The sequence below is a fragment of the Mus pahari genome, chromosome 4 (genome assembly GCF_900095145.1).
Source record: "Mus pahari chromosome 4, PAHARI_EIJ_v1.1, whole genome shotgun sequence".
Lineage (NCBI taxonomy): Eukaryota > Metazoa > Chordata > Mammalia > Rodentia > Muridae > Mus > Mus pahari.
Window position 1 is genome coordinate 18,765,018 of NC_034593.1, and position 72,089 is coordinate 18,837,106.

A 72,089-nucleotide genomic window follows, 5' to 3' on the forward strand; every position below is an offset into this window, starting at 1 on the left:
CTCTAGGTTCTGCTGAAGACAGCTTTCTCTTGCAATTTAAAAAAATTCTCTGGAAAACTCTTCTCTAGCAGATCAAAAGCCCAGTCTTTCTTTTACATATCAATTCCTCCATTATCTCAGGTACCTTTTTGATTACCCCTTGAGTCAGCATCCCTTGACCCCAGGCCCTGGATTCTTAGAAAGAGCCACTAAGCACAAGCACAGACAATAAAATAACTGGGTGGGACCCAGTCCTGAAATTATCATTCCTACCACACTTGGGCCTGAATCTAAACGTCTTCTGTCCCATGCTTACATCAAACTCAGGATTCTGCCTGCTTTTGTAAACATAGAAACAAAAACTTAGCTGGGTGGGATCTTGCCCTTCAATCACCACTCCCTAAATCTGTTCTTTAGTATCTTTCCGACAAGCTGGCTCACAATGCAGCTGCTTCTTTTCCATGAGATTCGTGAAACTCTTTATACAATTCATATTGCATCCTTACATTAAGCATATTTCAGAAATTATATAATTTTGAACTTGTGTTCTCAGTGTTCTTCCTCACAACCTTAAGGGCTGTCAGAAGACCGCAGCATTCTACCATTTTGCTGAGACATTAAAAACACCCTTGCCTCCAGGAACCAAGCTGTCTCTGGTTACCATCGAGTCATTAACCTTGCCCCAGAGGAAGTTCCTCAAAGGAGCAAGGTGAAAATTATCATACAAACAAGCCTGATGTCCACAGCAACCAACAACTCTCATGGAGGCACACACCCTGCTGGCTTTGTTCCAGAGGCAGAAACTATGTCACACTGTGCCTTATACATGAACAAACAGAACTTAACAATTTTCTTAATTAATGACTGATGTGGAAGTCTATTGTGAGAGATGCCATCCCTGTGTCACTGGGGTTTACTGTGGTCTTGGCTTTTATAAGAAAACATGCAGAGAAAGCCATGAAGATCAAGCCAGTAAGCAGCACCCCGTCCCTCCGTTCTCTCTGTATCATTTCCTCCCTCATAGTTCCTGCCCTTTTAGAGTGCTCATTATTTTCTTTAATGATGACCAGTGATGTGAAACTGTAAGAGAAATAAACTCTCCTCCCTCCAAGTTGCTTTGTATAATGGTATTACACTACAGAAACACAAACTTTAACTAAGACACTTGTATTAGGTAAATTGGTAACATAAAAATCGGTATCTGAGTAGTGAAGTGTATTAAATCAATAATATATAACTGAATAAAAAATTAGCTCATGGGGTTTGAAGAGATAGCTCCATCGTAAGAGCACTGCTTGTTCTTCAAGAAGACTCTGGTTCAATTCAATATGGCAGCTCACAATGGTCTGTAACTCCAGCTCCAGAGAGTCTGGTACCATAGCACAGACATACATTCCGGAAAAACATCAATGCACATAAAAATAAGTATATTTAAAAAAATTAGCCCATAAATACTGTAGGTAATTAGGAATCAAAAGCCCCTATGGTGTATATTTACTAAAACATGCATCTAATAGTCACTCAGGGAGGTTCATAACCAATGATTCTTTCACTTGTACCTGATAGCCATGATTTGTAAGAATATGCAGAATTACAGACTGAATAATGTTCATTTTTAAAAAACTGTTATATGTAGCCATTTCACTTTTTCTAGCATTTATGTGTATAACTAAGGGGAGCAACGAGCCAGAACAGATTTTAAGACTTCACTTCCCCTTTAGCTGAGAAACCTACATCTGTAGTCTGACACCAGTTCCTTAAGGATATCATTAACTGATTTACAAAACAACAGAAGGCATCAAGTTTTACTGCTGGTCCCTGAATTACAATATTAAATTATATATTAAAAAGGTATTAAGAACACACCATTCTGGAATAAGCACCATCGTTATATCACATTACTTTTCATTTTAATTAGCATATAAATGAGCGAAGATGGCCAACGCCATGACAGAGCTGCCACTTGCCATGCTAAGTGTCCATCTGCCTGGGAAGCAGATTGTAGAAAATGCAAATCGATAAGCCTGCAGGATGATCCCTGCTTGTTTGGAGATTTAGAAGTGTGGAGATAGTTTTAGAATACTAGGGATACACAAACCAATTAAGTTGTTTTTCTCAATCGATTCTTTGAAAATATGTTTTAAAAGATCAGGGAATTAAGTACGTAAAAGTGTGGGCATACTTAGTCCATTGCCAAATGCACAGAGGTTTAAAGTAACATGTTACTTTCAAAAAGCTGTGATTAGCTAGGCTTGCTGTCAATTACAGGCTTTAAAGAGAAAAGGCGGGGCATAATATGAGGCAGAGACTGTTAATGAAATGTTCCAGAGATGTTGTAGCTCTGGTCAGGCATTAATCATAGCAGGCATTGGCCACATCTATATTGTCATAAAGATCAACATTATTATAAAGTTGTAACAGAAACACAAGGATATAACAATTCTAGGAGATCAGAACAACATCTCAGTGACAGCTTATTCAAAATTAAGCCAAAATAATAGTGAAGACAAGATCTTTATCCACTGAGCCATCTCACTGCCTCAGCAATAGGAACACAGGAAGAGTCCCATCAAGGGCAGTCCATGATCAGACTAGTAGACCTTGTTAGTGGGTAGAATATGGGAGTTGGGTGAATAAGGCAATAAATCAACCAAGAAAAATAGACTTCTACCTTAGAAACACAGCCTTTATCATTAACTAACATAGGAACCTAGGAGAGGAGAAGGCTATTGGCAGACCTGTTCTGACTGAGTTGCACAGAGGGTGTCCTGGTGGCAATGACCAAAGAGTATTTCCTCTCAGATCCTTGGCATGCTGATACCGGGAACAACAGTTTTTACTGAGCACCGTAGTGATTGAAGGCAAAAGTCTGTTGTCACCATGAGAAATCCTGCAAAGCCAAAGCAAGGTTGTCCAAGAAGAGTAATTTGGACACATGGAGTTTACACATAAAAGGATTTGGAGAGTACAATCTGATTTTTAGTGCTCATAGTATCAAAACATCAGAAGAATGTGGGAACCCAGGAGTAGACACAGCATCACTTGCACAGCCTCTGGTCAGAATCCATCTGCCTTTGGAGTAATCCTGGGGAAAACAGCTCCTCTCCCAGTTATTTTTCTCAATCCCATTGTTCCCCTCTCCTTTAAACTAAGTTCAATTTTTCCATTTCATTTCTATAGGGCACTCATATGTAAACAAGAGTTTCACTGAAAACATAACCAAACTGAATCTCTTGCTGCTGATAGTTTCATAAATACTCTAGAAAGAGTTCAATGCAAGTAGCCATCAGAGAAATGCAAAGTTAAATCGCTTTGCGGTCTATCACACCCAGTCAGGATGACTCACCTTATGAAAACAGTGAAAAGAAATGCTTATGACTCACTGATGGTAAGCTGTGGACATATGCAACCCCTGTGGAAGTCAGTATGGTGATTACATAAAACACTAAAAGTACAATTCCTCTACGACCCAGGTATATCATTCCTGGGTATAGACAAGAAGCACTCCATGTAAACATACCACAGGTATAGGGATAGGATGTCAGGAGGGACAGAAAGGTGGGGGCATACTCTTATATTTTGTAGCACAAGAAACATTTGCACTGCAGGTTGTTGATCTGTGTTTGCACAGGTACATTGTGTATAACTCATAAATAAAAATTGCTAAAGGTTTGTTTATTCTGAGTTAATCTTTCAATAACATGGCATCTTGATAGGAATGTCAGGCTAAGTAGCCTGGGAGTACAAAAATCCAGCTGCACAATGAGAGATGATTACCAAGGAGAAATCTAGAAGATTGTTAGGAGAAAAGCACTAACACTGTAATACTCAGAGATAAGGCTGGCCGTCTGAGCAGAGGAAATGGGGCAAACTTACCTATAAAGTTAGTCAGCTGGAGATGAAGGAAAGATTGAATTTTGCATTTATTAATCTTGTCTTCTTAGATTAAAGATCAAGTTTCTGCCCTTGTTCATGGTATCTGTGATGAAAGGAAGAATGGTCTCCAGGATTACTACTGTAAGTCTTGCACATCTCTGGAGTCCTGTGCTGCTATATGTGGATCCATGAATGAGTGGGTCCATAGGTGCTGGTATATAAACTCAGGTTCTCTCGCTTGTGTAGTCGGTACTGTTGCATTGATCCAAACCCCTAGCCTCAGCATATGTTGCTTAATCATCTGCTTGTGCTTTGTTCAAATACTCTAACTCAAATCCATGCCTAACTTCTTCGGGAGAGAATGTACAGAAATGATTCCTTGGTTTGTGATCAGTTTTGCATAGTGGGATAAAGTTTCTTATGCTGTGTTTAAAATGATCTCACTAGTGGCATGACATTTTGAGAGCTGCTTTCATTTTAAATTTACTTCATCTGATATTTAAGCAATCAGCCAAATTCTGTCAAGCGAGAGTTCTACAGAATTCCAGTGAATGAGGTGACGATAGAATTCCAAGTACCGTAATTTTCTAAATCTATTTGTAATGAGATGTTTTTTGGGGGTAAAATAGTCATAATACAGAAAATGACTACTTAGAAAGTAAAAGCCACATTTCAATGATTTCAAAGCATCAAAATGAAGCAAAATTCTCTAAATATAATAATTTTAAGGATTATGTATCATTAGTATAATCTTTTTATGCATCAATAAAATTCATTAAAATCTTAATGCTAAAAAGTTGGAAAATGATATTCTTCCAATAATGATTATGTTAATTCCAGCAACCCAAAACTTGATAATATCTTTCTACTGAAGCCTGTTAAAAATGCAGACATCTATGCAGTGCTAACTTATGTGTACCTAAACATGTTCTCTTATGAAACTTGAGTAGTCTTAATTCCTTTTCAAGGATCAAAACTCAGACTTTTTTTGGTTATTTTGATGATATATATCAGGAAACTTATAAGGATTACAGTTTTGAGTCAGGGTGATAATGTTAAACCACAAGTGTGTCGGAGGAAGGGTTAGCACTGGTATTAGTAGCTTCATCCATATCTAGTAAACAGAATCTCAGAAGCAGAATGAAATAATTTGCTAAATAAAGGATGATTCTGTTCTTTGAAAGATGTTTTTTTCTTTGTTATTCACTTATGAAATAAAGACTAAAGGAAACGTTTTCTCTGAGCGTTCAGCATGCAGATTGTGGCAGATAGAGCCTTAACAAAAGAAGCAAAATTTTTAACAAAATATTTAATTAAATGTGAACTCCTATTTTAAGAATTCAGAGAGCTACATGAATAGAGAATGAAATTTGATTTTTACCTTACATTACACAAAACAAAACGCAGAATGGATCAAAACCACAATTGCAAGAGAATAAGGACTACACATTTTAGTAAAGTATTCAGAAGGAAACAGAAAATGAAAGTTACAGGTCTGGATTTACTTATGATCTCTATGTTACTATCTGTTCTCTGTAGGGGACCCTAATGTCTGATTGCTAATGACACTAGAAAGAAAAACTTAAAAATTTAATTAGAAGTCACATCACAAATATGTGGTAGTTTTTTTTTTTTTAAAAAAAGAGTCAGTGAATTCAAAACACTAAGGATATTTAATGAAAGACCAAATGTATGGCTATGTGACTGATTCACAAATTAGAAAACAAATTAGTGTTTGTTTGTTTTTTCCAACTTGTAGACCAAAGTAATTTTCAACCAGGTTGAAATTAAATTCAGTTTTCCTTCTGTTGACATTCACTGTGTTCAGATATTGACTTATTTTCATCTAATTTATTTTAAATTATGTAAAACCTTACTATTTTTCTGGACTCAAAATCATGAAGCATGCTAAATTTATCCAAGTATAACATTTATTCCTGTTCTCATTGCTCCCACCACCCAAACTTTATTGGATTCTTTAAGCTTCCCCCCTTCTTCCAACAAACAAGCAAAAAAATATCCATAACTCCCTGGCCCACTGCATCTGCATGACAAATAATGAATACGATATTCCAAAGAAGAAAGGAGCTTTGATAAAAACACATCATAAACAGTTTTATTCACTTGCACTGTCCATTTAGGAAAGTTGAAGAGGGCAGGGGAGATGGGCCAGAAGGGAAAACACTTGTCATTCAATTGTGAGAACCTGAGTTTGGATCCCCAGCACCCATGAGAAAGCTGGTTGAAACAATACATATATGGTGATTATAACACAAAATGTTTTCATTAGGCTTTTGGATATGAACACCTGCTCCCCAGTTAGTGGCACTGTCTGGAAATGTTATGAAACTTTAGGAGGGGAAGGCTTGATGAAGAAAATATTCACAGCAGTAGAGTTTGAGAGTTTACGGGCTTGTAGCACCAGACTATTTTATCTTACTCTCCGAGTCTTGTATGTAGATGGACCTGTGATTGTTCACAGTCTGTTTCTGCCTCTGTGCCTTCTTTGACTTTCCTCATATATCCACTGCCATGATAGACTTTATCACTCTAGTTCCATAGATAAACTAGGTTCTTGCTTTTGAAAATGACTTTGGCCATGATATTATGTTACAGGAAGTGAAAATGAACTAGTGCAACATCTGAAATTCTAATACTCATACAACATGTTAAGAAAAAACACAGGACACTCCCAGAAGCCTGTTGGACACTAACCTAGTAAATGTAGAAAAGAACAACAACAACTAAATTAACCCTGTCTCAAGTACATTGGAAGTTACAGACCAACACCAGAGAGTGTCTTCTTACCTCACATTTATGCAGCCTCATATATACACAAATTCTACATACATACACACACACATACATAAACACACAGATACATATACAAACATATACCCCCACTCACATGCACACACATATACTCACACATACACACATATACACTTACCCATTATCCACACACTGACGTACATACATCTACACACAGATACATGAGCTTTTATGATTGTACTAAACACCAAATGCAGGTATGTGTGGAAGGGATATTTTCCTTCCTATTTTAACCCAAAATGCTTATAAATGCATAGATCTTCAAATAACTTCAGTACATACAATGCAGGCAGTACTACATATATTATCAATTGTTTAATTGATTTAATATGAAGACCTGTATTCATACATGGTACACCTTGTACTGCATTGCATAGTTTTCCTCATTCTCCACCAAAACAGTCTTTGTATCAAGTAACAAGCTAAATGTGTTCAATTCACACATAACTATGATACTTTGGCTAGAGAGTTCTTGTATAAAACTCAAATTCAACTGTTCTTTAAATATTTTAAAATCTGCTTACTAAATTATTTAAACAATTTTATAGCCAGTAATCAAGACCAGTGCTTTGTTTGTTTTGGTTTTCATCACTTATGAGCACTCAGAGTAGAGCAGTGGAGAGAAATCCCAGGTCCAGTATTTCTCTACTGACAAAACCTTGCTTAAGCTCAATTTCTTCATATGTCCATGAAAATAATTAAATTTTTCTCTTAGTTTTGTTGTCAGGATAACATTGCTACAATTGGAAGACAAATACTGATATTCAAAAATGGTCTTCATACTTAATAATATAGAGATACTTATGGTTCTTACACTGAGAATGACTCTGAAAACAAAGGTTCACTATTAAATAAAATCACAAATGCTTTAGTGATATTTATCTCTCTGACAATGCTCAAAATGTACTTGTTATTAAATAAGGGATATTTCTATTCTAATTTGATTTCCTTTTACTGTAATAAACACCACCATGGCCAAAAGAAACCAAGATAAGGAACAGATTCATTTCTTCTCATAACTCTAAATTGCAACCTATAAATGAGAGAAGTCAGGGGAAGAACTCAAGCAGCAATGCAAGCAGAAACTATAGTAGAGCACTGCTTACTGGCTCACTCCCTCATCATGCTCAGCAACCTTTCCCATAAAGTTGAGACTGATCTGCTTAGGAATAGTGCCAAGCACAGGGGGCTAGCCCTCCCACATCAATGAAGAAAATCTCTTATAGGAGGCCCCTTGGTCTTGCAAATTTTATATGCCCCAGTACAGGGGAATACCAGGAACAAGAAGTGGGAGTGCTTGGGTAGGGAAGCTGGGGGAGGGGAGGATATAAGGGACTTTGGGGATAGCATTTGAAATGTAAATTCAGATGACAGCAGATGCTGGAGAAAGAGGAACACTCCTCCTTTGCTGTGGGATTGTAAGCTTCTACAACCACTTTTGAAATCAGTCTGGTGGTTCCTCAGAAAATTGGGCATAGTACTACAGGAAGATCCAGCAATACCTCTCCTGGGCATATACCCAGAAAGTATTCCAACTGGTAATAAGGACACATGCTCCACTATATTCATAGCAGCCTTATTTATAATAGCCAGAAGCTGGAAAGAACCCACATGTACCTCAGTAGAGGAATGGATACAGAAACTGTGGTACATTTACACAATGGAGTACTACTCAGCTATTAAAAACAATGAATTTATGAAATTCTTGGGCAAATGGTTGGAGGATATCATCCTTAGTGAGGTAACCCAATCACAAAAGAAGTCACTAGATATGCACTCACTGATAAGTGGATATTAGCTCAGAAACTTAGAATACCAAAGATACAATTTGCAGAACACAAGGAAACCAAGAAGATAGAAGACCAACGTGTGAATACTTCATTCCTTCTTAGGATAGGGTACAAATTACCCATGAAAGGAGTTACAGAGACAAAGATTGGAGCTAAGATGAAAGGATAGACTATCCAGAGACTACCCCACCCGGGAATCCATACCATCATCAGCCACCAAACCCAGACACTATTGCACATGCCAGCAAGATTTTGCTGAAGGGACCCTGATATAGCAGTCCCTTGTGAGGCTATGCCAGTGCCTGGCAAACACAGAAGTGGAAGCTCACAATCAGCTATTCAATGGAACACAGGGTCCCCAATGGAGGAGTTAGAGAAAGTACCCAAGGAGCTGAAGGGGTCTGCAACCCTATAGGTGGAATAACAATAGGAACCAACCAGTAGCCCCTGAGCTCAAGTCTCTAGCTGCATATGTAGCAGAAGATGGCCTATTTGACCATCATTGGGAAGAGAGGCCCCTTGGTCTTGCAAACTATGTATGCCCAGTACAGGGGAGTGCCAGGGCCAAGATGTGGGAGTTGGTGGGTAGGGAAGCAGGAGTGGAGGGAGGGTATAGGGAACTTTTGGGATAGCATTTGAAATGTAAATAAAGAAAATGTCTAATAAAAAATAAAGAAAAAAAAAAGAAATGTAAATGAAGTAAACACCTAATAAAAATTGGAAAAAAATGTAAATAAAGAAAATATCTAATTAAAATATCAAGCAAGAAGCAAACTTTTACAACCAACTATTAAACCATATAGTTATTGTATTAATTGTCACTTAGAAAATGTGTAATATGACAGGTGAAAATCTTTCTGGTCTTTGCATAATATCAAGTAAAATGTTCATATGTATCCATGTAATTTATAAAAATGTGTGTAGTAACATTTTTAAAATGTTTGTATTTTACAAATGTTTGTTGGGTTTGCAGCCCCATAGAAAGAACGACGATAAGAACTAATCAGTACCTCCAGAGCTCCATTGGACTAAACCATCAAGCAAGGAAAACACATGGTAGAACATATGACTGTAGCTGCATATGTAGCAGAGGATGGCCTAGTCAGTCGTCCATGGAAGGAGAGGTCCTTGGTTTTGTTAAGGTTCTGTGCCCCAGTACAGGAAAATGGTAGGGCCTGCAAGCTGGAGTGGGTGGGTTGGTGACCAGGGGATAGGGAGGTCTTGAGAAGGGAAACTAGGAAAGGGAATAACATTTGAAATGTAAATAAAGAAAATATCTAATTAAAAAAAAGAAAGAAAGAAAATCTCTAATGGATATGGCCCCAAACCAATTTAACCTGGCAATTACTCACTTGGGGTTTGCTCTTCTGGTGAATTTAGACTGTGTTTTGTTGACAATAAATACTAATAGCTTAGATTTGATAGACATTCTTTCAAAGAACAACTTTCTGACACAGGTTAAATCACTATTACAAATAATCAACCTTAGAGAAAAATAACTGTGCTAAGGTTCTAAGATAGCTAAATATCTAAACCATACTGCTTAAGTGTGGATAGGGCTTGCATTTCACAGAGGCCTCAGAAAGAGTAACAATTCCTGGAAGTATGGAGCTTTCTCTTTCCAAAGTGCCACGCTCATTACATGCTCACAGTTGACTGGATTGTATTTGTGATGGAGACATAAAGCCTTTCAAGATATTTTCATCTTTTGTGCTAATTGCTTTGAGCCATTCCTGTGGAAGACAAGAGTTTACATCTCTCACATTTCATCTGATAGGAGAAATAATATGCATATATGTGTTTTTAACTTTTAAGAAATTATAGGGTTTCAAACATGCAATTGTTTTCCCCAAAAGTTTCCTGTGTACATGCTATAAATGACAATACTTAGAGATTATTCTACTGAAAAATATATACACTCTGGACAATAGGATGGAAACATTGTAGAAAGGTCAGGGGAGAAACACCTTTAAAAAAACCATACATCAAATAAACTTGTGAACAGATCTGTAAAATGTATACAGCATGAAAAATATTAAATTACTACTACCTTGTAAAAAGACCTTCGGTTAGTTCATAGGAAAGTTATAGATATGACTATTGAAGTACTCAGAATATTTCTTTAAATAACATGATCTACATTAGCATTTATACATCATGTTACCTAATTTTAATACTGAGGTCATAGTATAAATAGTAAATTATAATGCATTCAATTTTCAACATAGACTTGCCTGTTCATTTACTCTTCCTGCCATCCCCAAAGATATCAAACAGCTAGACCAAAAAGCCTGCTAGGAAATCTAGGTCACATGTATTTGTTTCTGCCATGAGCCACTTGACAGATTGACAGGTAGATATACAGCAATATCCTGCCTTTTGCATTTTGGCAATCTAAAATGTACAGGGATATGAACGTCTGACCACATTACCATGGCAATAAATGTGCTAGGCTCTGACCTCATTTAGTGTGAGTCTTTGGGAGAATTCCATGCAAGTGCCTAGGCTGAAGGTCAGGCCTGCTATTCTATCATATCAATTATGACAGTCAGCGGGAGGAAACACTAAATTTTCTATAAAAATGTTACTGCTTTTTTTTCCCCTGGCCCACAATAGCACATGTTCTCTGAATGCTAAATGAGTAAATAAATCCATTTATGGAGCACTGCACAACCCCTTGCTTTTATGGATATTGACATATGATTGTATATACCCTCAGGAACCTGAAAATCTGCTCAAATTCTGAAAAATATAAAATTAAGAATAAAGACTACTCTGTTCCACATGCAAGCTCATCTATTCTTTACTGATATAGCCAATAAATCAGGACGAATGGCTTCCTCATTTTTAAAAAGTCAGCCTGATTCCCAGTTTGCAAGAAGTAAGTGCCAGAGAAATACTGGCAGAGGACTCTGTGGGGTGAAGTTAGAACAAATGCTTGGTTTGTGATACTAAACTTTATTTCCGTGTTTAATTCGCAAGGATTTGGATCTTTTGAGTCACTGAGATGAATGTATAGGAATGCAAATATATATTAAATGCAGTTGCTTCTTAACTTACAATGGTGTTATGGCTTTGCAAACCCATGTTAAGTGACAGCTATCATTGTTAGCAATGCACTAAACTAATGCAATTTACCAGCGGCATACCTAAGCAGCACTGGGAGTGCCGGTTTTTTCCTTGATGATCACATGCCTGTCTGACCACCGCGACTTGTACTACCTAATCCCCTCATGCACATCTTTGAGAAAGGTCTGATGCATATCGCTACTGTTCCAATAAAAGATCTGAACTCATCATTTAAAGTGTAGTTTCTGCCAACAGCATATAATTTTCTACTTCTTGTACTGCTCAAAGATCACAAGTGAAACTTCAGCAGATTTCACCTGTAGCCTAGGCATCTGCATCGAACTCTTCCATTGACTTACAGAGCAAGATGTCAAAAATCAGTAGATTTATCACCATAGTAATGCACTGGTATGTTTATAGCCCTGCACATTTTTGAATGCCAAAATGCAAGACTTTGTGGTTAATCATGTGCTTAAATTGTTTGTACAAAATATCGCCATTGAACCTAGAGTGCTCTATTTTGGATAGTCCTGATGGTTCCCATCTCTGCCTTACAGTTCTGGGGTTACAGGGACACAAGGCCATTTCTAGTTATTTTCTACATGCTGGTAATCCAAACTTAGGTCTCTTTTGCACAGACAGAGTTTTACCTACTGAACCATCCTCTCCCAATAATACACAAATCTTACAGTCTACTTTTCCCTATAGTCTTTAAGTATTTTAGCTGTTACATGCAGCAAATATATTTTATACCTATTATGCCATTCCATTTGGATGCATAAATCCCTCCTTTTACTAAATAATTTTACTAAAAATTTGTTTTATCTTATTATTTCTGTGTTAATAACATATCTTGTCCTAAATGACTAATGGTTTTTATTCTGTAATGAATGTTTTAAGCTACTGAATTTTGCCTTAAAGTGCTGTCTTTGCCTTCTCAGGGATTTTAGATTACTCGAGTGTGTTTAATGCTGCTTGACAACAAGACATGGCCTATAATCACCTATAAGACAAAACTAAAACTCCACATTTGCAAGTCAAATAAATATTAAACAAATAATTTACCTTTGTGACTAGTTTATCAAGCCATGCCTACAATACCAGCAAAAAGAATAACTATTTTATTATAATACACCAAACAACTTCACTTCCTTGCCTTGAGGTTGCTGTTGGTTGGTTGTTTTATTAACTGAAGTGTCTTTTCTTGATCTGAGTTGATTTATTCTTTGCTGTTGTCTGGAAACATTTTCAGTGTTGGCTATGGGTATCCAATGCAAAATAAACAACAAAACTGAGAAGAAAAATGACTGCAGCACAGATTTTAAGAAACACATTTTCCTGCTCACTGATCCCCTTTTATCCTCTGCCCATATGTTTCTATGTTGCAGTTTTATCTCTTCCACACTTATGGGATGTCTTGGCAAGGGAAATGAATTCTGATGAGACTGTCTTGGTGGGATTCCAGACCTTTTTTAGTTCAGATAGCAAACATAGGACCTGCCTTGCTATGTATTACAGGGATGGAACCTCCACGTGTCAGCTGAGTCTTGCTTTTGTTTGCTTATTTGTTTGATAAGTGTGATTTGGTGATAGATGTTTGTAGTGCTTGGTGGTTCAGCTGTATTTTTATGATTTGACAGACACTGGCCAAAGCATGTGTTCTTTTGTAAGCGTTCATTGTGTTTGGGTGAGAAAAATATATTACATTGTAAAAGTAAGCTACAGGAGGTAGATTCCCTGGGAAAAACACAAAGTGTACTTCTGCTCAGTTAGTTATGCCCTAGTAAATATGACAATGGCATATTTGTCCCTTGAGGCACATAGGAGAAAGACAGATTAATTTTTATTTTTCTTTATTTTTATTTTAAAGATTTATTTATTATTTTATGAATATGAATACACTCTAGCTGTCTTCAGACACACCGGAAGAGGGCATTGGATCCACTTATAAATAGTTGTGAGCCACCATGAGGTTGCTGAGAATTGAACTCAGAACATCTGGAAGAACTGTCAGTGATCTTAACCACTGAGCTATCTCTCAATCATCAGATTAATTTTTCTTAAACAATTTTTAAATGATTTTTGTTTGTGTGTGTGTGTTAATAGTTAAGTGAACAGCAACTTTTACACTAAATAAACAAGTTGTTACCTCCTGATAGTAGCCATATCTCCATATTTCTTAGCCAATTCAAAACAACAGATAGCGTACTACTTATCAAAAAGATGTCCCTCGCCGGGCAGTGGTGGCACATGCATTTAATCCCAGCACTTGGGAGGCAGAGGCAGGCAGATTTCTGAGTTCGAGGCCAGCCTGGTCTACAAACTGAGTTCCAGGGCAGCCAGAGAAACCCTGTCTCAAAAAACAAAACAAAACAAAAAACAAACAACAAAAAACAAACAAATAAACAAAGAAAAGATGTCCCCATATTTTACTAGCACTTCTTCATAATTTTAGAAATCTTTAGTTAACTTACAATGTCACTCCTAGTTCTCCTGGAATTTTTCTGGAATAAGTAGCAGAAGAAGTGTTAACTGAAAGCACATTCTTTTGAACAAGAATAAAATGCTCACTTGGGTAATTAGATCCCATCTCTCTCATTCCTTTGCTTGCTGAATCCCCCAGGGCATGCCCAGCTGCCCTGAGCTACAAGCCTTTCCCCTTGCTCCAAGTTCCATGGTCCAGCCACCTCTTTACCTGCCTTCACCAGGCATACAGCTCCAGAACCATCTAGGTTAGATCACTTCACCACCAGCCGCCGCCATTTTCCTGCCTGCCATGTTCTCTGGGGTATACCCAGATGCTCTGAGGCAAGCACTGTTCCTTGGATTCTATTGTCCATCCCATAGCCACCCACCAGAAACCTCCTACACCATAGATATCCAAGTTGGGGCCACCTTCATAATATCTGCTACATCAGTAACATGCTTGGACAACCAGGTGCCTATAGGTAGCATAAGAACAAAATTAAAAAAAAAAAACAAAAACACAAAACTGTAAGGGCAGTTTAGCACCATCTGAGCACAGCTAGTTTACTGCAGCAAGCCCTGGATATCCTAAAGCAAAAGAAGCACAAGAAACCGACCTTAAATCAAGTCTTATAAAGATGATGAAGTCCTTTAAAGAGGAAATGGTCAATCGAATCCCTTAAAGAAGTACAGGAAAATAGAACAGGTAAAGGAAATAATACTATTCAAGACATGAACAATGGAAATAGAAGCAATAAAGAGAACAAACTGAGGAAATATTAGAAGTGGGAAGCCTAGGGAAGAGAAAAGGAACAGCATACACAAGCATTACTAACAGAGTACAAGAGATGGAAGAGAGAATCTCAGGCTTAGAAGTTAAAAAAATTGAAATATAACTCAAAGAAAATGTTAACTATAAAAATCTCCTCAAACAAACATGGAAATCTGGGATATTATGAAAAGCCCTAACACTACATCTCAACACAGACTCCAAAAGACAGAAAGATCGAGACAGTAGTCTTAGAGCATGTAAAAAAACCACATATGCCAACCTACACTATTATACTCAGCAAAATTTGAATCACCATAGATGGACATACAAGATACTCCAAAATAAAACCAAATTTAAACAATGTTTATCCACAAATCCTGCCCTACAGAAGTTAAGTATACCTAATAAAACACAGGAAATAAATAATTTCATACCAGTAAAATCAAAATATTAGAAGCATACACACACAGAAACACACAGACATATACAACAGTGTCAGAGGCCATCACAGGACAAGCTAATAACTAGCAGATGATCTTCCTGTGATAACCACCTTAAATTCTACAACAGAACTCTGATAGAAAAGGCTAGCAGGTAATTATTTTAGCAAAGATTCCTGCTACTAATATGCGTTTCCTGTTATTATTACATATATAAGTACTACTGGGTATTCGCCTACACTTTTGAGCAGTCTGCAGACCTACAAAGATGTACTGTCTTCAGTGATGCTATATAGAACAATCAATGACTTCTTAATTCTTTTTTTTTCAATATGGATTTTTTTTCATTTTATTAGATATTTTCTTTATTCACATTTCAAATGTTGTTCCGTTTCCTAGTTTCCCTCCAAAAATCCCATATCTCCTTCCATCTCCCCCTGCTCCCCAACACACCCACTACCATTCCTTGTCCTGGCATTCCCCTATACTGGGGCATAGAGCCTTCACAAGATGAAGGGCCTCTCCTCCCATTGATTACCAGCAAGGCCATACTTTGATACATGTATAGCTATAGCCACAAGTTCCACCACGTGTTTTCTTTCATTGGTGGTATAGTTCCAAGGAGCTCTGGGGTACTAGTAGTTCATACTGATGTTCCTCCTATGGAGCTTCAGACCCCTTCAGCTCCCTGGGTAGTTTCTCTAGCTCCTTCATTGGGCGTTCTGTGTTCCATCTAATGGATGATTGTGAGCATGCACTTCTGTATTTGTCAGGCACTGGCAGAGCCAACAGGAGACAGCTATATCAGGCTGTCTTCTGTCAGCAGGCTCTTGTTGGCATCTGCCTAGTGTCTGGGTTTGGTGGTTGTTTATGGGATAGATACACAAGTGGGGCAGTCCCTGGAAGGTTGTTCCTTCGGGCTCTGCTCCGAACTTTGTCTCTGTAACTCCTTCCATGGGTATTTTGTTCCCCCTTCTAAAAAGGATTCAGAGCTTCTGGACTAATACCCACTTATCAGTGAGTGCATATCATGTGTGTTCTTTTGTGATTGGGTTACCTCACTCAAGATGATAGCCTCCAGATCCATCCATTTGTCTAAGAATTTTATAAATTCATTGTTTTTAATAGCTGTGTAATATTCTATTCTGTAAATGTACTATATTTTCTGTATCCATTCTTCTGTTGAGAGCTTCCAGCTATTATAAATAAGGGTGTTATGAACATAGTGGAGCATGTGTCCTTGTTACATGGTGGAGCATCTTCTGGGTATATGCCCAGGAGTGGTATTGCTGGATCTTCCAGTAGAACTATGTCCAATTTTCTAAGGAACTGCCAAACTAATTTCCAGAGTGGTTGTACCAGCTTGCAGCCCCACCAGCAATGGATGAGTGTTCCTCTTTCTCCACATCCTTGCCAGCATCTGCTGTCACCTGAGTTTTTTATCTTAGCCATTCTGACTGGGGTGAGGTGGAATCTCAGAGTTGCTTTGATTTGCATTTACCTGATGATTAAAGATGTTGAACCTTTTTTTTTTTAGGTGCTTCTCAACCATTCGGTATTCCTCAGTTGAAAATTCTTTTTTTTAGCTCTGTACCACACTTTTTAATAGGGTATTCAGTTTTCTGGAATCCAACTTCTTGAGTTCTGAATATATATTGGATATATTGGATCTTTTCCCAATCTGTTGGTTGCCTTTTGGTCTTATTGACAGTGTCTTTTGCCTTACAGAATCTTTACAATTTTATGAGGTCCTATTTGTCAATTCTTGATATTACAGCACAAGCCATTGCTATTCTGTTCAGGAATATTTCCCCTATGTCCACATCATTGATACTCTTCCCATTTCTCCTCTATAAGTTTCAGTGTTTATAGTTTTATGTGGAGTTTTTGATCTACTTAGACTTGAGCTTTGTACAAGGAGATAAGAATGGATCAATTAGCAATCTTCTCCAAGTTAATGGCCAGTTGAGCCAGCATCATTGTTGAAGATGCTGTCTTCTTTCTACTGGATGGTTTTAGCTCCTTTGTCAAGGATCAGGTGACTGTAGGTGTGTGGGTTTATTCCGGGGTCTTCAAATATGTTCCATTGATCTACCTGTCTATCACTGTACCAGTACCACGCAGTTTTGAATCACAATTACTCTGTAATAAAGCTTGAGGTCAGGGATTGTGATTCCACCAGAGGTTCTTTTATTGTTGAGAATAGTTTTTACTATCCTAGGATTTTTTGTTATTCCAAATGAATTTCCAATTGCCTGTTCTAACTCTGTGAAGAATTGATTTGGAATTTTGAGGGGGATTCCGTTGAATCTATAGATTGCTTTTGGCAAGATAGCCATTTTGACAATATTGATCCTGCCAATCCATGAGGTTGGGAGATCTTTCCATCTTCTGAGATCTTCATTGATTTCTTTCTTCAGAGACTTGAAGTTCTTATCATACAGATCTTTCACTTTCTTAGTTAGAGACACACCAAGGTATTTTATATTATTTGTGACTATTGTGAAGGGTGTTGTTCTGCTTGTGGACGTTGTACATCGTGGTGCGCACTAGGCTCCGCACCACGATGTACAACGTCCACAAGCAGATTGCTCTGACTACGACTCCAAGTATTATATTAACTAGGTAGGGAGAGAGTGGGCAACCTTGTCTAGTCCCTGATTTTAGTGGGATTGCTTCCAGTTTCTCCCCATTTAGTTTGATGTTGGCTACTGGTTTGCTGTATATTGCTTTTTTTATGTTTAGGTATGGGCCTTGAATTCCTGATCTTTCCAATACTTTTATCATGAAGGGGTATTGGACTTCATTGAATGCTTTCTCAGCATCTAATGAGATGATCATGTGGGTTTTTGTCTTTGAGTTTGTTTATATAGTGGATTAAATTAATGGATTTCCATATATTGAACCATCCTTGAATCCCTGGGATGAAGCCTACTTGATCACGATGGATGATCATTTTGATGTATTCTTGGATTCGGTTTGCAAGAATTTTAGTGAATATTTTTGCATCTATATTCATAAGGGAAATAGGTCTGACATTTTCTTTCTTTGTTGGGTGTTGGTCTGGTTTAGGTATCAGAGTAATTGTGGCATCATAGAAGGAACTGGATAGAGTACCTTCTGTTTCTATTTTGTGGAATAGTTTGAGGAGTGTTCGAATTAGGTCTTCTTTGAAGGTCTGATAGAACTCTGCACTAAGCCCATCTGGTCCTGGGCTTTTTTTGGTTGGGAGACTATTAGTGACTGTTTCTATTTCTTGTTTGTTTGTTTGTTTGTTTGTTTTTTGAGACAGGGTTTCTCTGTGTAGCCCTGAGACCAGGCTGGCCTTGAACTCAGAAATCCACCTGCCTCTGCCTCCTGAGTGCTGGGATTAAAGTCGTGTGCCATCACTGCCCAGCTGTTTCTATTTCTTTAGGGGATATAGGACTGTTTAGATAATTAATATGATCCTGGTTTAGTATCTGTCTAGAAAATTGTCCATTTCATCCAGGTTTTCCAGTTTTGTTGAGTATAGGCTTTTGTAGTAGGATCTGATGAATTTTTGGATTTCCTCAGATTCTGTTGTTATTTCTCCGTTTTCATTTCTGATTTTTCAAATTTGTATACTGTCCCTGTGTCCTCTAGTTAGTCTGGCTAAGAATTTATCTATCTGGTTGATTTTCTCAAAGAACCATCTCCTGGTTTGGTTGATTTTTTGTCTAGTTCTTTTTGTTTCCACTTGGTTGATTTCAGCCCTGAGTTTGATTATTTCCTGCATTCTACTCCTCTTGGTTGAATTTGTTTCCTTTTGTTCTAGAGCATTGTGTTAGGATCTCTTTGTATTTTGCATTTTCTTTGATTATTGTGTCAATGTTTTCTATGCTATCTTCTGCACCTGAGATTCTCTCTTCTATCTCTTTTATTCTGTTGGTTATGCTTGCATCATTGTCTCTTGACTTCTTTTCTAGGTTTTCGATTTTCAGAGTGGTCTCCCTTTGTGATTTCTTTATTGTTTCTACTTCCATTGTTAGATCCTGGATGGTTTATTTGCATTCTTTCACCTGATTGGATGTGTTGTCCTGTATTTCTTTAATGGAGTTACATATTTCCTTTTTAAAGTCCTCCATCATCATCATGAGAAGTGACTTTAGACCCATATCTTGCTTTTCTGATGTGATTGGGTATCTAAGACTTGCTATGGTGGGAGAGTATGGATCTGATGATGTCAGGTAACCTTGGTTTCTGTTGCTTCTGTTCTTATACTTGTGCCCTGCCATCTGACTATCCCAAGTGCTTGCTGCCCTCAATATATCTGATTGAAGCCTAGCCTTCCTGTAATCCCAGTTGATTCAGGACTCCTCAGAGTCCAGCTTTCTCTGTGATCCTGTGATTCTGGGATCCTGTGAAACTCAGATTCTGGGTGTGTCAAACTCCTGTTATCATGGGATCCTTGAATACTAAGATCCTGGACATGTTACAGCACCTGGAAGTGGTGTCTCCTCTGGGAAATGTGGGGCTGCCTGTTGTGTTTGAAACCAAGATATATGACAATCTACAAGAAGGAACCCAAGCAGCTGGTCAGACAGGGTTCTGGGCTCTGGTGTCCTTGCTTCTGCTCTCATAGGCCTATTATGATTGGTTTGGAATAGATGTTGCATTCCACTAGTGATCCTAAATTCCTGGGCGTGCTAGGGTGCCTGCAGCATGGAGAGTCCTCTAGGGACCTTTGGACCATCTCGGGAGTTCATGCCCTAGGTGGCCTGAAGCTGGTGCCTACTGGAAGGGGACTTCTTAATTCTTAATGATGATCTTGTAAAATTCCTAAATTTATATCCATATTTATTAAACTCTTTTGTAGTGGGATTGCCATTAGGTCCTTTTCTGATAGTCAAAACTGCAATGAGTACTCTGACAGTCTCCCACGTGTTACCAGTTAATTGCTTCTAGATAATAACCAGGCATTCTTCTACTCAGAGCACATTCCACAACATTGTAAAACCATTAACCAAAGTAATAAAAAGGGAACTAATAATTTACTATAGGTGCTAGGACAGAAGATGAAATATTGACTTAAGCTTATCTATACAAAATTTCTTTAATAACATAGGTATGGTTTTTAACCTTCAATGAATCTTTGGAGCTGTCACAAGTGATGGATGTCTAGGTAAATAACTACTCTTAATGGTATGCATGTAACCATTCTCTGCTGTAAACTTCTTATTTGATTTATGATTTGAATATATGTTTAAACTTGTGATAAACTTTTTACCATGTGATCCTGTATTCTGAAAGTTTTGTTAAGTGCTGAGTCGAAAGAGAGGAGCACAAGTTTTCTCTTATTCCCTTTTCATTCATTCTGTTTCCCCCTTTTTCTTTGAGAGATTTCATAGGAAACTTTTTACAAGTTAGAAATAAACACAAGAATTAATTTTCAAAGTGTCCCTTTTTCTTCCTGCAACTTTAACTAGCAGGCAGAAAGATAGATATGTGTTGTTCCTGCTGAGATATAGAACAAAGGCTATTTTACTTAATTCTTTTCTGTTTTAGGATAAGTTGCTAAATAGTAGAGACTGTAGTTTCTGGCCTTAGAGAAACACAGAGGCAGGTCAATGACAGTAGCAAAGTAACTTAGACATAAGTATGTCAACTTTTAATTATTATACTGTAACTCTAAATATATCCTAAGATAAAAGTCTTACCACCACATCTTATGAGACAAAACTCTGACCCTCTGCAGATGCTCTTCTCACTCTTCTGTCTCAAGGAGAATTGACATGACCCCACCTGCCTGGACCCTAGCACAATAGCACCACAAACCTCAAAATAACAGGAATTTACAATAATTTGTCATTAATATCTTTCAACATCAATAAACTCAATTCCCCAATAAAAAGATACAAGCTATCTGAAAAACAGGATTCATCATTCTGTTGCATATCAGAAATATACCTCATCAACAAAAATAAACATTATCTCAGAGTTAAAGGCTAGAAAATGTGGACCCCAGAAGCAAGACAAAATAGTCACTCTAATATATGATAAAATTGACTTTCAATCAAAAGTTATCAAAAGTAATGTGGAAGGACACTTCATATTCATCAAAGGAAAAATCCACAAAGTTGATTTCTCAATTCTTAACAGTTATGCCCCTCTGACTGGTGTGAGATGGAATCTCAAGGTTGTTTTGATTTGCATTTCGCTGATGACTAAGGATGTTGAACATTTTTTCAGGTATTTCTCAGCCATTTGGTATTCCTCCGTTGAGAATTCTTTGTTTAGCTCTGTANCCCATTTTTAATGGGGATATTTGAATTTCTGGAGTCCAGCTTCTTGAGCTCTTTGTATATATTGGATATTAGTTCCATCTCACACCAGTCAGAATGGCTAAGATTAAAAATTCAGATGACAGCAGATGCTGGCGAGGTTGTTGAGAAAGAGGAACACTCCTCCATTGCTGGTGGGATTGCAAGCTTGTACAACTACTCTTGAAATCAGTCTGGTGGTTACTCAGAAAATTGGACATAGTACTACTGGAGGACCCAGCAATACCTCTTCTAGGCATATACCCAGAAGATCTTCCAACTGGTAATAAGGACACATGCTCCACTATGTTCATAGCAGCCTTATTTATAATAGCNNANNNTNNNAAGAACCCAGATGTCCCTCAATAGAGGAATGGATACAGAAACTGTGGTACATTTACACAATGGAGTACTACTCAGCTATTACAATGAATTTATGGAATTCTTGGGCAAATGGATGTATCTGGAGGATATCATCCTTAGTGAGGTAACCCAATCACAAAAGAAGTCACTAGATATGCACTCACTGATAAGCGGATATTAGCCCAGAAACTTAGAATAACCAAGATACATTTTGCAAAACACAGGAAAACCAAGAAGGATGAACATCGTGTAGATACTTCATTCCTCCTTAGAATAAGGAACAAAATACCCATGAAAGGATATAGGTACAGAGACAAAATTTAAAGCTAAGATGAAAGGATGGACTATCCAGAGACTACACCATCTGGGAATCCATCCCATCATCAGCCACCAAACCCAGATACTAATGCACATGCCAGCAAGATTATGCTGAAGGGACCCTGATATAGCTGTCTCTTGTGAGGCTATGCCAGTGCCTGGCAAACACAGAAGTGGATGCTCACAGTCAGCTATTGGATGGAACACAGGGCCCCCAATGCAGGAGCTAGAGAAAGTACCCAAGGAGTTGTAGGCAGCTGCAACCCTGTAGGTGCAACAACAATATGAACTAACCAGTACCCCCTGAGCTCGTGTCTCTAGCTGCATATGTAGCAGAAGATGGCCTAATCAGCCATCATTGGGAAGAGAAGCCCCTTGGTCTTGTAAACTTTATATGACCCAGCACAGGGGAAGGCCAGAGCCAAGTAGTGTGAGTGGGTGGTGGGTAAGGGAGCAGGGGTGGCTGTGCGGTATAGGGAACTTTTGGGATAGCATTTGAAATGTAAATGAAGAAAATAATAATAAATAAATTAAAAAACAGTTATGCTCCACATAGAAGGTCATTTTTTATTTTATATTCACAAAAGAAACATTACTAAAGTTTAAATTCTCAACTGAGGCATCTCTAATGGGTGAGACGCACTTAAAGAAATGTTTAATATCTGTAGTCAGCAAGAAAATGCCAATCAAAATGGCTCTGATGTTCCACCTTACATGCATCAAAATGCCTAAGATCAATTTCTCAAGTGATAGCACATGTTAGCAAAATTGTAGAGCAAAGGGAATACCTCTTCATTGCTGGTAAGAATGCAATTTATATAACCACTCTAGAAATCAATTTGGTGATTTCTTAGTAAATGGGAGTAATTCTACCCCAGTAGAGATCTATAGTACTCCTGGGCATATACACAAGGGTGCTCCACTATACCACAGGGACACTTATACAACTATGTCTATAGAAGCTTCTTTTTAAAAGTAATATCCAGAAATGAGAAACAACCTAGATGTTCCTCAACTGAAGAATAGATAAAGAAAATTTGGTACAGCTACACAACTATACAGTTAGTAAAAACAAAGACATATGATATTTTTAGTCAAATGGATAGACCTGAGTGGTAACCCAGACCCAGAAAGACACATCTGGTATGTACTCAGGTATAAGTAAACATTACCCATAAAATACAGGATAATCATGCTACATTCTACAGACCCAAAGAAAGTAGATAAGGAGGGTTCAAAGCTGGAAGCATGAATTTTATTCAGAAAGGGAAGCAAAAGAGTCCTTAGAGGTGGATGGAGAAAAAGAAGAGGGTTAGAGAGAGGGGGAGGGGGAGAATGAGGATGGGGATCAGATGTAGGGAGAGGGGAAACTGGAGAGGGCTGGTACTGAGAAAGGAAATCGGTGGAGATGTGTCTCTTTATCTAGCTGAAGACCTGGGACAGGTCACTGAAGACTTCATGGAGTCTATGACACTGACCTAGCTAAGATTTCTATCAGTGTGAGAATGGTTACTGAAGTGGCCACCTCCTGTAGCCAGGCAGGATTTCCAGTAGAGACAGATAGACATCAACCCACCCACAAAACCCTCAAACTCGCATTCTCACATTTTCCTGTCTACACAGGAGGCAGATAAAAATGGAGCTGAGACGAAGGGAACAGACAACCAGTTACTGGTGGAACATGAGAACCATCACATGTGAGAATGTCAGTCTCAGAAACTATTAATGATATTCAGCTATGCTTGTAGAAAAGAACATAGCATAACTGTCTCCTGAGAGACTTTATCCAGCAGTGCTTGGAAATAGATGGAGAGATTCAGAGCCAAACATTAGGTGGAGCTTGAGGAATCTTGAGGCAGAGTGGTTGATAGAATTGAGCAAGCTGGAAAGATGAAGGGAACCACAAAAAGACCTACAGAGTCAGAAACACCTGAGCCCACGCGTGGTTTCAGCCAAAGAGCATTCAGAGCCTGTCCCTAGGCCCTCTAAACATTTGAAACAGATGAGTGTCTTGATCTTTATGTCCCTAACAATCAAATCAGGGGCTCTAACTCTGTTACCTGACATTAGATTCCTTCCCCTTAACTGAACTACCTGGTTGCACCTCAGTGGAAAAGGATGTCTTAGTTCAGATGGCAATAGATGTCCCAGGGAGGAGAGGCCTTCCCCTTCTATGGATATAAGGGAAGGGGTAATGGGTGAAGGGATCCATGAGGAGGAAAGGTGGGAGATTGGGGTTGTGATCAGGATATAAAACAAATAAATAAATCAGTGGAAAAACAAAAAAGATAAAACAAAGAAAATGTGTACTTAATACCCAGGACTGAACTTTTCTTATCTGTTCTTAGTAACCATGGTGGAAATATAAAAAGTAACATTATACATCCTCGATATAAAGCCTTACTAGATAAGTCACTTGTTTGGTCTACTACATGGGGCTGCACAGCACTTTGTTACACTCCAGGGTCACAAATGGTAGTCCACATTTTTCTGTATGTATTTCAGATCTATTTATGGGGGCTGAATCATGTATTTGTTTACTTTTGGTTTAAGAGATGTAAATGTATAAGAAAATTTGTGTCATAAACTTAATCATCTTAATGGGTCCTTCTCATTTATTTTAACCATCTTATTATTTGTCTCTTATCTATTACTTTGAGATAATATTTTTTTCCTCCTTTACCTGAACTTTTGAGTACTGATCATGGGGATATTCACAAACACTGTGTCCAGTCTTCTCACTATGAGAGAAGGATCCAGTAGCTGCGGTAAGTTCAAAGTCTGAGAAGTTCTCCTTTATTTCAGGCATCTTTAAGTCCAGCACAATTTGATAAAATGTTTCCTGGTGATAATAACTCACTGCTGTGCATACAACGAAGAATAAGACAATGAAACACTTTGTAAAGCACATGTGACATTGTCCATAAAGATAAGTTCTGAGAAACAATGCTCAAAATAAGGGTTTTGGTAGAGAGAGAAAGATAGCTTAAGAGTTTAGGGGAGCCAGGTTGCCTCAGTCATACATAAAAATTACCAGACAATTAACTACATCTATGCCTAAGGTTTATGATGAAACCCATGTTATATGTCTCTTCCTTTAAAGAGATAATTCTGAGTATATATTATTTCTGTTTTCCCTAGTACTTATCTGTGAGCTCAAAGACTTCTTTTTTTTCTTTTTTAGATATTTTCTTTATTTACATTTCAAAAGCTATCCTGAAAGTTCCCTGTATCCTCCCCCTGCCCTGCTCCCCTACCCACCCACTCCCACATCTTGGCCCTGGCATTCCCCTGTACTGGGGCATATAAAGTTTGCAAGACCAAGGGGCCTCTCTTCCCAATGATGGCCAACTAGGCCATCTTCTGCTACATATGCATCTAGAGAGGCAAGCTCTGGGGGAACTGTTTAGTTCTTATTGTTGTTCCACCTATAGGTTTGCAGACCCCTTCAGCTCCTTGGGTACTTTCTCCAGCTCCTCCATTGGGGGCCTTGTGTTCCCTCCAATAGATGACTGTGAGCATCCACTTCTGTATTTGCCAGGCATTTGCATAAATACAGCTATATCAGGGTCCTTTGAACGAAATCTTGCTGCATATGCAATAGTGTCTGGGTTTGGTGGATGATGATGGGATGGATCCCCAGGTAGGGTAGTCTCTAGATGGTCCATCCTTTTGTCTTAGCTCCAAACTTTGTCTCTGTAACTCCTTCCATCTGTGTTTCATTCCCTATTCTAAGGAGGAATGAAGTATCCACACTTTGGTCATCCTTCTTTATTTTCTTCTGTTTTGCAAATTGTATCTTGAGTAGTCTAAGTATCTGGGCTAATATCCACTTATTAGTGAGTGCATATCATGTGAGTTCTTTTGTGATTGGGTTACCTCACTCAGGATGATAGCCTCCAGATACATCTATTTGCCCAAGAATTTCATAAATTCATTGTTTTTAAGAGCTGAATGGTACTCCATTGTGTAAATGTACCACATTTTCTGTATCCATTCCTCTGTTGAGGGACATTTGGGTTCTTTCCAGTTTCTGGCTATTATAAATAAGGCTGCTATGAACATAGTGAAGCATGTGTACTTTTTTACCAGTTGGAGCATCTTCTGGGTATATGCCCAGGAGAGGTATTGCTGGATCTTCCAGTAGTACTATGTCCAATTTTCTGAGTAACCAGTAGACTGACTTTCAGAGTTGTTGTACAAGTTTGCAATTCCACCAACAATGGAGGAATGTTCATCTTTCTCCACATCCTTGCCAGCATCTTCTGTCACCTGAATTTTTGATCTTAGCCATTCTGACTGGTGTGAGGTGGAATCTCAGGGTTGGTTTGATTCACATTTCCCTGATGATTAAGGATGTTGAACATTTTTTCTTGTACTTCTCAGCCATTCAGTATTCCTCAGTTGAGTTATTTATTTAGCTCTGTAACCCATTTTTTAATAGGGTTATTTGAATTTCTGGAGTCCAGCTTCTTGAGATCTTTGTATAGATTGGATATTAGTCCCCTATTAGATTTAGTTTTGGTAAAAATCCTTTCCCAATCTGTTGGTGGTCTTTTTGTCTTATTGACAGTGTCTTTGACCTTACAGAAACTTTGCAATTTTATGTGGTCCCATTTGTCAATTTCTGTGACACCTACAATTGATGAGCACTTGTAAATATATGTGTGTTAGCTTGCTCACTCTTTTTGCTGTGAGAAACCATTGAACAAAAGCAACATGAGAAGGAAACAGTTTATTTGACTTAAATGTCTTGATCACTGTTCATCATTGAGCAAATAAAGGCAGGAGTTCAAGCAGATACTTGTAAGGTGCTGTGAAAGGACCCAGCTTAATGGCTTGTTCTCCACATATTTCTAAGCTTGTTTTCTTGTATAACATCCCACAATGGGCTTGGGACTCGTACATTAATTATTAATTAAGAAAATATATCACAGACCTAGCAGCCTACAGTCTTTAGTTTGACTGAAGTATTTGTCAGTAATTTTGGTTCATGTTAAGATGATCAAAATCTAACCAGTACGAAGAGTAGTGATAGACATTTTTCTTCTAAAACGGGCACATACTATATGGAATTACTTTGGGCTTTTATAAAATTTAATAAAGAAATTATTGAATAGAATATACACAAATATGACAAACTATCTAAGTAATTAGTAATTTATTGCATTTGGTTATTTTGGTTTTGTGAGAAATGATACACTTATTTTATGCACATTCTGAATCTACAATTATTTATCCTTGGTTTTTCATTGACTTTTGGAGATGATATTGCCAGAAGCAGTCAAATAATAAACTAGGGAAGACAGACTGACCTAGAATTCTGTATTTAAAACAATAGATTACAAGATAAAGAGAACCTGCACAATTGTTTTCTAGGGGGGAAAATAAGTTTATCATTAATATGTCCAATTAGTGGATATTTAAACATCATAACACTAAAATTAAAAACAAATTAATTAATCATTCCATTTGTTTATATTTCAAATAATATTCCACTTCCCAGTTACCCCTCTTCCAATCCCCTATCCCACATCCATCCTCTCCCTTGCCCTTTTCCTGTATGAGGGTGCTCCACCACCCACCCACCCTCTCCACCCTGCTGCTCCAACATCTTCCTATGCTGGGACATCAAACCTCCCCAGAAACAAAGGCCTTCCCTCCCATTGTTCTCAGGCAGGGCCATCCTCTGCTACATATGTATCTGGAGCCATGGTTCCCTTTAGGGACACTTCTTGGTTGGTGGTCTAGTCTCTGGAATAGCTGTGTGGCCAGGCCAGCTTATATAGTTCTTCCAGTGAGGTTGCAATCCTTCCCACTTCTCCAGTCCTTCCACCAACTCCCCCACCAGATTCTGTGACCTCAGTCTGATGGTTAGCTTTCAGGAACTGGAGGAGATGTGAAAGAGGTACAGAGGATGAAGAACTTACTGATATTTTAAGTCAAGTTAGCTGATGGTTAAAATATAACCACAATATACAACTTTGTAATGGAATAAAGGAAAAAAAGATCCTAATACCTTTGAAAAGTAAGTTGAAAAGTTATAAAACTTATACATCTATCAAGTGTTTTAGTCTAAATGGTGATGAAATGTAAATGCATATATATATATATATATATATATATATATATATATATATATATATTATCACATGAATATTCACACCAGCTCTACTTTTAGTAGGCAAAAACAGGAGCCAAACAAAATATACAGCAATAGATGAAAGCTGAATAAAGTCTTTTTCCAACAAACTAGAATTCTAATAATTTGTGAAAGGAAAGTATTTCAAAAAGAGTAAGCTGACTGAATTCTAGGGTAAACCTGGATCATGAATTATTTTGTATAGTACACAAGCTAGTAATGTTTAAAATATATTCATTTTAAATATTATTTCTGGATTACTAAGTAGTAATTATTACATAGTACATATTAATACAATATAAAATATTAAATAAATGTTTAAATATATTTCATGGTTATAAATAAGCAAACAAAGAATATAAGACAGACACATTATGTTCCACCAGGTCTAGCATACTTATTCTGGGTTGCTTCCAAACCAGATTTTCTGATGCCTGAATTAGAACAGGACAGAACCTCAAACTGACTCCACCGAGACAACCAGGAAAGAAAGTACAAAGATTTCATTCTCAATTTGTAACCAAGATTGTAATAAATAAGGACAGTTAGTTATCATTTCCTGGAAATAAAGGATATAAGAAATAGTTAAGTTGGATGAAGAAAGACTTAGAAATTGTATTAGGATTCCTTTAGCTGTGATGACCAAAAGCAGCTTGGTTTACATATCCTGAGTCCACTCAGGAAAGCTAAGGTAGCAACTCAAAACAGGCAGGAATCTAGAAACAAGAGCTGATGCAGAGTCCTTGGAAAAGTGTCTTGTCCTTCCTGGCTTGCTCAGCCTATTTTCTCCTAGATCCCATGACAATCAGCCAAGAGATGGCTTTGTACAAAATGACTGGGTTCTCCTTCATTAATCACTACTGAAGAAAATGTGGTAGCGGTTTACCTATAGCCGTATTTAATGGAGGCATTTTCTCAATTGATGTTTCTTTTTCTAGGATGACTAGCTTATGTTATGTTGATTTAAATATCAGTTGGCACACCTATAGTGAATATGTTCACTACCTATTCTTTTGATTATGGTGTTTCTTATTTTCTTACATCCTATGAAATACAATAACGAATACTATGCTATTTATCAGTGTCTAGAACATGATAAGACCTCAACAAAATGTTAGCCATACCTCAAAGTAGCTCAAATATAATTAACACAGGCTGTTACTCTGGAAGAGAATTTAATATACTCTCAGGCATCTGTAAACAGTTTCTAAAGCATGTCTCCATGAGGATGATGAGTGATAGTGAGTTCAAACTCCATCTTAGAGAACCTGACCTATGCTTGAACTCAAGTAAACTAAGAGGCTGGTACCTAGTATCAGTTTCCAACTTACCCAAGAAAACCCTAGCCTAGCTCTAGTTTCTAGGGCAACCCCACCAAGAACTTTGTCTTTAGGTTGGTCTCCCCCAATAGAACCAGTGTTTAACCCTAGTTTCCTGGAATCCCCAGCAAGCCTGCCCTCTGCCTAACAATAATCAATTAAGAAGAAGTCAGAAGTTAAGTTTATGGTTTGTCTCCCAGAACCAGCCCATTGTGCTAAAGGCCACAGTAGCAACCCAATCAGATGGCTTGCCAGGCTAGAAACACTCACACCCTCTTGCTACTTTCTATAAAACCTTGTCTCTATGAATGTTCAGGGCTTTTCTCCACCAGAACCATCTTGCAGGTGGGCAGTGAGTTAAGCCCGAACTAGGCTTCAATACAGACCCTGGGGTGATCATATTAGATCAGCTCTTGACTTGTTTTTGGGGGTTCATGAACACTTCCTAGAATAACAAGGTTCCATTAGGGAAGAAAGTAATGAACATACATAGGGCGATGGCATGCATGCCCTGGGAGGGACAAATGCCCGGTTTAATTAGTGAAAGGGTGGAAGAAGTTGAGGAGGATGGCGACCTCATAGGAAGACCAGCAGTCCTAATTAACCCGGACCCCTAACCCCTGATATCTCTCAGACAGGAAGGAAGCCACCAACCAGGTAGCCTACAGTAGCTGATCAGCGGCCCCGACACATACACAGCAGAGGACAACCTGATCTGGCCTCAGTGAGAGAAGATATGCCTAACCCTGGCCAGACTTGAGGACCAGGGGAGTGGGGTGGCCTGGTGCAGGGGGTTGGGAGGTGAGGACATCCTCTTGGAAACAGAGGGGAGGGAGGGTGAATGGGATAAGAAACTGTGGGAGGGCAGACCAGGAAGCAGGCAATGACTGAACTGTAAAAAAGGAAAGTAATTTGACAAAAAAAAGTTTACAAAATAAATACAGCATCCCTGCCATATACTGAGAACTACTTAAAGGTTGGGTTGGAGAATTAGGTAAAGATTAAGTAAAAAATGGTATCTAAAACTGTTTTGATGAGTTACAACTTTGTAAGAGTTGCAAGACCTTGAATGCTTTCGAAAGCAAGGTGATTGTATGAATGTAACTTCAACTGTGTCAGGCTTAGTGTCTTTTCTATTATGCTAGATTATTGGAGAAGGCATTATCTCATTGTGAGTATTATAAATTTTCAAATATTTATGAACAAAATGCTGAAAGCATATAGCCTTGAAAATGTCTCTGTAATAATAGTCTACTGTCCTCATACTGTATTTTATATTATGCCTCTATGAGTTTCACCTGTATTATTCAGTATACATGTACACTTTCAGATTTACATAATTCTGTTTTAGTCACATGTCTGTTTGATCATACACATATCTGTGCATGTCCTTGTACAAGGACACATAACTATTTTGACATTCAGTACCAGAATGTCAAAAGAAATGCAGACAGAAAATCAATTTGCTCATTGCGGTCTCTTGTTGAAGAAATTCCTTGAAACATTTTGCAAATTTATTCTGTTTTTACCTCTTTTACCCTTCTCCAAATAAAAATGTAACTATTCTTTTACTTTACTGTTTGTTCCCTCAGGCATTCATTTCATGTCCTTTGATCTAACAATACATATTAAGCTACTTGTGTTTGTATTCATTTATCATACGTTCTAAGTGTGTCCTAAATATAACCAAATAAAAAGTGATAGCGAAGTACACAGAAAGTTATACAACTGCCAAAGCACAAATATTTCATTAAAATATTCTTTCTTTTTATTTTTCTCTGTTGAAGTAGAAGCCAAACAAAAGTTAAATTATGGACATTTTGTAACCAAAATTTCAGGAAGTGGTTGATCACAATCTTAGGATTTTGTCCATTTTTGGAAAAATACGCTTTTGTATTGAAAGATATATGATTCAGCATCACTCAAGTGAGCACAGATGCTTCCTGAAGAATTGATGAATACTCAATGAAGATGAGTCTGGGGATGTGCAGTATGTGTGTACATATAGTGTCCACCTACAAGCTTCTAAAATATTCTGTGCATGGTATTTAATGAGGGTTATGTCCCACTCATGATTTTTTTCTTTTTTAGGCACAGCTTCAGAACTCAGTAAGGCATTGGAGAGATGAACTACTTCATTCACCCAGAAATAAGCAGGAACATTCAGCTTTGGTTTTAAATGTTTTTGAGATCCCCCAAGGAGCTGGAGTTTGGAATTGAAATGCTAAGACAAACACTGGGGCTTATAGATGGTAAACTTCTAGTGAAATGAGAAAGTAAGAAAGAGTTTTCTCAAGTTATAAGAACAAGGAAGGTTTGACAGGTTTTAAGTAAAATTGCCCACACACAGACTGTGATTCATGTTTTATATCACCTTCCTAGGAACCCTTTAGCTGAGAATAGGCAATATGATTTTCCTGAATTTTTAAATACCCTCAGGTATGTATAACAAAACAAGTGTAAGTCAGTCAAGAGATTCCAGACAATTCTTTGCACAGTAACTCTTTTTTCAAAATAACAAAGTATGTCATTTATGATAAAAAGCAAGAATTAATGGTCAGGGAAGAAAGCAAAACAACAGGACAGAACATTCAAAGCTAAAATATTAATTTAGGGACTGAGGGATGGCTCACTCATAAGTACAGCTCCAAGGGGATCTGATTCTTTTCCTATTCTGACCTCTGCAGAAACCTACACTCACATGTGAATACTCATACACAGACACAATCATGTGCATGGTAAAAATAAAAAAAAAGATTTTTAAAATGTTTGTTCAATTAAAGTGTTAAATATCAGATTGAAAGCATAAAATAAATGTTCACATATCAATACCAATAAAAGCTGATATCTATAAAGTGATTATGGAACAGTACACAATGCAATAAGCAAGCTAGGCAAGAGATACAGGTGTGATGTAGCTACTTCAGAAGCTTCTGACAGAGTACGATTTGGGGTCAGGAGTTTCACTGAGATTATCTTGGACGAACACCAAGACCCTGTCTTACAATTCACCCATGTGCACAGCTGTGCAACTAACCAGCGAGTCCAAGGAAATCATCAATCAAAAATGCCCTTGACAAAATAACCACAGCTGAGTGTGTTGAGCCTAGCATTAAGAAATGCTAGAAAGAGAATTAGACTCAAAGTATCTGAAAAGCTATAGATTTTAAGTTTGAAAAAACAGTTCAAAAAAGAACAGACAACCAGAAATAGATGATAAGAGTCAGGACAGTGTGTCAAAGCAGGTGGAGGGAGTTCTTAGCACCCACTTACTTTAGAGATTTAGAAAGTAATAGAGACAAGCAAGAACTATTCTGCCGTAAAATATGCCTATCAGTGAGCATAAAAATATAGAAGCAGGACTGATAAAGATTCACATTTGTGATAAGAAAAATAATGTCTTCTTGACATGGTACCTAAAATCCAGGGAAATGCATGGTAAAGGGATTGTAGAAGAGAGATGTAGATGCTTCTAATCAGCTGGCCTTAATGCTGGAAAGAAGCCTAAATGTTCAATGTGGGTGCACTACAGTCCTTAGGTATGCAAGAGTAGGAAGATTTTTCCATTGCAGAGTAAGTGTGTTGACTGGACAAGGGAAAAGAAATAGATAACCCTAGAGAATATGTTAATTCCAAAGATGGCAGGAGAAATACCTCCAACCCAAATCATCATGGCCAAAATAATTAAAGCAAGAAATTAATTGAAGCAAGGCTTTTCTATTTGTGTACATGGTCTGTTTTGCCCTAAGGCAGGGTTCCAGATGTCAGCCTTGGATAAGAGGAGGACAAGACTTTTATTGATCAAAGGTATAAGGCTTTCCAAATGGGGTATTTGATGGGCAAAACAGGTGAGGTATAAGGACATAAGCATATCAGGTTTGCCTTTCCTAAAATAAAGAAATGGTTGCACAGTGGAAGTAACTAGGTAGTCATAACAACAAGCAGTGGTGACAAGGTAACTATAGGCAATCATATAATTTTTGAAATGAAGATAGGGTTTGAAAGATAGTTATACACAACTTTTTGAAACAAAGAATTGATTGTCATCCCATGGACAAGCAGTAAAGAATCATTTGTAGTTAAGATTACAAGTGGGGCAAAGCCAAATCCAGAAGGAACAGAGGTTTAAGCATAGATAGGATTGAGTCTAGTTTGTTTTTATTAGAAAATGGCTTTTAGCCTTAAAATGGAGGCGGGCTGGTTTTTCAAGTACTCTGAGGACTCCAGAAGGATGCACTGTAAACGGGATATGTGGAAAAGGTACAGAAAGTTCAGTGTGAACTATATATGGCATGCAAATGTCTTAAACAGTTTCTGCCAGACTTAAAAATGGAGGAGAGAGACCTTCCATTTGCTATGGGTATACTCCCAACATGGATGAGTCAGAAGCAGGAAAATCTGTTGTTCTTACAAATTTAAGATGCACTTTGTCAACAAAATCAGTACACACACACACACACACACACACACACACACACACAAGCCAATAAGAAAACATAGAAAAGTGTAATATTATTCTTTTTAAGAAAGATGCATGCATGATTTCATTTTTAAATTATGTACTTAATTTTAATTAGTCAGAAAGAAGGCCTCAATACTTGTGTTACACGGTCTGACAACAGCCTGTAATGTAGAATCTACAATTTTAAAATGATCAGAAAATCACATGTAGTGGGTTTGCAAATAGATTTGGGATATGTTAATAAAAATAATCTAGTAATATTCTATGGGGAATAATTTAATAAAGAATGTCTGCCCCACTGCTAATTATATTGCATGAAAAATTACTAGAAGCAGTTACCTAGGAAAACAAAAATTTAACCATATTAAGCAAATGAGAAATGCAGAGCCACTTGAAGAATGAGCTCTGATAGTAATTCCAGTTCTATCTCCTGTCACTCTTACAGTAACTGTGAAGAATTGTGCAAGGAATAACAGGAACAAAAATTCAATGACAACAACTGCCACCTGGGGGGGGGGACCTTATATTCTTAAGTGAAAGAGTAGATAAAGCATTCTCCCTTCAAACAACAACTGTGTCTAAGTAGAATGATATCTCCCCAAACTATGTCAAAGCTTTAACTCCCATGTGGGGTATGACAGTGTTTAAAGACAAGAGGTAGTTAAAATTAAATTATGATTAAGGATAAATTAAATTAGAGATAAATGAGTTTTATCCTTACTTTTAAATACACATTTTAGAGTGGAAAGATTTATTGGGGCTCAGTTTTACATCACGATAGAAAAGAGATGGCAGTGGAAACGTTAAGTAATGAAGAGACATTGTGCCCGTTTAGAAAATTCAAGATTATTAAGATATCAACTCTCCTATAGTTGGCAATGTAGTGTGTTGTCTAAATCAGGTCAACGAAAGAGAATACCAGTCCAGGAATAGATTTATTTGTCTGATTGTAGAATGCAAGCTATTTAAAAAAAAAAAAAAAAAGAAAGAAAGAAAGAAAAAAAGAAAAAAAGAAGGAAAGAAAAGAAAAGAAAAGAAATAGAAAAAATGTAGTTTGACACTTATCTCAAAACTTATCTTGGTAGAGTTTGTACTGTCGTGGTAAAACACTATAACCAAAACAACTTGGGGAGGAAAGAGTTAATTAAGCTTCCACATGTCAGGTTCTAGTCCTTTCAGAAATTAGTCAGGGCAGGAATTCAAACACTGCAAGAACCTGGAGGCAGGTAGTTATTCACAGACCTTGGGGAAACACTGCTTACTTCTTGCTCCTGTGGTTTGCTCAGCCAGTTTTCTTATAACCCTAATCCCCAGAGATAGCATCTACCAAGTGATCTGGGACCCCTCACATCAAAATCAATCAAGAAAATGGATCTGTTTTGCTCACAGGCCAATCCAGTGTGACACTTTCTCAATTGAGGTTCATTCTTTCTAAATGACTATAGTTCATGTTCTGTAACTAGCCAGCATACATCCAATGTAAGCGATAGATCACATATCCATTGAATATTGTGAGAAGGAAATAATAACAAAAATTACATAAAATTTGGAAGGAGATATGTGACAAGGACCTTGGAAACCATGGAGGGGTAATTTTTATACTTGTATAAATTCCTCAAATAATAAAATCTGAAATCACAAATGATAATTAACTTGAGATGTGGTGTTAAAACTATTCATAGAAGAAATCAGGTAAAATAAATCACTATATTGGTAAATATTTCTTATATACAATATATTTGTAATATCACAACACATACAGTGATCTATAATGTATGAACAGGATTTTATCAAACTAAAACATGAGTTATGGACTGTCAGTGAAACAGAGAAACAAACAAGAAGTAGGAAACAGGACAAATGTTCTCCCCCGTCTTTCATTCAGAATATATGACAAAAGGGCACAACATTCCACAGGAATAACCAAACAGCAGAGTTTTTAGGAACTCATTACAAAATGTGTAAAAAATATATGAAAATCATGTACTTGAAACAAGAAACATATCTACTAGTTATCAATGAAATGCAAATTTAAACCATGATATATATGTCATAGTTAAGATTCAAAAACTCAACAACACCAAGTGTTGGTGATGTATGTATCACCTGGAACTCAGATATATTGGAATTCTTAGTTTAATATAAGCAATCACTCTGAGAAGCAAAATTATGTTTTAAGTCTTAATTATTGTGCTTAAGAAATTAGTGACTCACTACACTGGGGATATAGGACCTGAATAGGTCACCTCCTGTATCTAGAAAGGAACTCCACTAGAGTGACAGAGGTACCAACCTACCCACAAAACTTTGAACCAGAAATTTATCCTGTCTACAAGTAATGAAGGCATGGAGGAGGGAGCAGAGACTGAGGGAATGGCCACTCAATCACTGGCCCAACTCGATTCCCATCCCATGAACAAACACCAATCCCTAACACTATTAACGATACTCTGTTATGGTTGCAGACAGGAGCAAGTTGTCCTTTGAGAGGCTCCACCTAGCACCTGACTCAGAGGGATATAGACACCTACAGCTAAACAGTGGATGAAGCTTAGGTACTCTTATGGAAGAACAGAAACAAGGATTGTAGGTCCCAAAGGAGATAAGAACTCTGTAGGAAGACCAAAAAACGTGGACCCTTGGGACTCTCAGAGACTGAACCACCGACTAGAGAACAAACATGGGCTGGAATTAAGCCTCCTTGTTCACATGTAGCAGATGTGCAGCTAGATCTTTATGTGGGTCCTGAACAACTAGAATTGGGGCTATCCTACAAGCTGTTGCTTATTCTGCTAGTGGAGGGGCCTTGTCTGGCCTCAGTGGGAAAGGAAATGTCTATCTTTGCAGAAACTTGACTAACAGGGACATCTAATGAGTACATCACCAGCTCAGAGCAGAAGGAGTGGGGGGGCAGGGATAAGAGAAGAATTGTAGGAGGGGATGAGTGAGCAGGATATAAAGTGAATAAGTAAAAAATAAAATTAAATTTAAAAAAGATAAATCCATGAAAACATTAAATAAAGTCTCTAACCTGAAAGCTACTTGCCCAAGGACAGCTATTTCTTGAAATGCTGGAGGGTCATATTTATGGAAAATAATAAGCCACAAGTTTTCACTATCAATTAGGTGGAGTCATCATAGTGCCCTGTCATCTTCTTGGAGATAGTCTGACTCTACCAAAATACAAACAAAGAAACGAACAAACAACAAAACAAAACCTGCAAACCCTCAAAAAGTAGACATAGATAAAATAAATGACTACTCCTCATTTTCATCTTGAGGTTCCTTCTAGATAGTAACTCTGATGTCAGTCATTGCAGGGACTTTGTGCCTTCTGCTTCTGCTAGACACCATTAGCTCTTGCTTCGTTTAAATGCCTTAGCTAAATGTGAATTCCCGTCTGGGTACAATTAAGCTCATGGTTTTAGACTCCAGTATCAACAAGTACCCATCACAGAGTCAAAAATTTGACTCTGCATACAATACAAGGGAGAAGTGTGAGAGCCAAAGTTATGTTTAAGTTTTAATTATGATGCCTAAGAGATCTACGAACAAAAATGCCACTAACCTGTCAGTCACTTACACAAGGACACATATGTTCTGAAATGCTGGAGCTATTGTTTACTGGAGACAAAATGCCACACGCTTTTGTTTCCCTGAACAAGTTCATTTGATCCAACTGTATTGGATATTCTTGATGGGATGTAGGCAAGAGGGGGACGTGGAAAGAAATTATGTCAGGACATATGCTTACCCCTGATTGGATGTGGGAGGGAGGTGTGCAGACAGAAAGCACATCAGGATACATTCTTGCCTGTGGTTGGAAATACGATGACTTTATGGTTTTGTATTTTTAAGCTTCTCAGAACGTGACTGGTTGCCATTTTCTGGAAACTCAGGAATGAACCTGGATAGAGTCCATTATCCTGGACAGTATTTAATTAAAGCCTCCTTCAAGTATGTCTCAAAAGTTGTGGAACTAAACTTTTTATCTCAATTTTCAGGTTTAAAAACCTTTCTTATGATCAAAACACTTCTAGATACTTCCCAAATAGAAACAAAGTTTGTCAATATTAATCTTACTTAGACTGATGAAAAACTTCACTCACCCAAAGAGTCATTCAAAATGGTCATCAAAATATAAGCAGAGGACCAAATTATGATACAAAAGTCTAAATTTTTATTTTCCTAATTATTATTATTAATCATTATTATTGGATGCATGAGTGTGAATTTGTGAGAGTAGTTTGTGTGAATGTGAATACATGTGTCATAGCACAAGTGTAGAGTTCAGAGGACAACTCTTGTTAGTTAATTCTCTCCTTCCACCATGGGTTCCCGGGATCAAGCTTGAGTGGTTAGACCTTTTTGGCAAGTATTTTTGTACAATGAACCATCTTCCTGGACCAAATTATGTTTGTTTCTTTAAGAGAAAACTTAGTCATAAAATAATGACACACTAATATAAATCAAGAGAATATTGACTGATCAAAAGACAAAAGCATGTAACATGCATACTACAAGCATTTATAAAATCTGGAAACAAGTCAAATTTTCTAGATCAAATTCTTAGTACTTAGATATCTCCAAAGAAGATGACATATTAATTAAAGTGAACTTTGAAAGCTGTGTCCCTTGGCATGAAGCATATTAAATATCTATATATTTTTAAATGGTAAAATAATTCACAAAATAGTAAATATATCAATCAAATTTCATACATGGCTGCACGTGAACATGGGAGTTGATTAACTGTGAAAGTCATAATTAATATAATTAATATCAAAATGTAACACACATTAAAGAGCCCAATCTTAAAATGCTTGATTCAGGAATAACTGGAAAAAAAAGGATAAAAATGTAAGTGTTGGAGAAGAAAAAAAATAGATATTCTTTTCCCGAATTATGAAGTGAATTCTAGGCTAGTAAAATATATATTAAATATCAGATATTTATTCACTAATCTATGCATGTGTTTATTATGTCAGAGGTAGTGTGTGTAGTATAGTACTCATGTAGAAGTCAGGGACAGTGTTGTAAATTCTAATCTCCCATTTCTTTATGTAGATTTTGGGGATAAAACTCAGGTAAATAAGCTTGTACATCAGGTGAGCAATATCTCTGGCCCACAAAAGATACTTTAAATGAGAATCTAGACAAGTGTTCTCAAATGACATCAAATTTTATAATTTGGGCCTCAGAGATGCTTCAGCATATAAGAGCACTTTCGGCACCTGTGGAAGACCCAGTTTTGGTTCTCAGCACCCACATGGTGTTACAACCATTTGTAGCCAGAGCAGTAGTGGTTCAAATTCTAGCTGAAGACATGTGGTTCGCATAGCGGCATGTAGGAAAAAGACTCAAACAAATAAGTTAAAATAAATCTAAACAAATATTTTATAAATATGAAACATTCCTCAAACTATTCCATACAATAGAAACAGATAGAAACACTGCCTAATTCATTCTATGAAGAAATAGTTACTCTGATTCCTAAATCACAGAAAGACAAAGAGAACTTCAGACCAAATTCACTAATGAATATTGATGTTAAAAAATTCAATAAAATTCTTGCAAAGTGAATCAAAGAACACATCAAAACCATCATTCACCATGATTGAGTAAGCTTCATTCCAGGGTTGCCCGTTTGATTCAATATACACAAGTCCATTGATGTAATCCATTATATAAACAAACTCAAAGAACAAATTCAGATAATCATCTTAGATGCTGAAAAAGCATTTGACAAAATACAACACCCCATCATGTTAAAAGTATTGGAGAGATCAGGAATTTAAGAACCATACCTAAATGTAATAACCTATAGCCAATATCAAATTAAATGGCACAATTTCACTAAAATCAGGGACAATACAAGACAAGACAAGGCTGCCCACTCTCCCCATTTCTATTCAAAATGTTTCTTGAAGTTCTAACTAGAGTAATAAAACAACAAAAGGAGATCAAGGGGGATACAAATTGGAAAAGAAGAAGTCAAGGTTTTACTATTTGCAGATGATATGATAGTTTTCATAAGCAACACCCCCAAATCTAACAGAGAACTTCTTTTTTGTTGTTGTTGTTTGCAGATGTCATGATTTTCTTTGCAAAAACAAAACAAAACAAACAAAACCAAATACTACATCAAAACCTTTCAGAAAATAATAAATGAGTTCACTAAAGTTGTAAGGCAAAAGTAAACGTTTAAAACAAACAAAAACAGCATACTATAACAAACAAAAGAATAGCCTCATCTGTAAAGGAAACAAAAATGAGTGAAATTAGGAATAAATTTAACTAAAGATAAGAAACCTATAAGCCATTGTTGGTGGAAAAAAGACACAAAATGAGATGTCACATATTCACGGATCAGAGGAATTAACAGTGTTTAAATATTCATACTATCAGTATAACCTACACATCCAGTATACATTTTTTAAGCATGACAAGGCAATGTAGTTCAGAAGATAGAAAATCATGTTAAAACTCACACATAGTTACAAAATATACCTCAATAAACAAAGCAATTTTGAGAAGAACCATCATATTTCCCAACATCAATCCACATGACAAATTCACATACTCAAACAATATGCTTCTGGAATCAAAACAGAGACACACACTAATGGGACAAAACGAAGAAGCAGAAACCCATGAATGTATGGTGAAGTGCTTTTGTTTGTTTTGTTTTTCTTTAAATTTTACTCTATGAAAATTTCATACATGTGTACAATGTATCTTGTTCATGTACCACCCCCCAGTTTCCCTTCCAGTCCCTCTTCCAGTCCCCATCACATCTCTCTCCCAACTTCATCTTCTTATTTTATAAGAACAGCGAATTTCTACAGCTGATAAACAATTTCAGCAAAGTGGCTGGATATAAAATTAAGTCAAACAAATCAATATCCTTCCTTTATCCAAATGATAAACAGGCTGAGAAAGAAATTAGAGAAACAACACCATTCACAATAGCCATGAATAGTATAAAATATCTTAGTGTGACTCTTATAATATAAGTCAAATATCTGTATGAAAAGAACTTCAAATCCCTAAAAAAAGAAATCAAAGAAGACCTCAGAAGATAGAAAGGCCTCCTATGCTCATAGACTGGTAGGATTAATTTAGTAAAAATGGCCATCCTACCAAAAGTAATCTTCAGCTTCAATGCAATTCCAGTTAAGATTCTAACACAGTTCTTTACAGACATGGAAAGAGCAATTCTCAATTTCATATGGAAAAAAAAAGTCAGGAAAGGGAAAGCAATTCTTAATAATAAAAGAACTTCTGGGGAAAATCACCATTCCTGATCTCAAGCTGTACTATAGAGCAATATTTATAAAAAAACAACAAAAAACAAAAAACAAAACAGCAAACTACATGGTATTGGTACAGAAACAGACAGGTCAATCTGTGGAATAAAATTGAAGACCCAGAAATAAGCCCACACACTTATACATAGTTATCTTTTAACAAAGAAGCCAGAAACATCAATGGGAAAAAAAAGCAAGCATTTCCAATAAATGTTGCTGGTCCAACTGACAATGTATATAAAAAAAGAGAAAGAAAGAAAGAAAGAAAGAAAGAAAGAAAGAAAGAAAGAAAGAAAGAAAGAAAGAAAGAAAGAAAGAAAGATCCATATTTATCACCTTGCACAAATCTCAAGCCCAAGTGGATCAGGGCCATCAACATAAAATCAGATACACTGAATGGAACAGGAGAGAGAGTGGGAAAGAGCCTTGGACTCATTGGCACATGTAAAAAGTTTCTAAATAGATCTCCAATGTCTCAGGCTCTAAGATCAACAATTGATAAATGGGACCTCCTTAAACTGAAAATCTTCTGTAAGTCAAAATGTACAGTCAATATTATAAATCAGCAACCTCACATCCAATAGAGGGCTAATATCCAAAATACACCAAGAATTCAAGACGCTAACCTCCAAAAAACCAAATAAGCCAATTTGAAATGGGGCACAGAGAGCCAATCAGAAAATTCTGAGGAATCTTGAATTGTCAAGGGGAAACTAGGTAAAGGGATAACATTTGGAATGTAAATAAAGAAAATATTTAATAAAAAGGGCAAAAAAGCAACAAAACAAAACAAAAGGCACCTAAGGAAATGTTCAATGTCCTTAGTTATCAGAGAAATGCAAATCAAAATGACTCTGAGATTCCAGGTTGCACCAATCAGAATAACTAAGATCAAAACCTCAGTTAACAGTAGATGCTGGAGGGGATGTGGAGAAAGATGAACACTCCTCCATTGCTGGTGGGATTGCAAGCTGGTACAACCACTCTGAAAATCAATCTGGTGTTTCTTCAGAAAGTTGGAAATAGTTTTACCTGAAGAACCAGCTATACCTCTGCTGGACATATACTCAAAAGATGCTCCAACATGTAACAAAGACAAGTTTTCCACTATGTTCTCAGCAGTCTTGTTTATGATAGCCACAAGCTGGAAACAACTAAGATGTCCCTCAACAGAAGAGTGGATACAGAATAAAATGGAATGCTACTTAGTTATTAAAAACTACACCTTCATAAAGTTTCCAGACAAATGAATTGGACTAGAAAATATTATCATGAGTGGATACAGAATAAAATGGAATGCTACTCAGTTATTAAAAACAATGAATTTATGAAATTCTTGGGCAAATGGATGTATCTGCTTGTGGACGTTGTACATCGTGGTGCGCACTAGGCTCCGCACCACGATGTACAACGTCCACAAGCAGATTAAAAATCAAAAGTCATAAAGTTTCCAGACAAATGAATTGGACTAGAAAATATTATCATGAGTGAGGTAACCCAGATGCAAAAGGACATACATGGTACTCACTAATAAGTGAATATTAGCCCCAAAGCTCAGTAATTCCATGATATGACTTACAGCCAATATAAAGTTTAACAAGAAGGAGGGCCAAAGTGTGGGTGCTTCAATCCCATGTAGAAGAGGGAACAAAATAGAGTCGGAGGGAGGGAGGGTCCTAGGTGGGAGTAGGGAATAAGGAGGATGGGGCGGGGGAGTTTCAGGTATGGGAAGAGACAGGAGGGAATTCCACATGGCCAGGAGTATGAGTAAAAAAATATAGCAGTAGAGGGGGGCGGGGAATGAGGATAACCACTAGAATGTCTTAGTCACCATGGATGGGGGAGGAAACCCACATTAGCCAAAATACCTAACAGAGGTGAGATGGAACCTAAAGAGACCACATCCAGTAGATAGGCATTGCCCCCAATTGAGAGAAGTGGCCACTTAGCCATCTCAAAAAGTTAACCCAGAATTGCTCCTGTCTAAAGAAAATGCAGGGACAAAAAGTGGAGCAGAAACTGAAGGAAAGGCCATCCAGAGACATCTGTAACTTGGGATCCATCCCATCTGCAGACCCCAAACCCTGACACTATTGCTGATGCCAAGAACTGCTTACAGACAGGAGCCCAGTAGGGCTGTCTTCTTTGAGGCTTTGCCAGCACCTGATTAAGACAGATACAGTCCACTCACAGCCATCCATTGGACTGAGATCAGGGAACCCAATGGAAGAAATAGGGAAGGAATGAAGGAGCTGAAGGGGTTGACAACCCCATAGGAACAATAACAGTATCAACTAACTGGACCCCTCAAAGCTCCCAGGGATTAAACAACCAACTAAAGAGTATACATGGATGGGTCGAGGGCTCCTGCTGCATATGTAGTAAAGGACTGCATTATCTGGCACAAATGGGAAGGGAGGCTCTTGGTCCTGTGGAGGATTATGGTTCCAGTGAAGGGGGATGCTAGGGGGGTGGTTGGGTAGGGGAGTACCCTCTTAGAGGCAAAGGGGAGGTGAGTTGAGATGGAAAAGGTTGTGGAGGAAAGAACAGGAAGTGGGTCATTTGAAATGTAAGTAAATAAAATAATCAATAAAAATAAAATTAAAATATATTTCATACTTTAATAATTGAATATTATTTCTATAAGAGTGTGACTACAATTAGACAAAAATAAGATCAGAATTTTTATACATTTTATAAAAATATGTATATATAACAATATATATTTTATATAATAAATTTTTTAAACTATATTTGGAGCAGGTAGACACCTTCTAAAATCAATAGTAAACATATATAAACCAAAAACAACCCATAACTTTGTAGCCACAGTGTATTAAATTGCTCTAATATTCCAGGAGGTGGCAGTGCACTTTCCAATGTTCTCAATCTTGAATGAAGACATACAGGCATCCTTCATTTTGTAATATGTCTTAAACTGCACCATGGCTTGGTCACTCCAAACTTCCAAGTTGCTAAAACCTCCAGTTCAATATTCATTAATTATTACTATTTAAATTCCTATTCCATCTTTGCTATCCTATAACCAATGAGGTAGGGGACAGGAGGCAGGTAGGGGGGTTGAAGTCATTCTTCCCTGGCTCTTACATAACGGTTACTCTGTCTTCTGCAGGTCTCAAACCTGCTTCTTATTTGTTCCTGTTATGGCAATTCTGCTTCTTCCTTGGTCCCCTTTCTTGCAAATACAAAATTCCTGCCTCCGTCTCTCTGCCCAGATATTGGCCAAGGCAATTTTATCCATTAGAACCTCTGGGAGCAGGGACCCTCAGCATATCACATACAGGATTCTTGTGCAATTTGGGGACCCTTAATGCAAGCATTAAACCAAATTCTCAACATAACTTTACATTTTTCTTATTTATATTTTTTAATTGAGAATTTCACACATGCATACAATGCATTTTGATCCGTGCAATTTCTCTTCTCTCCAATTTCTTTTCCATTTAACCTTACTCTTCCTTCCTAATTATCACACACTTTTTAATTAAACCTACTTAATCCACTTAGTTTACATGGGTGTGGGAAAATGTAAATAAGTACCATCTCAGGGATCATATCCATGAAGAAAAAGAATTCTCTCTTCCCCCATATCCATCAGGTGCCAATAACTCCTCATATAATTGTGGAATTCACAACCCCCTACCAAATCTATACTGGGATTTTGGCTATTTTGATCTTGTGTTAACAAAGCAATGGAAACAAATGATTTAGTGGAGACATATACTAGGTCTGGATCTTACAGTATTTTCGCCCAATATTCCTTGATGATATCAGAGTTTGACAGGTAAAAGCATATAATAGCTACCCTATTTATAGTGTTTCACTTCACAATCTCTTATTCTATATAGCACATTGACCAATTCCCGTGTTAATGGACAAGTTCTTATGTTAAATGCCAGCTACTTTAAAAAAGAAAAAAGAAACTTGTTTGATAAGAGTTGAGAGATCCATTAACCTATAGGTATACAAATAAAAATTTAGAGGACATTTTATCTCTGTGTATATTTATGAGAATACTGGTATGAAGCTCATTTCGAAGATCACAGTTCTTGCAGCCATGGATTTATCTGAATCAATTAACAGTACCTTGCCTGAATTCTGTCTTGTGGAATGGGCTTTAAAAATATACAGAAAGTTATTATTTGTTCCATAACATTTGTGTTACTCTTATATCATTGGGTGTATCTTGCAGGGACAGTCATTATTGGACTTTGCAGTCTTTATACCTGGACAAGACTGTTGGTCATTTTCTCTGTAAATGATACACATAACACCTTCAGAACAATACAAGACAACCAGTAGAGAGAAAGCTTCTAGGATAGTGTTACCCTGATTTCTCTATGGCCAGAAAGAAAACTGAGTGGTCTATTTGGCAGGGAGAGGCAGTTAGTAAACACTTACCATCAGTGTCTACAGGGAATTTGGTGGCAATGACGATTACCTGTTACGTTTGGAGGTTGTCCCATGAGATCACACTGTGAACAAATGAAAAAGAGTTAACCCGTACCTAGCACTAGGCTTTTGTTTGGAATCTTGGAAAGGTAATGCTTTTCTGTTAGAGGGTGACTTTATTGAAACCTTTTGTGTATGCACATGTATACACTTTAGGAAGCTTCCAGAGAAGTAGCTTTCTATAACGTATTCTCAAAGGTTTAAGTGTTCCTTAGCCCTCTCCACACTCCCTCCTCTATTCTCCCTTGCCATCCCTCACCCCATTTACAAGTTTCATTACTCTTTCTTCCCTCTTTTATACACCTTCATTTCATCTCTGTCCCTTAAAAATCCCCCAATGACCCTTGGCTAGTTTCCTGGTTTTATTGATACTTGAATTTAAACATGCCATACCTAAATATCAAAATCTACCATCTACATATGAGAGACAATATGCAGCATTGGTCTCAGTTACTTGGCTCAGAATAATTATTTCCAGCTTCATTTATTTTCCTGTGAAATTCATATTTTCATTTCTAAATTACTGAATGATATTCCATTGTGTAAGTGCTCCACTTTTTTATTTACTATCAATTGAGAGATATCAAGGCAGTTTCCATTTTCTCATTATTATGAATAGAGTGGTAATGAACATGGATAAGTAAGGTCCTCTGTAGGAGGATATAGAGTCATTTAGAAAAATGTGTAAGAGTAGTATATGACAGAACTGTTCTAGCTTTGGAGGAACCTCCACACTGATTGCCATAGTGTCTGCACCAGTTTTTGCTTCCACAAATAGTGAACAATGTTCTATTTTCCATATACCCACATTTTCATTTATTTCATTTGTTATTTTAATATTAGTTATTCTACCTCATGCAAGATGAAATTCAAGATAGTTTTTGTTCGCATTTTCTTGATGTCTAAGGACACTGACCATTTTGAAAATATTTCTCAACTATTTTTCAACTTTGAGTTTTTAATTACATTTAATGCAGTTTCCTGAATGTTAAGACAAAATATGCATCATTTATTCCATCCAGTAAAATACCTTTTATTTCATCTGATTCTAAACACTAATTAATGTATACAGACAATAGGAGATAAATATTTGAAAGCCAGAACTGATGTTACCTCACAATTAAGTGAATGTCTTTATAAATGGCTATATGACTAGATAACAAAGATTGCATTTTAGTGTAAGAGAGAAGAAAAACAAAAGGGTTTTTCTTCTTTGTTGACTCTTCATGACTCTGATTGTACTTTGGATGGACAGCTCTCTTGGTGAATACTTCTCTGAGCTGAGGAAACTGTGTATCTTTTTTTCCCCTTTCCCTGGTGATTTTTTCTTAGTATACCATACTTGTGTGAACTATTTTACCTGGTCATGGAACAATCAGAGTACAGACCTCTCTCTCTCTTTAACTCTATCTCCATCCCTGTCTCTATCTCTATCCCTACCCCTACCCCTACCCCTACTTCTATCTCTAGCTATCCCTCCTCCATGTATTTATTCAATAGCATCAGTTGTTTTCACTTTTAATTTTCATATTCATCATCATTAATATAGTCCCACAAAACTGACAGCATATGTATACTGTCTTTAGTTTCGAATTACTTCTTTGTAACTAAAACTAAATTTCTAGTTTCATTTTGTTTTCTGCTCTTGTTCCACTCAGGACTGGCAAACATAGGGCTTCAATAATTAAACCCACATATACAAATTTTATATATGCATATACATATATTTATGAATTTTGTGCATTTATGTTTACATAGTTCACATCATTGTACAACAGGGAACTACAGGTTTGAAATCAAGTACCCACAGAATTCTCATGTTCTCAGTTATTACCTCTGATTTTAAGGATCTATCTTTTGCTATACCTTGAAGACCTAGACAAAGTTCTAGTTTGAACTTTAGGTTATAATATTTTTGTCATCGTTCTAGGTTTTTCTTAAGCCATGTCATAACATTCAAATATGAAGACACCTGACTCTAACCCCTAATATAAAACAGAGATAGGGCCGAGTCCTATATGGAGAGTGAATCTCTTTCATAAAAATCTTTTTGTTTAATCAAGATGTTAAATAAAATAACTTTCAATAATTATATAAGTACATAATGTTTTTAAACATGAGAGCTTCAGGAAGGCTTCCTATTGCTGCCTTTTTATTCTTTATGAGAAAAAAGAGAGAAAAAACATTTTAAACACCATATTCACAACTCAATGAGGTATCAAATACTGACGAACTCCCAGAGATCCATCTGCCTCTGACTTCCTAGTGCACCATTGCACAGCTGATATTTTATACAAAATTCTAAAATTGTGTATTTGTAGAATGTTATGAAATTTATTAAAAAAAACACTAGTTTCCATTTTCTATATTTTAAACCTTGCTTAACTATATGTATACATATCATTTTTATCCTTGGTCAAATGATACTATTTTATTGTTAATTATGCACTTAAAATATAGTAATAAAATAGTCAAAACCAGAAAATTTTGTGTTATATAGAATGAGCTATGTAGACATTTTGCCATATGCTTTTAGTTTTATTTTCATAACACATTTTATGGAGCAATAATATACAATACAACACTATGGGAAACTATATTTTTATTTATGATTGTTGTAACATTAAGAAGACAATAACAGTTTTATTTGTTTTTCTGACACTGCTTTAGCATTTTAAAATTTAAGATAAGCTTAGTAGTGAAAATATAGTCTCATATTATCTTTTACTAACATTTTATAAAACCATTGAAACCATAAACATGTTCTCTCAATTTAACTCCTTTAAGTTAAATAGTCTCTTGCTTGCTTAGTTACATTCTTAGGTTCCCTTCCCAAAGCTCAGTTTTCATATGAATAGTTTTGAGCAGACATTTCAGATAAAGTATCTTGTTAAAAATTCATGTTTGCCAGAGTATGAGAAGGTCAAAAATGCCTTTGAATTTATGCCATGGTCTTTTTGGTAATTTATTCGGAAATTTCTCATTAAGTAAAGGATTTAATGCTTATTAATTTATATGCCTAAGCAAGGGACTCCACTGATTCATTTATTAAATATCAAAGACCATGTTTCCATGCCTGTTCTTACTTATCGATTAATTGCCTCAACCAATAAAGATGGAAGCAGGAAGAAATATTCAATGACCATGGTAAGTATTTGATCTTACTTATGCCTTAATGAAAGGTGACACTATTCTATATACCTGCTGAAAAGTTCAAATGATATCATTGAAAGTGAGTTTTCTTGTGCAAGTTTTGAATTTACAATATTAAGGAATGTGATGCAGTCTTACAAGGTTAATGAAGGACAGAGAGCAGCTACAGGAGGAAAGACTTACCTCTGCAGATTTACCAGTAGGATAGTAGGTGGCACATGTTGCTCATAGAATGTTAATTACGATGAGAAATATTTGGGGGACAATAGTGTAAAGCAGTCAGGAAGAGATTTAGGTAAAATAAACATACAAAATAGTAGCTAAAACATAGTTTTAAAAACTCATATTTAGGAAAATTCAAAGTTGGTAGGGATATAAAATTAAAAAGCATTACCCCTGAAAACCTCTTGCTCATAGTGAGTTGGATTATTACACTTATAAATATTTTGCTTATTTAGTACTACTAGTTAAGTTTCTATGACTACAAGCATCAAAATGACATTACAGAGGAAGGAAATAATTAAAGTGTACCTCAATATGACCGGTAGGTCACAGAACCCACTACAATAATGAATCATAGCAGAGTGGGCAGATTACCTTTTCATTAGGAAAACCCTACCAGCAACTGAGGCTAGTTTTTCAAATGGTCTAAATTGCATATATTAAGCTCTTTATATAGTTATTAGTGGTATACAATAGTTTAAGAGTGTAAAGTTGAATACTATTCTATAAGTAATTGCAAAAAGAGAAGAGATATTTCAATTGATAGGCCCTTTAACAAATATACATCTCTTATGACTTTATTTGATTAGGGATGGAATCTTGGGCTTTATATAACTAAGAAAAGGCCTCTACCAAATGACCTTTATTCAAAGGTCCATTATCCTGTGCTTTTAAACAATAGAGAAGTTAAAACATACACACACACACACACACACACACACACACACACACACACACACACACACACATTATGTTTAGAAATAGACAGAAACGCCTTTTTTCCCCTGGGCTGATGAGGTAAGCTCATCAGTTTGTAGTGTGAACTGCTGTTGCAAAGGACCTGAGTTTCGTTCTGAGCACCTACATTAGGCAACTCAATGATCTCTAAAACCAACTCTAAAGGAGCCAACGACTCTGATTCCTGAAGTCATCTATTCTCTCTCACACACCCACACATACACAGAAATAAAAATAAAATAATATAACTTTAAAAATAATTGTCTTCAATGCTTATGCTATAGTACTCATTCGTTACCTAATACATATCAAATGTGAATCAATAAATGCAATAATTTAAAATAATTGTTACTCTTTTGCTCAAGTTAATAGCAGAAGCATAATGCTTTACTACAAGAAACTTTTGCTAAATGGCTATTAATTAAAGTAACAGAAAACACAACTCATTGAACTGAGTATATAATGTGTTAAGGCTTCTGGCATGCATTTATGTTTACCTGATTTATTAATCTTTAAAAATATGTAAAATTAAATGTGCACATCTAAAACCTCTGTAATGATTATAGTTAATTTGTTTCATAAGCACATCTGTGCTTTTTATGAGAACTGAGGTCTTCAATCCTGATGTGGGATATAGATCTTTCACTCGTTCAGTTTATGATGGTCAGAAGGTCCTGAGGCATGGAAAGAATGTTTATTTCTTGCTTAATTGAATAGGGTAATATTTATACACAGTTATGTTTAGTTTGGAGAAATTTTGTAGGAAAATGCCAAGGTTTATTTCTCATTCCGACCCTGTGAATAGACTTTAAGAACAAACAGAAATCATTAAGAAGCTATTTTCAACAATCCTGTATTATCCACAGTAAAAACTTTCTTCTTTAGGACCTGTTTTCTAAAGCTGTTTTTAAGACCAGTTGACATATTGTAGCAACAGAACAATAACCTACAGTTATCAAAATGAAAAATTAATAATGTAAGCTGAACTTTACCCTTTCCCATTCACACATATATGATTCCTTACTAGCATTCTGGTTAACATTAAGATTTGACTTAAAAGTTGATGCACAGACTGGAGAGATGGTTCAGTGGTTAGGAGCACTGACTGCTCTTCCAAAGGTCCAGAGTTCAAATCCCAGCAACCACATGGTGGCTCACAACCATCCGTAACCAGATCTTGCACCCTCTTCTGGTGTGTCTGAAGATAACTATACTGTACTTATAATAAATAAATCAATCTAAAAAAAAAAGTTGATGAACTATATTAAATTTTTCCTGTAACAACAAATGCGTTTCTGGGTTGAAATTATTTGTAGCTATTTGTAATAGTGGCAAATACATAAATTGGCATATACAAAATACTTGTTCAATAATTTCAACTGCCCATGCTGAAAAAGGATTAGAATGTCTAGTTGTAGTTTCCTTCCTAATATTGGGTAGCTCTATAATGTTATTTGTTGCCTGTGAATCTAGTGTTAAACAAATGTCAGACCTATAAGAAATATAGATTGAAGCTAGTTCAACTAATCTCCAAACTGCCCATGCCCAAGCCACTCTACTTCTGGTTAGGTAGACTTCAAACCAAAATTTGTCAGAAGAGATTAAGCATAAATAAATAAGTCCATACTCATATCAATAACTGAAACAATTCAGAAAGATCATGTATGGGTAAATATGTACTTATCAGATTTTGAGGTTCTCATCTTCATGAACAGGAATGGGTATAAATGTCCAGATAGGACCAGGTGTGAGTGAAGGTAGTACAATATTCTTGATTCTAGATAGATTATAAAAACTAAAATAAATAAACAAATAAATAAATGAATGAATATCAGAGTTGAGTAACAGCAGGGATCCAATGGATTTAACAAATGTATACATAATATTTCATTCTTCAGTAATCAAATTTTATTCTCAGAAACCCAGAGAATTTTTAGAACTGACTACATGATGGTCCAGAAAAGAAATCTCAATGACAGCAAAATAAATGAAATAGTACCTCTTATTTTATGGAAAATGGTACTTATAAAATAGAAATCTATAACAAGTGGAACTACAGAAGCTACATTAATATTTGGAGTCTAAAAATTCCACCTTTAATGACCAGTTGACCAAAATTATGGATAAAACTAAAACATTCTAAATTAAATTAAAGTGAAACACAATGTACCAAAAGATATATAGGGATATAAGTGGATTATTATAGATTCAAACAATCTCAAATAAACATAATATTGCACCATAAACTCTTAGAAGGTCAAGAATAGACCAAATCTAAATGCAGAAGTAAGAAAGAAATAATAAGAGTGATGTAGAATTTAGTGAATCAGAGACTGAAATAATAGTACGTAGAATGAATCAAAAAGTTATTATTTAAAAAAAAAGATATTGACAGTCTTCAGACGAGTTAATCAAAAGTAAGAAAAGAAAAGAAAATTAAAAGTGAGAAAGACAGTTACAAAATATTTCAGTAAAATTAGAAGATTATTGAGGGTACTTTGAAAATTTATACTTCAATATACTGGAAGATGTAGAAGACATAGATAAATTCCTGAATTTATGCATATCCATATGCATATGACTTACCAAAATTAAAGCAAAGAGACATACACTTAAACAAATCCATAACACTAAAACTGAAATAAAGTATCTTCCAGGAACAAAAAGAAAGCTCAGGTCCAGAAAGATTAATTGCTGAAACCTGCTGAGAAGGAAGATAGCGCTCTTTAAACTATATAGAAAGGACAGTTCACTGCAAAACTCATTCTATCAAACCGGTATGACCTTGATTCCAACCATGGATAAAGTCATACCAATAAATCAGTAAGTAAACCAAATTAGAATTCAAGTTTCCAGAGCAACACAGACACAGACATTACCTGTAAAAATGCTTATTTTTCAAATTTTCAAGCCCATTACTATAATATACCATAACCATGTTGGTTTCATCCTAGGTATGTGAAGTTGGATTAGGCTTAATTCACACACACACACACACACACACACACACACACACACACACACACAAAACCTGAAACGCAATGCAATAGAATGCAAAACAAGAAGATACGATACAAGATGATGTGATACGATATAATACAGTATATAAGCCGACTTATAGAGAGATATCTCTTCCTCATCTTAACAACCACAAAAACGAAGCTTCTCATAAAACTTCACAACATGGCTTTATAATCAAATCTCCAAGAGGATGAGAAGTAGAATACATGTCTCTCAACACAGAAAAAAATATGTATGGCAAATTGATAACATTCAATGATGGGGTGGAAACATTTAGCTAAAATCAAGACTGAGACAAGGGTTTCCAGTGCTTTTGTTGTGTATTGTGATCAAAGTCTTATCTAGAGCAGTAAGACAAGACAAAGAAAATACAAAGAAAAAAGAAAAAACAATATAATCAATATAGTAGCCCAAATGCCCCAATCATATTTTGTCCTCTTTCCCCTAAGTGGCTTCTTGTTCTGAAGTTAAACTGTCATATGCATTTGGTTCTGTGGAAATGAAACCCCATAGAACTGAGTTGTCCAATGTGCTTACTGAGACCCAAACTTGGGTTCTTCCCAAAAGAGGGAAATGCTGTTAACACCCCAGTCATCTCTCCAGTCACGACTTTTACATTTTAGTTATTATACTTGTCAGAGGATGTAAGAAACAAAGTTTCAGATTTTATATCTCACAGTGGAGAGTTTATTATCAATTGTCTTTAATTTACATAAGAAAATAACTGGTCACAGTCTTAGAGAAAACTAACTTTCCCCTTCCAGAAGCTAGGAAATGGGAATAATTCATTTGGTATGGGTTACCCTGATGGGCAAAAGCAGGGATTTGTCTTATGTTTATGATAATAATAATCTTTTACTAAATTTTACTGTGGATTCCTGTACATGCAGAAATTGGTGATGCATAAACTACTTTAATTCCCACCCTGTAATCAAAAATAATGAAAGATCAAAAAAGAAAAAGAAAAAAAAAAGAAAGAAAAGAAAGAAATGTTTACATGGTCATCAAGTAGAGGCTGCAAGACCTAGGATCTACTTCTATCTATTCTAGTATGTGCTGTAACTCACTGTTACATACCACACTGACATTCATCTCAGTATTATGTAATGATGTGGCCAACATAGCAATGGATACCATGTCATGTATGTCCAAGTTTGTAAGTCTTTTATTTCTTTTTTTTTTAAAGATTTATTTATTTATTATATGTAAGTACACTGTAGCTGTCCTCAAACGCCCCAGAAGAGGGTGTCAGATCTCGTTAAGGATGGTTGTGAGCCACCATGTGGTTGCTGGGATTTGAACTCTGCACCTTTGGAAGAGCAGTTGGGTGCTCTTACCCACTGAGCCATCTCACCAGCCCCAGTCTTTTATTTCTAAACATCACTTTCTATGACTAATGCCTTTGTCACATTTTCTTTTACCACATTATAATAATGTGTAGTTTAACTTTAAATGTCTCATTTGCAGGCCTCTGTTATTAGCTAAAACAGTTTTCTCCATATGTCTCCATTGAGATTTTGTACTGGGTACTTGCTGACTGTGGCCTTCATGCATTGGAAGATATTATCAGTATTCCTGGCCTAATTTTGCTACCTGCCCATAGCATCCTGAAGTCATGACATATAAAAATTTACTCAGATATTGCTGAGCATACTCTGAGGAATAAATTGCATGCCAATAAGAATCAAAGCTGGAGATATTTAGGTAAAAAAAAAAAAAAATCATATTTTTTCCTCTTTCCCTGAAGTTGTTTCTTAGTCTGCCTTTAAACTGAGAAGTGTATTTGGTTCTGTGCTGCCTTTAAACTGTGAAGTGTATTTGGTGGAAATCCAATATTTTGAAGACACAGGTGCTTGAGAAATGCTCTTGTCTTCTCACTACCACTTTAATTCGTTCCCATAGGATGCAGTGTTATATATCCATATAAATTCTCATTTGTAAAATACTCAAAAGAGAAAATAATTATCAAGGCAAGAAAATGCAAAAACATTCTAGTATAAGTGAGCTCCCAGCTGTGATGCTAGATAAGCTATACTAGCTGGAATACACATCCACTTTGCCAATGTCATAGTATACTCTCTCCTTAGTAAGTTATTGTGGATGATCACTCGGATGAGTGCATTTTTTAAACAAAGTGCCTTTGTATCTTTTTCCCCCATAAAGTCCTTTAACACATTTGACAAATTATTATACATAACATTTATGTAGAATTTTACTCTCTTTTTCATCAGGATGATTATCCCTAAACATGGTATAAGTTTTGCTGGAACAATCTAGATCTATGGCTCATCTTATGTAGGTCTATTTATGTTAGTCATACCATCCTTAACCTCAGCATTTTCACACAGAAATATAATGACATGGAGATGTGCTCTAAATACATTTATTCCAGTCCTCCTGAGGGCATGGGTTTCTTGGCCAGCAAGGCCCTGAATGCCTTGAATTCCATTCCCAGCTCCTGCATGGTGGAAAGAAAACTGACTCCTGCACATTTTCTTCTCATCATTGCTTGTCCACTGTTGCAATAGTGTGTGTCTTCTGCACACACATCCTCATGCAAACTGTTCTGATCATATTCACTTTTGTTCTCGGATGCTCTGTCCAGATCCATCCCTTCCCTACTCATCCAACGTTGTGTCATTTTTCTTTTTACCTATCAAAAGAAATTCCTGTTGTCAAAATATTCAGTGTCTTTTCACTGGGGGGGGGGGTCACATTCTTAGAGAAAACTGACTCTCCCCTCCCAGCAGCTAGGAAATGGCAATAGCTCATTTGGTAGGGGTTAGATTTTGTACCTCTCTTCTTGCCATGCTGCGATTTGCTCTGGATTGAAAATGCACAGATCTTGTTCATTGTTGTCATAACTGCCACACATTGTTTTGTGCAGCTGCCCTGTGTAGTCATCCACAACTTTTGACTTTTACATTCTTTCCATCTGTCTTTTGTACTGATCCTGAGAATTGGAAAGAGAATGTGCAGAATATATTTCCCATTAGGGTTAAGAATTTCAGTCTCTGCATTTTGGCTAATTGTGGGTTTCTGGGTTACTCACCATCAATTACAAACAAAAGCTTCTCTGTTTATAAAGTTGCTTCCCCTCCCTTCACTTCTCCCCGTCTCTCCTTCTCCCTCCCCTCTCCTCCAGATCAACTCCTCTTCCATTTTCTATTAAACAAACAAACAAGAAAACATGAAAACAGCCATCCCAGCATTATCAATTGAACAGAGCATAAGTTAGAATGAAACTAGGCATATGCCCTCTTCTCAAGGCTGGATGAATCAACCCAGTAGAGGAAAAGGGTCTGAAATGTGGGCAAAATAGTCACAGAAACCCCCTACTCATGCTGTTGGGAGTAACACAAGGACATCAAGCTACAGAACCACAATGTTTAGTGCCATGTATTCTATATATCTCTTCCACTACCTTGCTGTTCCCTCTTCTACCTCAGTTAAAAGCTTTTATTCCAGAGGACCTAACTAACACAGGACCTAGCTCAGACTCATATAAAACTTCTGTTTGTCACTTCAGTTTCTGGGAAACATGTTGAGCCCTGCTAATTTGATTCTACTGGTATCTTCTAACCCTCTGGCTCCTACAATCCTATCTCTCCGTCTTCAGCTGGTTTCCTCTGGCTCAGCATAGCTTCTGGCCATGGATTTCTGTATCTGCTCCTATCAGTTGGTGGATGATGCAACTCTGATAACAACTGGGCTAGACATTGATCTCTGATTAAAAGCAGAGTATATCATTAGGAAATCACGAGGAATCATTCCATTAACTTTTAGTTATTTGTTTTTGATTTACCTATGTTGTATGTACGTATGTATGTATGTATGTATGCATGTGTTTGTTTATTTGTTTGTTTTCTATTTCTGGTTTTGCCAGTCATGTTTGGCTCCATCCAGGACCTCTGTTCTTTTCTGCCTCTGGTTCTTGCACACCCAGGCAGTATCAGGCATGGCCTCCATCTCATAGCAAGACTCTCAAGCCCGATTAATCATTTGTGGACCACTGCTACAAGTTCTGTATCATCTTTCCCATCACATATTACTGGGATGGTATCACAGGACTACTACTAGGAGCCTTGTCTCACTGTAGATGTCCAGTTTGGGATCTGGAAGCCTATTAGGAGACTTCACTCTACAGTCATTCTAATGGTTGATCAGGGAGTTTCTACTACACGAGGTTTCTATATCATCCCCTCCCTCAATGCCCCCAGCCCCAGTAGTCTCTCCCAGCACTCTGTCCCTCCATCCCTTGCATCTCTTACTTTGTTTGTGGGGATTGAAAATTTTCCAGGTTATAGTCATCTGGGATGGCATCTGTGGTCTCTCGGATTCTGCACCACGTCTGGCCAGGCTGTTCTGGCTTCTAGAGTCTGTGCTGAAAAGTCAGGTACAATTCTAATCAGTCTATTTTTTAAAATTACTTGCTTTTGTTCCAATGCATCCTTTAGTATTCTTTCTTTTATCTGTATGTTTAATGCTTTGATTATTATACATTCAGTGGGTTTTCTTTTCTTGTACAATGTATTTGGTAGTCTGTATGGTTTTTGTACTTTTATAGGCTTTTCCTTTTTTAAGTTAGGAAAAACCTCCTCTACGATTTTGTTGAAAATATTTTTCTTGGTCATTGAGCTAGGATTCTTCTCCTTCTTATATTCCTATTATTTTTAGGCTTGTTCTTTTCACACTGTCCCAGTTTCCTAGATTTTTTTGTGTTAGGAATTTTTTTAGATTTAACATTTTCTATGCCTGAAATTCTCTGATCTGTCTGTTGTGTTGGTGACTCTTGCATTTATAGTTACTGTTCACATACTTGAAATTTCCACTTCTAAGCTTACCTCAGTTTGTGTTTTCTTACATTTTTAAAATTTTATTTTCATTGGTATTTTGCCTACATGTATATCTGTATGAGGGGGTCAGATTCTCCTGGAATTAAATTTACAGATATTTGTGAGTTGTCATACGGTTACTGGGTATTGAACATGTGCCCTCTGGAAAAGCAGGCAGTGCTCTTGACCACTAAGCCATCTCTGCAGTTCCCATTTAAATAATTTATTTGAATTTAGCTTGTGTTTTCTCCATTTCTTTATTTTATTTTTATTTAATTTCTTTATTTAAATGCTATTTATTTATCTATTTATTTATTCTTTCATTTTCAGATATTGAATGTCATTTCCATCAATTGTTCATTTGCTTTATCTTGGCTTTCTTTAAGAAATGCATTCATTTCCTCACATTTTTTTTCTTGATTTTTTTTAAAACGGATTTGTTCCTTTTCTCTTTAAGGACCCCTAAAATCTGGGTTTAAGTCATTTCCTTGTGCTCCAGCCAGATGTGTTGGATTTGGTGGGCTTGTTCTAGTAGGACAGCTAGGATCTCGTGCTGCCATTGCTCCAGCTCTGCTTGATTGTGTTCTTATACTGCTATCTAGGCATCTGGGTGGGGGGCAAATGTAGGTCAAGGTCTAGGTGCCAATAACTGAATCTGTCCTTGTTGGATGAGGGTTTTTCTCCTTTGGTCTCTGTTTCCTCACAGGTATTCTTGTCAGAATGGCCTATGGTTGAGTAGGAAATTTTTACCCAAGTTGGGTGCTTGAGTTCACATACCTGGAGTGTACTCTGTTCCAGATGAGATTCCTCCTCTGGAGTTAGGTCTGGTATGTGGTGATAGAGATGTATGGGGTGACTGGGGCCAGGCTAGATGGGCACTCAGTAAGGACAATGCTGTGGTAGATGGGCTACCTCCCTTACTGAAAATCATTGTGCCTGTGTCCTCTCGTACAACAGGGTGCCTCTTCTGGAGATGCAGACCAAAACATGGGGGTGGGATAGGAGAGCACTGAGAAAGTGGGACTTGTCTATATTTAAAGAGCCTACCTGGAGTCTTGGTGGCTGGAGTGGTCTCTACTGGGGCAACCACCAGAGTTGTAGAAAGAGAGTTGGTGCTAAAGAGAAGGGGCTCTGAGGGAATGTTAGCAGTCTTTGGGTGGGGTGGGAGCTCAACTGGGGTTCTGGGTGCAGGATTCAGATAGAACAGGAGACCCCTTCTGCATGTTTAGCTGATAGACACCCCATTTATTTTTGGCCTTTGATCATTACATTTACTCTTCTTTTTATGCTGAAGAGTACTCTTGATTCTACCTTGAATGACCTAAAATATATATTTTTGAACTAATGAGATACTTTGTCTCTGGAGGCCTTAGTAATTTTGGTAGCATAATGATACAAAAGACAAAAGTCTTATTCTTTGGTGTCCTTGAAGCAACTACCCAGCTGTTCTTTTTCACACCCTCTTTTTCTTTCTAAGCTATGGCCAGAAAGCACCACCTGGGCTGGGGAAAAAAGTTAATAAGTGTTTCATTTCCCATCTTAAGTAGAATCTCTGTCATATCCTAGTTATACTTTTGAGGATGGAAGTCACTGTCCCCGTGGTGTCATAACAATTACACAGTTAACCCTTGAAGAGAAACCACAAATCTAACACCTCTTTTTAAAGCTTTCTTCAAACTGGTATTATTCTTTATAAATGGTTATCTTCATAATAAGTTATCTTATGAATTATTGTTTCAGAAAATTATTATTTGCTTGTGGTAAAATATTTTCATGATCTATTGAATATTATTAGTTGAAAGGTCAAGGGTAGGTAGATGTTTAACCTTGAAAATATTTGTGCTTCATTTGGTTTCTTTTTTACCAAGTGAGTATCATTTTCTTGAACACATCTCAGATTGTTTCTTCATTTCTTATAATAGCTGGCTGTGGTAATTATCTAATGATATACCTTTGTCTTTGTTCTTTGTACATAGCATTCACTAACTTCCATGTGCAACACTTAACATTCAAATGTGGATGAAAAACTAACAGACAGCAGTGTGAGATGTTCATCTGCTTCAAATATATAGTATTTCAAGTTTCTTTAAGATTATTTGCTGACATTCATTCCTTCATTCCTTCATCTCTCAGGTGTTTATAGGATATCTATAAGTCTTCATTGCTGTTCTCAAGTGGGCTTCTGATGCTAACATTGGTAAGTCCTCTTTCCTCATGGGTATTCTGTGTAGGAATACTTCCCAGGCACCAGTCAAGACTCTATACATTACAGTAAAGCCAGATAGCACTAATTATCATGGAGAAATTAAAACATCAGGAACTGAGGCAAAAAAAAATCAAAAACAAAAACAAACAACAACAACAACAACAACAGAAAAACATGAGTAAGTCCCCATAGGTTTGCAAATGCTACCTTTAAAAATAATTGAAATAGATCTGTCTTTATCATGGCTCACTTAATCTCTTTGTTAGCTAACAACAGATATGACAGAGTATAATTTGCATCTCTCCAAAGTATCAGTAAATAATGGTAAAAGCTTTTGTTTGTTGTTCTTATACTATTTCTGTGAGATGTTTTCTTTGGTGAAACACATAAAATTCATAACACTTAACAGGTAAGTTTCATAAATCTATATCATATGTTCCCAGGGATAGGTAAATATGTTTATCATTAAACATGCCATTAAGGCTCAATGAAATAGCTCAGCAGATAGGAATATTTGCCATATAGCTTGGTCCTCTTGACCTGAAGCTGATCTTTAGGATCTACCCACAAAATTTTAGATCATCAATGCTAACTGACTTATGAATTTCATGTGCATGCCATGACATGTACATGCTCAAATAAAGACTACAGAATCAGGAAACAATGATATCTAGAATGATTAACCACTTTTTGAGAGTTTGAATTTTTCCCTTAGTCTTTTGAGACTATACTTTCACATCAATATAATAAGATTTATTGGGTGTATAGATTTGGAGTGAAATAAATATGTAATCTCTAAGACAAGTTACTGTTTAAAATAAACAGCAAACAAAAAAGAAAAGAAATAAGCAAGAAAGGAACAAGCATGGATCATCTAAGTATATTGTGTGTTTTGATAAATATATCTTGCTTCTTCTCCATTTGTTTTCAGTAAGAATATCATGTTTTGTGCAAATGAGTCAGTGCCCAGATGTGTGTATCTGCGTGGGCAGAAAACACTTTGGACTGGTTTCGTACTGAAGAGCTAAACATCCTAAAAGAGAATGGGCTGCAAAGGGAAAAATGAATGCCCTGGCTGCATTCGGGGAGATCTGGGGAGGCCTTCTCAGTGGCAATCCTGTCCATCTGCAGGGGGCACAATATAATGTTTAGAGGGAGAGTGGTTAGTGGAGGTGAGAGACCCCAACAGCCAGATGCAAAGTGACTCAAGACATATGCAGCCCTAACTAAGGGGTAATTAGCACCTTCAAAGCTCTCATGCTTGGTCTTTTCATGAGACAACAAGCTTTTTACTATCATCAAGCTTAGCACAGAACCATTATCACTATGCTTTTATTTGACAATAGTGGTGGACCTGTAGTGATTTTGCTTCATAAGATGAGCATCAAGGAACAAAACCTAGGACTATACACAACCCAACTATTTAAAGGTAAAGGTTCATCTGCCACGCATTTAATTATGTGTGGTACAGAAAGAAAAATCAAGTTGAGATTTTAATTAATGATTACAGATAATTACAATTAAGTAGTTCACACTTTAAATAAAAAATTCTCATGAACAATATGAGTCTTAAAAACAAAGCTACATTTGAATTTTTCTTAATTAAATGAAAATTGAGAGCATGGGTTATGATTAGTACCCAACATATTATGATTATCATAAATGCCTACAGTTTCCAATAGAGAATTTGGAATAGAAAAGGTCCACAGAATTCACAGAATTAAAATATGAGTGCATGGCCTGACCTGGATTCTTCTCAGATAGTAATTGTGATCCCAGAAATGTCAACTGCAGAGATTGATCATCATTTCAACAGTCACCAAAACTTCCAAAATGTTCTGGTTTCATCAAATATACTTCGAATATGACTACTAATTGAACAGAACTAATTTGAAGGGAGAGAAAGAGTAGGTGACCTTCATTTTATTTTGGATGACCAAAACAAAAACAAAAACAAGACAAAAACAAACAAACAAAAAACAATGAGCAGGAAAGCTAGTGATCATCATCACAAAGAAGAGCCAATTATTTTAAAATATCAGGTGGCAAGGTTGGTAGAAACCCTGAAATTATAAGCTATACAAGAAAGGAAGGAACCTTATTTTTTTAATGATTCATCATGGGGAATTGCAGGCTGGTATCCAGTCGAGCTGAGGTCTGAACCCCGATGGTCATAATTCACCTACTTGACATGGTAGGCATTCCCTCATGCTCCTGGAACTACTGCCCCTGCCTAACCTCCCACAGCTTCCACAAGAGAATCATGGTCAGTAGTCACATAAGCAATGGCCCAAGCTTCTGACCTTCAGGCTAAACTCCTCCCCAGTTACCTAGCAACAGTGAAAACCATAAAAGGGGTGTTCAGACCCATCATGCTCTCTTACTCTTTACTCTCTTACTCTCATCATTGTTGGGAACAAAATAAAATAAAGGGGGTTGGGGGGCCCTGGGGAAAAAGGGGAGGAAACTAGGCCTAGCATCCCTCCAGAGTTCCCCTGTGCTCTGGGCAGGCAGAGGGAACACCTACTGTGTTATATGGTGAATTATGACCATCGGGGTTCAGACCTCAACTCGACTGGGTACCAGCCTGCAATTCCCCACAATTCATGTAATTCTTTGTTTAAATTTTCTGCTACCAAAGATAATGAGAAGAGTTTTCAGGGGAAAAAAAACCCACCATCAACACCAACAACAAAAGTCAAGCAATAAATATTCTTTTGAAAGACTGACTTAGAATAATTCTTTACTATTTATTCCAATTTCAAACTTATCATGACAAGAGATTGTGTATATAAGTGATCCTATCAAAATTCTAGGAGTCAATAGTTTATCCATTTACATATATTTTAGCTTCACAGTTGCTGTGTCAAATATCTGACAGAGACAGTTGACAGGAGGGAAGGGTTTTCTTTCTTTCTTTCTTTATTCAGTCATTGGTTCATGGTGTCAGAGGATTCCATTCAGTCCATCATACTTGGGGGAGCATGAAGAACAAAGCCATTGCTATCATGGTGGCAAGGGAACACAAAGAGTCAGTTTGCTTCAGCACAGAAAGAACCAGAGGAAGATTTCCTGAAAGAGGCCAGGGCAAGGTATAAACCCAGCATTAGCTCTTAGTGAAATGCTTTCTCCAACTAGACCTCACTTCCAAATCTCTACCACTATCTAGTAATACCAGCATGTGATAAAGTCATTAGTCATGCCGTAATACCCAAAAAGCAATCTATTTTTAAAAGCCAATCACCTTCCAATTAAACCCTCAAAACTTGAGCATGTCTGACACATACCATATTAAAACACTAGCAGGAAAAAACCCATAGGTGTAAAAATGGTTCTCAAGCATGTTCCCACAATACCATTCTTTTCCTTTTCACTGACGAAGAAGAGGAAATGGAGGGGGTATTTGTGTAAGAATAATGGTGGGAAAAAGTTAGCAGTTTTATTTGTCAGCTACTGCATTTCCTGCTGAAAAAACCTGACTACTATTAATGCCTAATGAGAAGAAAGTAAACACTAAAGTGCAAGAAATACACAAGCACACACACACACACACACACACACACACTCACACACACACACACACATTGCCTGTCTCCTCTATTATTATTACCTAGATTTAGATGACTGAAGATAAAACAGATATTCCTTTTACTTCTGCATGGTTTGCTATTTCAGAAAACTACCACTAGAGCAGTCTTTCCCTGACATGAATAAAAATCCTTATTCAAGTGTGATAAATTGACCTAAAAGGCCAGCCATAAACTCTTGTATGTCTCAATCTGTTTGACTGGGTAACTGAACATTTTTGATCGTTGTTTATTGTTTTTTATTTATAGCATATGGTCTAAAAATGAATGAATGTCTAGAGTCTAGAAAACATAAGATATAGTCTCAGTTGAGACCTAGCTCACACATTTATGTTCTCCAACTTTGTGGGGATTATAAAGTCTATGAATCTCTCCCAAACTTTAAACTGAGTATTTATGGGGAAGAAACCATTTAGGGCTTCCAATTAAGAAATACTATAGATCTTTTTCAATGTCAGTGTCATAATGCACAAGGAAAACTGCTTGTTCATCATGTTGTGGAGAAGTTCATTCCTGTAAGATGACTTTATGATTTAGTAACTACAGTGAAGATTGTGACTCTCTAGAGGCAATGTTCTACACACAGCTTCAGGATCTAATGAATTATCACAGAAGAAAGGAGATTCTTGGATGTGAGACTAATGAAAGCATATGATAGTAGCCGGGGGCAGGGTGTCATAGAAACATCCCTGGTACCATGGGTGTCATGGGGAAATCTGATGTGTACAAGATGGTATCAGTGATTGAGGCAGATAGAGCATCTCGGATCTTAGACCTGGGACCAATCGCACAGAATTCGCAAAGAATGTGTATTCTATTTATAACTTAGGGCAGAAGTATTTACACTGTGGCGTCTATGCCAGCAACATCAGAGTCCCCTGGGAACTTGTTAGAAAGGCAGTTTTTCTCTTTATCTCAGACTTGTAGAATCAGAAAAAAAAAAAAAAAATGGAGCCTAGCAATCTGTGTTTTAACAAGCCTCTAGGTGATCCAGTTATGCGCTAACAGTTCAAAATCATTAAAAAGGCAACTAGAGAGTCAGGATTGATAAACAAAAGAATATGGTCCTCTTTCTGTTTCATGCAATAGTATCATTGCTAAAATAGTTATCTGTCCCTAGTTTGAATGCTATATACTATGCTACTTCACATTTTTCTTAACTCCAAACTCTAAATTGAGCTGATTAATTCTATGCTAACACTATATGCATTATATGTGCTCAAGAGTCAGAAGTAAATGAAGGGACTATGTGCTTTTTAATACTAGGAAACCAGCAGAAACTCCCAGGGAACTCACAAGCCACTTTTGCCATGGAATCAGATCTTCCCACAGATTTTCACCTAATGTCCCTCGCACCCCACTCATTGTTTGTCCCAGCCCTCAAATTCAACAGGCCATCTCTGGGAACTCATAGGCCAGTTTGGACATTGACACCCATAGGCTAACTATGGATCTTTACCTCTGCTTCTGTCACTACAACTTCCATTCCCCTTTCTCATCTGTACCTCTGGAGCAGAACATCTGAGGCAGTCTTTACTCATACAGTATGTCTAATAGATCTCACACAATCTTTCTCTCCCAATCTCTCTCCCTCCACTCTGTGCTTTGTCTCAGTATCAAGTACAATCAAGTCTACTCTGGAAACTCACAGGCTGCTCTGGCTAGAAAAAACAGGGAGGCTAACACCACATATTCACCTCTCCCTTAACACCTCCAAATTCAGTTATCCAGTCTTATTTCCAGCTCTGTAGCAGACTGCCTGCTGAGACCTTCATACCACCACCCTCATCTCTAGTGGACTACACAAATCCTACCTCCTAACCTCCCTCCTAACATTTATTATTGCTTTTATCAATACCACAACTAAAGAAGGCATTTCCTGAGAATCCATGGGACACTGTATCTATAGAAGTCTGCTCACTGAGATCTTCCCCTTTACTTCTGCTTCTCTAAATCAGATCACCCATTCTCATCTATTGCTCCTGAAGCTTCCCCCTTCATAATCTCTGAAGAATTTTCCATCCTTTTCCACTCCTCCCATTACCAGATTCAAAATTTTGCACAGGGCCAGGCCCCATGCCAGTAGGCACTGCTTGAAAACTCACAGGCCACTTATACAAGAGAAATATGAAAGACAACTGCAGAGATTTACTCCTCCTCCAATTCCTCAAAGCCCAGTTCCCTAGTCTTATCTCCAGATCTTTAGCAAACCTTCTCATGTGGCCTATCCTTACTCTTTACCCTAAGTACTAGAGGAATAACTAAGCAGATCCTTGAACCCTTCTTTCTCCTCTCTTGTGAGGACTCTCTACTTCCACCAACCTATCTCTCTTTCTGTATCTCAGGTGCCAATACTCAGAAACACATTTTACCTGGAATGCCTAGTGCCCATCCCTATCAGGACTCAGGAAAATTTTCCTATAGGCAACACAAAGCTACCACACTTTTCTAAGAAACAAAGAAAAAGCAAGCTAAGGAATGAAACATTCACCTAACAAGGACAAGAAGAGATATCAACACACAGAACTATAACTTCCCCAACCCCAGATGCCTAGAAGATAGCATAAAGATAATCATTAACAGTCAGGAAAATACATCTCCACAAGAGCATAGCAACCTACCACAGGAGACCCTTGATATTTCCACATGGATAAGGCACAAGTCAAAGACTTTAAAACAGACTTTACAAATGTAGTAGAAGTCCTTAGTAAGGAAACCTCTTAAATAAATATACAAATGCACACATAGTAGAAGGAAATAAAACACTTTGAGACTTGAAAGACAAAATGTAATCAATAAAGATAGCCAAACTGAAGGAAATCTGCAAGGGAAGAAATTTAGAAACTCAGATAGGAATCATAGAGAATACAACAAAATACAGGAAATGGAAGAGAACACCTCAGGCACTGAAGACACAATAGAAGAAATGAATATATGGATCAAAGTAAATGTTAACCCTAAATATCTATTGGGACAAAAAAAATCAGAAAATCTTATAAATTGTGAAAAGTCCAAATCAAAGAATAATATAAATAGAGGAAGAAAAACACAGGCATAGTCACAGAGCATATTTTGAACAAAACCATAGAAGAAATGTTGCCTAACTTAAAGAAGGAGATGCCTACCAAAGTACAAGCAACAAGAGAAGAGAACCAAATACAATAGACCAGAAAAGAAAGTCCCCTTGGCAAATAATTATCAAAATAGTTAATGTACAGAAGAAAGAAAGACTATTAAAATCCTGTGAAAAGAGAAAGCAAGTAATATATAAAATAAGGCCTTTAAGTCAGAATGTCTAGGAGAGAGGTCTATAAATTCTAAGAGACTGTAAATGAATGCCAGCCTAGATGACACTAACCAGTAAAATATTTAATTTCCATAGATGGAGAAAGTAAGACATTTCAAAGTTCTAAAGCCATAGTTAAGTAATACATATAAACACAGCCTCACAGAAGGTGTTAGAAGATAAACTTCAATCTAAACAGGTAAACTACATCCAAGAAAAGACACACACAGAATAATCTCAGACCATCAAAATGAAAAGAAGCACACACAAATTAACAGGAACCAACAAACATCAGTCAGTGATATCTCTCCACATTAAAATAACAAAGACCATAAAAGAGACAAAAATAACAGAATGCATATGCAAAGAGAATTGAAGAAACATACTTTAACCACTACACATTCATTAAAGGAAAAAAAAAAATACACCAAGGTAAGAGGACATTTCCAGATGTCTAGTATAAATACCTTAAGCAGCATTATTTTAAAAACAAAAATCCCAGCCAATAGACTTGACTAAATGAAGACTCAGGAATCAGATGCTGGGATGAAACCCTAATAGCTCAGAGAAACAAAAGGATCCAGCTGACCTTCCTCACCCACCTATGTCTCGAAAAATCTTTCTCTTCCTCCCTGCTGTCTGAAATACCTGTCAACTCAAAGACCTTCTTTCTCTCTTTATGTTCACTTCTTGTCAGCTGATTACTTGCCCTGCCTTTTGACATAGGGTTTACTTTATTTAGCTCTTGGATTAAAAGTTATTTGCTAGACCTGAGTAACACCACAAGTTTTTCCTACAATAAACAGAAAACTCTTGGGGTTCACAATATGATCAAATATCCTTAAAAAAAAAAAAAGCCACTCAAGTTTGTATGCCATTTACACTCATATATTGATCTTGAAAACACAATCCTCAGCTTCTTATGTAAACACACACACACACACACACACACACACAAAGATAGCTAAAACAATGTTAAGTAATAAAAGGACTGAGCTGTCACAATCCTTGGTATCAAGTTGTACTACAAATACATAGTTATAAAAACAACATGTTATTTGAACAAACAGGGTCATGTGTGTTAATGGAATTGAGTTGAAAATCCAGACATAAATCTGCATAAATCTTTATGTTTGTATGTAGAAGAATGCTTTTAGATACACAGATATCAAACTCCATGAAACCCAGCTCCAAAAGAATCAAGAAACTCAACATAAAATTATTACACTGAATCTGAAAGAAGAGAACACAAACAATAGCCCTGAACTCATTGGTACAAGAAAAGACTTTCTACACAGAACACACTTAGCACAGGAACTAAGTTCAACCATTAATAAGTGTGATCTCATTAAAATGACAAACTTCTGTAAGGTAATGACATTATCATTTGGACAAAGAAGCAGCCTTCAGAATAAAAAATGATCTTTCCAAATCCACATCTGATAGAATACTAATATCTAAAATATATAAAGAACTTAGGAAACCAGATATACTAAAAAATAATTCAATTAAAATGTGACACATATCTAAACAGATTTATCACTAAGGAAACTCAAATGGTAAATACTTAAATAAAGGTTCAGCTTCTGTAGTGATTAGGGAAATGAAAATCAAAATTATTTTGAAATTCCATCTTATACTTCTCACAATGGGTACAATCAAAAAAACAAGTTACAGATCATGCTAGAGAGTGTATGAAGAAAAAAGAAACACTCATGCATTGCTGGTGGCAGGGCAAACTTTCATAGCCACCATGGACATCTGTTTCTCCAGAAAGAAGTAATCAATCTACCTCAGTACCCAGCTATACCACTTTTGGGCACATGCCTAAAGGATGCTTCATCCTACCTCAGAGACACTTGCTCAAAAGTTTTCATTGGTGCTTAATTCCTAATATACAGAAACCTGAAACAACCTAAATGTCAGTCAAAAGAAGAATGGAAAAAGAAAACACGGTACATTTACATAATGGAGAAACTCAGCCATTAAAAACGAAACTATGAAATTTTCTGACAAATATAGAGAACTAGAAAATATTATTCTGAATGAGGTAACCAAGACCCTGAAAGACTAATATAGTATGTATACACTTACATGTGGAGATTTGCTGTTAAGTCAAATCTGCCACACCCACTCCAGTGATAACTGCATGACAGGCCCAAAATCTTGGATGCAGTTCTGAGACAAAGAGTTTCATGGAAACTTAGTCTCCTGGAATCTTGTCATCCCATAGCATGAATGTTCCAAACTTGTCCCTGCTTTAGTCGGTGAACGGATGGATCCGTGTGCTTTCCTTCAATATTGTTTTATTATAAGTGCCTCTAAGGATTGATTTTGACATATAGCTAAATTAGATAAACTACCACCAGTGTCCCAATGTCCTAGGTAGTCCTTGAGCTGACCCTGGGCTTGGAATTCAGTAAGAATGTTACCTATTCAGTAACATTCAGAATTACCTCTAGTATTGTAAGAGAGACAGTGAAAGAAATGAGACATTACAATTTAATTTAATTGAATAGAGCTAGAAATCTCAGGGCTAGCCTACATAGTAAATACTTAGAACTATAGCCAAGTCACTCCCATACACAGGAATTTACAATGGCCTAGGAATAAGGAAGGTTGTGGTTTTAGGAGGAACTGGAGTATTGTATTATTCATGAAGGGGTTAGTAGTATGGAACTCCCCTGGTGCATCTTTTTCACTAGGCCCAGAGGAATAGCATAAGTAGGTATTTACTAAGTGTATTAGTCAGAGTTCTCTAGAGTCACAGAACTTATGGATAGTCTCTATATATTAAAGGAATTTATTGATGACTTACAGTCTGCAGTCCAATTCCCAACAATGGTTCAGTAGTAGCTGTGAATGGAAGTCCAAGGGTCTAGCAGTTGCTTAGTCCCACACGGCAAGCAGGCAGAAGAGCGGGAGCTGGACTTCCTTCTTCCAATGTCCTTATATGGTCCCCAGCAGAAGGTGTAGCCCAGATTAAAGGTGTGTACCACCACACCTTTAATCCCAGATGACTTTGGACTCAGAGATCTCCCTGTCTTAATCTTCTGGATTTAATCACCACTGTGTCTCAATATCTCCATACCAAACTCCATATTAGAAACTTCTATCTCCCAGCCTCCAGATTAGGTTCACTGGTGAGCCTTCCAATTCTAGATTGTAGTTCATTTCAAATATAGTCAAGTTGACAACCAGGAATAGCCACTACACTAAGGGAACCCTGGTGGTGGGTTTAACAATAGACTAGCATTGCATCAGAACTTTCATCTGGTTCCTGTGAATAGCTGACTTTATATAGGGCTGATCTTATCTCAAGTGTAAACATTCCTGAGTTCCTGCCAGTCTTTTTGTATGCGTTTTTGTTTTGTGTAAGATAACTTCAATGTACCTTGGATGGCCTTAATGTATCACTTAACTTCTTTGTCTCCTTCTGTAATATATCTGATGCTCACTTAGAGAAGTTACATTCAGATCAACATTCCCTTGTGTTCATGTCTGTTTGTCACTTTTTGCTGACTCTCTGCCCACCTGTACCAGAACCCTGATTCTCCTAAGGGTTGAGGGGATGACTGAGTCCAGTCCAAGGAAGTAACCAAGCTATAAAATCTATAGAACCAAAGAAGGTAGATATGTAGTAATTGTCTAGGGGAAACAGATAGATGTTCTATATGCTATCAGAAGAGAAATAAACAAACCACACCAGGCAGAAACTTTTTATCTGCAATTGTGTACTACCTGTAATATATCCTAGGACAGTGAGGGTACAAAGCTTGTGAGAGTAACCAATCAATAACTGATTTGACATAAGACTCAGTCTGTGAGATTGATCTCATAGTAGACTCTGGTTGGAGAACCAGAAACCTGATCTAGATAGACCCAAGAACCTAGGATAAAACCAAATATTACAGTTCCCAAAAGAAAGAAAGAAAGAAAGAGAGAGAGAGAGAGAGAGAGAGAGAGAGAGAGAGGAGGGAGGGAGGGAGGGAGGGGAGGAAGAAAGAAAGAAAGAAAGAAAGAAAGAAAGAAAGAAAGAAAGAAAGAGAAAGAAAGAAAGAAAAACATATATAGATTGGATATTACTTCTAAAGGTATTTTGCTGTGCTCATCAGAGAACCTTCCACTTGTAATTTATGTAAATATGGGAACAAATATCAAGACCCACAGCTAGTCATGGAAGAGAGAGGGGAGAGAGAAAGACAGGAGGGAGGGAGGGAGGGAGAGAGAGAGAGAGAGAGAGAGAGAGAGAGAGAGAGAGAGAGAGAGACCTTGTATCACTCAGCCCTTAATAGGTTGACTCTATCAAATATCTTCCTTAAGAGAGCTCAAAAACTCTCATGGAAGAGGAGGTGTAAAAAGTGTAAGAGCCAGTGAGAATAGAACATATTAAGGCAGCAAGACCCTCTAAATCAGCATGAACAAAGTGACTCCTGAGTGTATGAATTATTCTCTAATTCTGTCTCACTTTTTTTTTCTTTTTTTTTTTTTGGTTTTCCTTGTCCAACATTGATGTGATAATTTTGTTTTATCTTATCATTTTTATTTTGCTATATTTGAAAAAAAAAGAAGGAAGGAAGGAAGAAAAGAAGGAAGGAAGGAAAACCTAGCTACTATAGTAAAGGGTAACAATAGAAATGTCATTTATATCTCCTGGAAGAGTAGGAAATCAGTGATACACGCCTTTAATCTATTTGTACTCACGTGTCAGCACATCTGTTGGAGCCTACCTCTTCAGGATTCCAGCTTATACAGAAGACCAGCTGAAGCAACTAACTACTTGGTACTGAGCAATGACTAGATTCTTGGACTTCCCATCTGTACCTGCCCGTTGTTGTGTTAGTTGGAAAAAAGTTTGTAAGACATTAAAATAAATTTCCTTAATATATAGAGATGTTCCATAAGATTTGTGATTCTAGACAGTCCTGACTAATACAATCATCTTGGGATTAAAATTAAAACTACTTCAAGATTTCATCTTACACCAATCAGTATGTCCAAGATCAATAAAACAACTAATGCTGGCAAGGACTAGTAGGAGTTCAAGCTTATACACCCACTATAGAGATCTGTAGTAGTTAGTCAGGAAATAGATTCACCTCAATTTATAGCAATATTAGTCTTAGGCATATGCAAAGGAAACTACATC